Below are 72,089 nucleotides of genomic sequence, written 5' to 3'. Positions count from 1 at the left end.
AGGGGGAGACATCGGAGATGAGGTCCTAAAAAGGACTTCTTGTAGAGATCATCTTCAATGAGGGTGAATCTTGGTACCTTTGCAAGCAGACGCCTTGCTATGTTCTTATCCCCTGGGAGTGTTCCGTCCTTGAGGTAGGATTTGTATGGATTCATCCAGTTTGGTGTGGTGGTTGGAATAACACAAACTATTGTTACATCGAGTGCTTGGATGCTAGGTTTGCCTTGGAACTCTATAGGGATAGAACGAGACTAGCTGTTGCCCAACATTGAGGCAACATATGCCAAAGCATCTGCGTGTCAGTTTGCTAATTGAGGCAGCTGATAAAACTAAATATTCTTAAACTTGCTTTGAAGACCCTTACCAGTTCCAGGTATTTGGCCATTCGTTCATCCCTGGCTTCATATCCTCCATCAACTTGAAACACAACTAGCTGTGAGTCACTAAAAACTGTGAGGTGTGTTAGACCCAAGTCGAGAGTCATTGTAAGGCCAGCAAGTGTTGCCTCATATTCTACCTCATTGTTAGAGGCATTCCAACCTAACCGGATGGATTTCTCTAGCCGCATGTTGTCAGGAGTGACTAACACAGCTCCAACTCCTGCGCCTTTGTCATTGGAAGATTCATCCACAAATAGTCGCCATCCGGAGCTTGGCTCCCAAGGGTCTAGTCGGTGTTTTAGGATTTAAGTAGGATGCCATCATCTGAATTGGGGGTTGTTGAGTCGTACCCGGTGTAAGTCATTGGGAAATCTCCCAAGAATTCTGCTAGTGCCTCACCCTTCTCTGAGATTCTTGGGACGTAAATAATATCATATTCTTACAGTTACACAGATAATTTAGCTAACCTTTCCTGATCTATTTGGCCTTTCTAGAACTGATCGTAACTGGTACTCTGTGATTACTCTGATAGTGTGGGACTGGAAGTATGGTTGTAACTTCTCTGCTGTGAAAACAAGGGCTAAAACGACTCTTTTGAGTTTAGGGTACCTTGTTTCAGATGGTAGGAGTGTTTGGCTCAAGAAATAGACAGGATTTTCAACCTTCTTTTCATCCACACATATCAATACAAAACTGATACCGTATTCAGATGAAAAAGATAAAGACTCAAAACTTCTCCCTCAATTGGTTTGGAAAGGATTGGTGGTCCCCCAGGTACATTTTGAGTTGATAGAATGTTTTTTGGCATTCATCCGTCCATGCAAATAAGGTATTCTTTCGCAGTAATGAAACAGAGGTTTGCACTTATCTAAACTCTTGGAGATGAACCTGTTCGGAGCTGCTAACCTACCTGTAACTTTTTGAACCTCTTTCATGTGTTTAGGTGAAGGCATTTCTATAAGTGTCCGGATCTGATATGCATTTGCCTCCATTCTTCTCTTAGTAACTAGATACCCAAAAAACTCACCTGATGAGACAGTGAAAGCACATTTTGCAGGGTTGAGCTTCATGCAATACTCTTGAAGAATGTCAAATGCACCCTTCACGTGGGAGAGATGATCTCCTTATCTTAGGCTTTTGATCAATAGATCGTCTACATACACCTCCACAATGTCGCCTACCAATCCTTCAAACATTTTTTTTACCAAACGTTGGTACGTGGCTCCCGCATTTTTCAGTCTGAATGGCATGACCTGATAACAGTACATGCCATCCTCGGTTGTGAAACTAGCATGCTTGTGGTCTTCCTCATGTAATGGGATTTGGTTGTAGCCAGACGACCCATCTGTGAAAGATAATAGTTCATGTCCAGCCGTTACATCTACCAATCTGTCAATATGTGGAAGAGGGTAACTGTCTTTTGGACACGCGTTGTTCAGATCCGTGAAGTCGATACAGATTCTCTATGACCCATTCTTCTTACGTACTGGAACAATATTAGAAATCCAGGTGGGGAAATTGATTTCCCTAACAAAATTAGCTGCCTTTAGCTTTACAACTTTGGCTTTTACTGCTTTGGATCTGTCAGCACCTATCTTTCTCGGTTTCTGCTTGACTACTACTGCATCACTGCGGACATTAAGCCGGTGGCATGCCACATGGGGGTCAATTCCTGGCATTTCTTCAAATAACCAAGCAAACACGTCTTTGTGTTCTTAGAGGAAGTGTATTAGAGCCTGGCGCTCTTCAGAACTCAATAAGGTTCCGATAAAAGTGGTTTTTAGCGAGCTGCCTCCCACAATTTACACTTCCTCTAACGGCTCCAGTGAGGGGGGATCCTCCCTCTCTCTTGGGACCAGGTCTGAGAGAGGGGGATCCAACTGTAATTGCTATTTGGCAAGTTGCCCCACCACCATTGGTTCAAAAGGGAGTAGGGACTACTTTGTTTCCAGAACGTAGCATGTTTTGGCAGCCACCTGATCTCCTCTGATTGTCTCAATTTTCCTTTTATACATGAATTTTAGACATTGGTGATAGGTGTTGGGAACAATGCGGAGACTGTACAGCCAAGTCCTGCACAAGATCATGTGATAAGGTGTGTTAGCTTTTATCACAACAAAATTTATGATGAGAGTTACCGGACTCGTAGCTACGGGTAGCTGGATCTCCCCGACTGTTAAAGCTTTGTCCCCGCTGAATCCATACAGGTTGGAGTTGGTAGCGACCATCTCTAAATTAGGAATCTGCAGTTTCTTGAATGCGTCATAGTATAACACATATGCTAAACTTCCTGGGTCAACCAATATGCAATGCAAATCATAATCTCTAAAAGGGAGTGTAAGAACTAGTGCATCCTCATGTGGACTCTGGATGTTGAGAAAGTCAGCCTCAGTGAAAAGAATGAGTGGATCTTTATGGGGTGACGTGTCGACTGAAGCACTCATGGTCAGTTCACTGTTCATGATCCTCATTTGCTTGGCAACGTGCATTTGGTATCGCACCCCCTTTTCAATAACTTGGCCACTCCGTTTGCTTGCCTTTCCTAAAATCATGTTTATCTAGAGCCGGCCATTGAGTGGTCCAGTACCTGGGGGATCCTGAACTGACGTGATAATCTCCTCAGGTTGTACAGCGTTCGCCTATTCATGTGTTACAAACTACTTCAAATACCTTTCAATCAGATCTTGTACTTCATTTTTCAGGGTCCTGCAGGCTCTGATACTGTGAACCTTACTCTTATGGAACTTGCAGTAGGTCCTCTGGTCTATGGTACCCAAGGATCCTAGCTTGAGCGGGGCTGGCCATTTAAGGTAACTCTGGTTCTTGATCGAGTCTAGGACCTCATCTGACATTTTGTTCAAAGTGGTGAAGTTTCTGTCCTTCAAGGGTAGAGCTTCTTAAGCTCCTTCCATATATGGCTTCTTTTGTGGTTTTCCACCTGCACTACTGGCTACATTTTGGTACTACCCTCTAGGCATTCGTCCCTTTGATAGGGATTCAACCCTTTGGCGACCATGATGACGGTCTCTTTTTGGCTTTTAAGGGGAAGAGTTCCCGTTCCCCTCTCGAAGGGCCACAGGAACTGTCCGATTTGTCTTCTTTGCTTCCTGACGTCGGTTTAGGATATCCTCCTCCCACCCCACATGAGTTTCAACCCTGTCTAGGAGTTCTTCCAAATCACGGGGTGGTTTCCTAGAGAGAGATCCAAATAAGGCGTTGTTTTCATCCAACCTTTGTTTGAAAGCTATTATAGCAGTCTGTTCGTCACAAGACTCTATCTAGATGGAAATTTCCATGAACCGTTGCATGTATGACCTTAATGCCTCTCCGTCCTTTTTCTTGATATTGAACAGTGTATCGATCCATTTTGGTTGGTGCTTGTGAGGACCTGATCTACCGCTCAGGTAACCTGTGGTACCACTGGAGTGTAGATCCAGATAGGGAAACTTTGAACTCTTGACACATGGCATGATCATACCTTTCACATTGTCCCATAGTGGCATGATATCTGAACACATGATCTATTGGATCTGATTTGCGGCTGAAGATACTGAACTTCAGTTGTCTGTAACCGTGAGGATATGGCTTTCTCATTACTCATGATGCGAAAGGAGATCTGCCTACCCTCATTATGGCGGATTGAACAAAATAGTCTTGCATTTTTCTCCCCTTGCCTGTCATTAGATGTATCTGACGGATCAAGTCATTCTTCTCAGTTTCCCATGCACTTTCTTTGGTAGAAAGCTTCTGGTTTTGGGTTCTTTTTCGGTGTTGGGGGTCGACATCACGATCCCGGTCGGGCCGACGGTCCGATGTCAGATTCAATCCTCATCCGAAGTTATCAGATTTCGACTCTGATAGTTCACATCAAACTGGTTCCCCACGCCTTAGGTTCCTAGCATGACCGCCTTCTGGAAGGCCATCATCATCGAGATCGATGAGTGGCTCCTTCCCTGTGTTAGATTGATACAAATGCCTCAACAGTTGTAACTCTCGCTCAAGGTTGCTTTTTTGTTGTTCCAGAGCCTGTATCGCCTGACTCGCCTGAATAGACTCTAGGTTGGTGAGAACAACATTCTCACCATTTTGACGTTCCTCTTGAGCATTCCTAGGGCCTGCACCAGGAGCAACTGGTCCGTCGGTATTGGTCACTAGTCCTTAAAGAGGGTTATTTGCATTATGGTGACCGATATTCTCCCCCCCCCCCTTCAGGCATCTCATGCTCTTCTTCTCTGACAGCGACGCTGCGTGTGGTAGCACCACCCTTTGTTTTCTTTGCTCCTGTCATCACAATGGTAAGAATTTTTAAACTAAATCAGTCGTTTGTACGAATGTTTACCTGCTTTCGTCCCCACAGACGGCACCACAAAATGTAGGGGATTTTCTAAGTATCCCTTGATCTTCCTCTGTGCCTTGTGATCTAGAAGTTGTTACTTAGTAGAGAAAGGATGAGTTGATTTTGAGTTCAGGGTTGAACCGCCTGGTGGCTGCCTACATATCTCCTTATTTATTTAGGAGAATCAAACCCTATTTTGTGAATTTCCTATGGTTTATATAGGAAGAGCTTTGAGAGTCCTAAGGTTAGGGATATCCTCACCGCTTGTGAGTTCCCTTCCATCTTTGGAGTCTACCTTCCTATTATTAATCTTCTTCTTATGGAAGTCTGAATCTATACCATATCTTATTAGAGCTAGGTTTTCTTGTTGATCATAATGTCCCATCGTACATGGGAAGATTATATCTAAAAGGTAACTCTTAAAGATATGTCATCACGATTCCTTCCTTATCATCAAAGATCACCCTCTTTAGTTTCCTTCTGTTCAGGAACTGTCTATATCAGTTCCTAACGACTTGGAGAACTGTTATGCTTAGATGGTCCTCGTCTCATTCTGGACATCTATAATCCTGGGTTATTTCCCATACACGTGTTATCCATCTAATGATGGGAAATCCCCCTTAGAAACATGGAGCAGCTTAAGAAGGTACAATAGTTTGGGGGAGGTGAAGGATTTTGACCTTTAAGCACATTACTCTTTAAGGTATTGATAAGAGCCCAAAACTGTAGTTTTAACCCCTTAACAATAATACTTTTAGACCAATTATGCGAGTAATAAATAAGAGTTAATGCTGATTATGTGCTTTTATGTATTTCAGGCATTGAAGTCTATTTTGTGCAAAAATGTACCACTTTGGCGATATAAAGGAGCAAGGGTTGGTTGCTAAGAAGTTTTGTGAATAAAGGTCAAGATTCAAGGAGAAAAAGCCTTTGTAAAGCCCGGTTAGAAGCTGAGAAGTCAGAGTCAATGCAGGCAGAAATAGTACACAAAAGTCAACAGAACTTTCGAAGACTGTATCTTTGGACTCAGCCTCGGAATTGGGCCTACCTTATGTCAAAACGACCGGCTCAGAAAGAGCTTTCCAATGATCTAAGACTTGACCCAATAAGAAGAGCAAAAGTGGACAAAAAGCCTGCTGAAGTCAGATCTAGCTGAAAAAGGCCCTGTAGATTGAAGAGATTGGGTTTTGGGCTCGATTTTCCGGCCCAAAACATGGCTCCTCAGCCCATGCACGAAAAAGTGGATCTGGTCTCCTCCATTTGTATGGAGAAGACTTAGCTCTTAAGGATACCTAGATCTAGATTAGAAAATTAGGTTAGACTCCATTAATTAGTTTAAATAACTTAGTTTAGATCTAGTTTTTACATTCAATTAATTAGTTTGTTTTAATTTGATAAGTAGTTATTCATAATCTTAGTTCTAAATTAGTTTTAATTTTAGTTTTAATTCATTTTGAATCATTATTGTTATTGTTCAAATAGATTAATAGAGTTTAAATTAGTTATTAAATTATGACTTGTTATTATTGTTCTTGTGTTGGGAATAATAGTATAGAAATTTCATATCACACATTACTCTCACCATTGTTCTTTGTGTTTGTTCAATTGAATTTGTTTAAGTCTTGAGAGTTAAGAGTGGAACGATTCCGTACTCTATATATTGCTTCATTATTATTTGAGAGAGTAAGGAAAAAATAATTGATACCGTAAGAATGAGGTTAGAGTAATCTAGTTGAGTTTTTACGGGTTGTCAGGTATATAGGGGAGCAACATAATTGTCGACATTTTGTAAGACGACATTCGAGGCAGGGTTTCCATATTGATCAGCACCAGTTCTAGCAGTTATTTCTTTATCAGTGCCTTTCAGAAGCTCCACTACTCTAGTAGACTCTCCACGACCTCTCGAAGTGGCAGGTCTTAGTACTAAAATAATGGCACAAAGGTATGCCAGTTAGATAAAAGAAACAATGGCCGTTTTGTACCATGAACTTTTCTGGTTTTATCAATTTGGGCCAAGAACTTTTTTTTGAGCAAATTGGGCCATGACCTTTCTTTTTTGTATCAGTTTGGGCCACCGCCCACCGTTACCATTCCGTTACTTCCCATGCTTATGTGGCGTACCGGATGTATATGTGTCCGACCAAATGCTTATGTGTCACCGTTGAAGTGCACACCTAATCACCGATGACGTGGCATCAAAATTTCAAAATGTTTCTAACCCAAAATTTCACATAAGTTTCACAGAAATTTCACCAAACCAAAATTTCACATAAGTTTCACCGAAATTTCACAGAAATCCCTAACATAAAACACTCAAGCCCACATATTGAATTCGGCCCAAGCCCAAAAAAATTCACTGTTCATCTTCTTCACCAACTTGATTAGTATTCTATCCTATTCTATACCAACCTTCACATTGATTGAAGTCAGTCACCGATTTATCTTGTGCAAAGTTGCAAACCATGGTCCCATCCGCCTATCCGGAATCCAGTAGACACATACAAGAAACCCCAATAGCTCCTTTTAACCGATTTATCTTGTGCTAAGGTACTCATGAAAGATTGTTGGCATGGTCTTAGTTAGGTTAATTAGGCGCCCGGTCGTGGAAGAGGACTATGGAATGTCCTCGATTGTTAATTGGACTCCTAAACAAAGTGAAGTTGGCAATCTTTGGTGCTTTGATGAAGGAAGCTTGAATCTGTAAGGTGGCGATCTACCTCTTTCTTTCATGGGTGACTGCTTTATGACCTTGCTCTAATGTTCTTGGCTTTCTACCTTAAGACTTTTGCTCAAAGGGCTAGAATGAAAATTGACACAACTAAAGCTATGAATGAAATAATGTTCCAGCAAAGCTCCTATATACTACTCTCAACCAACTTAGGATTTACTAAAACTAGTAGAGCAATCAGGATGATGACGACAAGGATAAGGATGAGGAGCAAAATAAAACCAATGCACATTCACTTCCTGCTACTCCTCTGGTGATCCTTTGCTGTCTTCAGATTCTTGGTCCCATCCTTAACATAATGTGCGGTGTGGAACACATGGTGTTCAATATCATCCATCTGCTTTATAACCTGACAACCTACGATTCACTTCATTGGCTTGATCCATGTCCTCAATTCGAACCCTAATAGTCCTAGCCTTTTTCAAAACACTTAAAATCTATGAAATCTTTGTACTTTGACTGTTTCCAACTTTCTATTTTGGTCAATTTCAAAATTCAAAATTTGATTTTACGATGGCGACATTATGACATCATCATGCCACATCAGCTGTTTCTAGGTGTCAATTACAGCAGCGCCACATAAGCTTCTGTTAAGCCACATTTGCATCCGTTAGTACACATCAGCATTTGAAGTAACGCAAACACACCGGTGGCCTAACGTGATAGATTTTGCAAAGGTCATGGCCCAATTTGCTAAAAAAAAAGTTCTTGGCCCAAAGTGATAAAACCAGCAAAGTTCATGGTACAAAACGGCCATTTTTTCTAGATAAAAGGTCCGATCGAGATAGAGTGTCAATTTTTTTTTTCTTTAGACATGGGGTCATAGTTAACGAGCCTCTAAGATTAAAAACAAGATGAACCAAGGAAGGAACAGCGATAGAGGTGGATGACTCCCATTGACCAGGTATGATGAGAGGTTAGAGTGGCCATCTAAAGTCACTATCTCGATTCACTCTTATGATATCCTGTCGGTTGCTTCGTTTCTTGGGATAAAAATAACCACTAGGCTCAGTTGAACCGTTTTTGGTTTTTTCAGTATGTTCGATAAAGGTATAATGGCTCTGAATGTCGATAAGCTAGATTTTTGGGATCTCCACATATCGGGTTCAAGATGCGCATTATAGTAGTTACAAATGTACATTAATCTCCAAAAATTGCCCGTGCCTTGGCCAGGAGAGATATGGTCAAATGGTTCAGTACCTCTTGATCGAGGTCAGTCAAAGGGAGTCGCAAACTAGCAGCTAGTTGCCCAACAGTGATGATGATTGATTAGGCATCACCACTTTGGTATTTGGTACCTTTCCTACATCCAACATAGTGTTGAAGAGTGACAGTATTGGGTATCTGATATCCAGCTCTAACTAATGCTAAGTTGGGTCTTTTTGGGAAGTGAGGATTCAAACTACCACTCCATATGCTGTTGTCCTCCATAATTTCATGCTATGATTCCGAGGTCACAGTCTCAAAAAGATGGCATGCTAGGCCATCAACAAGATACGTTGGGCACTATGCTGGTTCATCAGTTTCAGTCATTTGTGATGTCGAGGCTGAGGAAGAAGAGCTGGTTCTATTTTCAGACTCGATACCTTCATCTCACATGTCGGTATCACTAGAAACAATAAATTTTTTATTAGAATTATATTCTTCACCGATACTACTATCGCAATACTCTGTACAATTGTATAGTATATTATTTATTATACACATATCAAGATTTCGTGGTGACAATGACGGGTTTCGAGGTGATGATGTTTGTCTCAAAAGCATACGTTCTTGACATCGAAGCCAGGATCGTTTCGAGATTTTTCGCCTAAAAGTAACACAAATTTTTCTCCTAGCCATACTGAAATAGATCAAAATATATAATTCAAAAATCTAGTTAGTATAGTGGTTTTACAAATAAAACGTTCAAGATCAAACCCTAACCCTAACCCTCTTAATTTGAGAAGAGGAACAAACACGATATTAAGGATAAACATATAATAGGAAAAGCGATTATGATGATAGTAAATAAGCATATTAAAGTTTTATTCTAACTAACATGTCAAGGTTGCAGGAAAATCTAGTGAAGAGGACAGCAAGTACCAAATCGAAGCTTTTCAGGTTTGTTAATGGTGGTGGGGTTTGAATGTTTTGAGTTTTTTGCGAATAAGTGAAGAAAGAGAAAGTAAAGGCGAGTTTTTATATTCAATATTTTGATGTGACTTTTCTGTTCCAACAGTAACCGCTTGATAATTTGAATTTTGAATTTGAGTATTTCAGATTGAATTTTTTGTTTTTTCCCAGTTGTTTCTCGGAACATTCAAATTTTCGAGATCGAAATTTGAAAGTTTCGAGAGGGGGCGATGTCGTGGGAAAATATTGTCAACCCAATATTACAACCCGAATATCGTAAATAACTCGAGATATCGACATGATTGTCGATATCTTACGTATAAGTTCATGTGTTACAAGAACAAGCAGGAAAAAGAAAGGAGAAGAATGGGAATGGACATGCGTCAGGATAGGATTGGACTTCATTATAACTGAATGACTATATAAAGTGATGATCAAGAGAAAGAAGATTCATTGGATTCATTCCAAAAAAACTTGTAAAACCAGAGCAATAGAGAGAGAGTTTGAGCGACTTTGTAACTGCCATTACTGATGAATACAAAAGCTTAAGTTTTATTTCTTTTTGATTCTCAATTCAATCCAAACCATTTCAATCCATAACTGATCTTAGAAGAAAAACTTGGTCACTATACGCCGGATATTAGGATGGAAATTATTAGTGGATTAATCAGGAAAGTTTGACCGGAAGGGAGGTTGGGTTTAGGAAGAGAAAAAGATTTCTTAATCACCTTAATTAATCTAATTAGTATTGGTATTAAAGGTAATTAATGTTGCATTTATGGTGCGTAAAATTCAAACAGTGTATGGGTTTGGTTTTTTAATTAACGACCACATGAAATGACCGATTACTCCTATTAAATAGTGTTAAACAACATTTTAATTGAAAGACAATATCAGCACTACGAATTTACATGGGTGTAAAAAGAAGTCATTCTTAATAGTATTTTAGGTATTTGATTTAATTATTTATTTGGGTATTATGCGTTAGAAAAATGGCCATATGAATTTAAGGGTCTAAGTTAGTTATAGGAGACTAATAGAGATATAAAGGATCGGAGCGCCCAACTTCATCCACAATTGTGAACCAATTCAACGTAACTAAAAATAAGCATATCTTCCCCACATATAACTTTTACAAAAACACACTTATATGCATGTATGATTATTCTATGTAATATTACCTAAGGGACCTTCTTCATCTCATGAATTTTAACTTATAAATACCCCTAAAGAATGCTTGCTAAAACAATACTTCATATACAATATATGAACTTTATCGTATTCGGCTTGGTTAGACCTAAAAACCCAAAACACTTATAAAATCTTCCTTGTTCTGAAAATTAAAAAAGCCTAGAATTAGGAGTTGATTCCTCGTCAAATTCACTTATTGAGTTCAATAAATGTTCAATACTTGGTAATAATGACTCTACATAAAATGTATCAATTTTTTTTTCAAATTCGCGGTAATCAGTAGGAGCCTGACATTTTTAAGTACAGCTGTGCAGTAATATTGGGCCTTTTGGGGCTAGATTGTTCATTACGAGGCCCAAAACACCACTTTGGTCAGTACTCAGCACTCAGCAGTCAGAAGCCGTTCTAAATTTCTAGTGCAGAAAATATATTGATATCTAAAACAAGTGAAAATAAAAAGGGAAATAAAAATGGCACATAAGAATTGGTGTTAACAGTGGGAAGGTCTTTATAGACGGTAGATGACCAAGTTCAGAAAATATTGATATCAAACGGTATATGGTATCTTTGGATTTTCTATAAACATACCATAAATATAAAAAATATTGGACTGATGTAGTTAAGGCTGTCAATGAGTTTTGATAACTCGATAACCGATTCGTACAAAACCGATAAAAAAAGGGTTTTGAGTTTTAGTAATTTAGTTTGTCCTCTATTGAAACCGAAACCGAACTAAACCGATAAGATATTGGTTTGATTTCGAGTTTGTCCTCCACCAAACCAATATGAACTCGAATCGATATGAATTTGAACCGATAAGATGGTATTTTAGTAATATTTATGATTAATTTTGTATAGGTTTTATCAATTGTTTGACTAAAATTCGGTTTGGTTTCGGATATCTAATTAGTATGTTATTGGATCGGTTTCAGATTTTTTAGAACTCGACCCAAACTAATACATTGCCAGTTCTAGTACATCAGGTACTGAGCCAATAATGAAATCTCTACACTATATGATAACCGGGTTTTGAGGAACCGACTCTCCACTATCGAGTAGGCAAATTGAAATCTCTCTATTTGCTCAATTTATAAACACTTCTCTCACAAAAATTAGAATCCCATTTTATTAATAATTTAGAAAAACCCTCTTAATGTAACTTAAATTATATAATTATTTTCTATTTTTCTCCCTAAATTATTAATAATTAAAAAAAAAAAAAAAATATAATTATTTTTTATATTAAATTAGATGTGTCTCTCATATGTAATTACAATTATAATCCAAAAAAACCATACTAATTATTGATCTCTAATGACGAATTTCAAGACTTAAGGAAAAAAAATCTCGATGCTTACCACGATTTGCATACTTGTTTAAAAGGAAAAGAGAATAGTATTGGTGGATGTGGTCTATTGCAAAAGTTTGGAACCGTAATTGTTCGATATATATTTCACGATCTTTTCTGCTACGGTGTTTTTTTCGGTGTTTTTTTTTTCGATAGAAGCTATGGTGTTGACAATTGGCATTATTAGCTGTAGGTTGACTGCAGCAGCAAAGTCTCATCGGCCAGAATGAAAGACGGCAGCCCACCACAGATAGTATTAAGGCCCACTGTCCAGGCCCATGTTACAAGACCGACGTAAACAGACATTACTCTCTCCAAACAGGCACTCTTGTAACCGAGAGCTTGCAAACCATCTTTCCATCAATCGTCCACTCCCCAAGATCATTTTATTATTATGATTTTAAGATATTATTTTGAGGATGTTGAAGACGGTGCAATTTCTTGAGCACATGTAACGGGTCACAAATATAATGCTTGAACCAATGTGAAAGTGTGGAGGTCTTATTTTCTTATTCACAGAATACTGAACCATGTCGGAATAAAAGAGTTAAAAATCAAGTAAACAAAGCTTCCAGTTCCCCTCAATCCCTCCTCACCTTTACCATAAAAAATATATATATTCCTCCTCACCTCTAGAGCTATGCGTACAAGTATAAAAAGGTATGATGTGGCTAGTTTACTGTTTACCTATAAAGATGGACTACGAGGGTTCTTTCAGTTCTTTGCAGCTTCGAAGAACTGGAACAGCAGGAGCAGCTGAACCAGTGAATTGATGGCAGGAACAAGCTGGTTGCAAAATGCAATGATTTTCTGGGCCCAATTATTAGGCGTTTTTGTTGGAACGTTATCGAAAATCGACCAAAAATTTTGTATAATTCAAAGTTCAAAGTTCAAACTCGTGTCAATGTGTCATGGGGTCAGATCTTAGTCACACAAACCGTGCGAAGTGCCCACCGTTCCGGTCTCGCTCTCACGGTTTAAGAGTCAAATCGCCATAAAACCGCGCTCTCAAAATTCTGAAATCTCGCTCTCAATTTTCCAAATCACGCTTTCCAAAATCTTAACAAAGAGCGTCTCTTTCCCCAAAGAATAAAGTTAATGACTGCTTTAGGTCTGTGTTTTTGTCTATCTGCAAGAAATTTCAACCCAAAAAAAATAGTACAAGGAAATGATAAAAAATTGGGTTTTAGACTTGCCCCATTTTAAAGATGGATTAGATTTGCCCCCCCAAATTCAGGAAAATTAGACTTGCCCCCCCAAACTCAGACTCCGTCTAAGTCAATGCAGTTTGACCGTTATCTCCTTGTGAAATGTCCAAATTACCTTTTCCAATATAAAATTACCTAAATAGCCCTTGACTTCACAAGACCGAGTTTTATTTTGAAAAATAAAAGGACACGTGTAAACATCTTGTTCACTCCGATCAACAGTCCATATTCTATCCCTAAAATTTGCGCTCTCTCATTTTTAAGGCGGGAAAATGTACTCTAGCTTTCATTGTCTGTGTTGAGTCATGGTGTTATGTCGTGTTTGATAAATTCATGTTGTTTTAGTGTTAGTCTTCATAGCAAGTGCTATTTGTTATCATTTTCAACTATCAATCTGTTGCAACTTGAAGAGGAGAAGCAAGGACAAATTTTTACTGCAATTTGTAGGTAATTATGTTACGTTTTAAAGTTGTTTTAAGTATTTTTGGTGGAATATATTGATTTGGTACCTGGGAAATCGAGAAAGATAACAATTTTATGCATGCAGTTTAAATTTTTATATAATTTTGACAATTTCGATTCAACCCATGGTTTTTTATGAATGGAAGTGGGGTTAACATTTATGTTTGTATTACAGAAATGGGTGATAGGAAAAATTTGAAGATACATTATGCTGGGTCGTTTTCAAAAAGAAGAAATGGAGAGGAATTGTCACATTTGGATTACAGATCAAAATATCCAGTTAAGGAAATGCTTGATGTTGATAGTGATGAGTTGAATATGATAGACTTTGCTGCAGATGTTAGTCTACCTAGTCACATGTCAAAGTTGGATTATATAAACATTAAATTGTTCTATCTTGTTAGTGGTAAGCAAGTGTATGTAAACAGTGATAGTGGTCTTTTAGGAATGTTTGATTTGTTAGTTGTTGATGATGAAGGGGTATTGTCATGTATTTGTGGAGAATGATATGGATGAAAGTCTTTGTTCCACCATCTCAAGAATATGATGAAACAATGTGTACACTAATGGATTTAAAAATTGATTAAGAAGAGGGCTTTGAATGCAAATGACAAGGGAGAATTCCATGCAAAAGAAGAAGAAGAAGAGTTTTAATGAGAAGGGATTTGGTAGTAAGCAAAATAAGAAGAGTGATAAGGACAAGGGAGAAGCAAAGGAAAGAAGAAAAGTACAACACATATGAAGGGTAAAGGCGCATTAGTTGATGGGGAAGATAGCTTCCGGGTTGAACTTAGTAAGTTTTCTCGATGAAGAAATGGATCTTGAAATGCCGGAGTATGTGGATGTACCAGGACTTGCAACAAATGATCCAAAGAGATTGATGTTGAGGTTGGGTTTAGAAACCCACCTAGACAACCTCAGATTGATCAGCTTGACCCTGATGAGGGATACCACAGTATAAACTCATTAGATGAAGAAATAGAGTGGCAACAACCAAGGAGTGATGAGTTTTACAATTTTGTATATGAAACCTCCAATGTGTATGTGGATGAAGGAGAGATAGTTATGCCAACATGTTCTGATGAATGGAAAGTTGGCATGGAGTGGCCCTCGACATTGAAACTCTAAGGCATGAAATTTCAGATTATTGCATAAAGAATAGATTTGAAGTTGATATGAGGACCGCCAATGAAAGGTACGGATTAGAGCTAAATGTAAGGGGTAGCTACAAGGGTAAAGGCGCCCTTGGGCGACTTTTATGGAGACCGAGGCCTGATGCCTTCACAATGAGATTAAATACATTTGTAAATGAACATATATGTTCTCACCGATCCGTAACTAAAGAATGGGATGGGATGATGCAAATTGGGTTGCAAGAAAGATTGCAAAGACGATGAAGGTACATTACAAGACCATGTCTCCAAGATTTATCATGGTGAAGTCATGAGAGGAGATTTCCATGTTAGTATTAGCTATTGGATCGCTTGGCATGCAAGGTTGAAATGTTTGCAAGATATTCATGGTGACTATGGAGCAAGTTATAACATGTTGCTGTGCTATGTGATCGTATGTTATTTATACCCTTATTTATATTTGTAAATAATTTGGTTGTTTATCATAATGGTGTTTGAACTATTTCAAATGTTTACTTGATACAGATTTTGAAAAGTAACCCAGGATCCAGAGCATGTTATTCTAGAACTAATGGTACTTTGACATTTGAGGATATGTGTGTTTGTTTTCCTGCTTCTTTGCATGGTTTCTTGAATGGTTGTAGGCCTATCATAGGACTAGATGGATGTTTTATGAAGGGGAAGTATGGAGGCAATGCTTAAGCATGGTGGCCTTGGATGGAAACAATGGCTTGTTTCCTGTGGCCATTTATATAACTAGGTCTGAGAATAAAGATAGTTGGATTGGGTTTTTGAATATAATGAAGAAGTATGGAATAGATGAACATATGGAACCTGTGACATTCATTTCAGATAGACAGAAAGGATTGGTTGAGGCTTTGGCACATGAATTTCCTAGGAATCCCCATAGGTTTTGCTTTAGGCATATGTTCAAGAATTTCAAAAAGTACTTTAAAGCCAAATACTTAGAGACTATAGTTTGAGGTGCAGCTAAGTGTTATAAGAAACTAGAGTTTGAAAAGTTAATGGAGAAGCTAGAAAGAGAATGTACAGAAGCCAAGGCATGGTTGCTACAAGAAGATGTGGAATGTTGGGCTAGGTCACACTTTGATCTTACTACAAAGTGTAATCATATTAGCAACAACTTCTCTGAGTCTTTTAACAATTGGATATTGGAACTGAGGGATAAGCCAATAGTTCCTTTTGTTGATAAGTATCATACATTGTTAATGTCTTTTCTGTACAAGAGGAGAGAAAAAGGCCAAGGAATGGGATGAGGATGGTCTAGTTCCACAAGTGGAAAAGAGAATCAAAGAACCGATAAAAAAGTCCATTGGTATCATGTGGAATCAAGCAATGATGTGGTGATAAGTGTTAAAACTGAAAATGGAACTAGATTTTGTGTGAACTTAGTTGACCATGAGTGTAGTTGTATGAGGTGGCAGTTATCTGGTATAGTTTGTGTACATACAATGGCAGTGTTGTATCCAAGGAGAGTGTATTGGAAAGAATATTGTAGTAGCTATTATTGGGTGTCAACCTACAAGCTTGCTTACATGGGACACATCATGCCAATGCCTGATATGTCTGAGTGGCCTATGAATTGTGTAAGTTGTAGTCTATCCGTAATTAATGATTATGTAGTTTCCTAATCTCAAAAGGACTAACATATATTATGTATGTAGGATCTTGAAAGACAAATCATGCCACCTCCATATGTCAGAGGCATTGGGAGGCCCAAAAAAGCAAGGACTAGAGGAGCGGATGAAGAAGTTAATCCCAACAAGCAAATCGGACTTTGTTCTAAATGCAAACAACCGGGACACAATTCCAAGACTTGTAAAGGTCTACCTGCTGCAAAAAGATAAGCATGTCAAAAATCTCAAGAGAAAACTCGAGCTTCAAATTGTTCGGATGAAGCTCTAGAATCCACCAAGCATCACAAGCATCATCTCCTACTCAAGCATCATCATCAAAAAGCAGCAAAGAGGGTTTGTTCTAAGTGCAATCACCCGGACACAATACCAAGACTTGTAAAGGTCTTCCTACTACAAAGAAAGATAAGCATGGCAAAAATCTCAAGAGAAAACTTCAAGCATCACAAGCTTCAAAATCAACCGAAGCATCCAAAGCAAAGTCTGCAACAAAGTCAACTCTCGAAGCGGCTCCAAAATCAAGTTTGCAAGCATCTCGGGCTTCATCGAAACTCCTCAATCAACAAATTTCGGCTGCTGACTCGACTTTTGGACCACCAAGAGTAAGAAGATCAAAAACTGCTCAAGCTCAAGTTTTTAAGGTATATTTTGTAATTGTTTTAAGTTACAATATGCTCCCTATGTCAGACCCTAGTTGATTAGCTTAAAATTATGTTATGTTCGGTTATCAGGCACCAGAACAAAGGCACACATTTGGTGATTTCTTGTCTAAGCAACCAGGCAAGTCATCCACTAGTGTGCTTGAAGCAGCCGAGCTAACATTTACTGTTGGGGGAACTGTCAGGGCACCAATAGTAACCAAAAGGCCAAGGCCACATGGACCAGGATCAACTCCATTTATGCCAGCAGGACCAGCATCTCAGCCTTGGGTGCCACCAGGACGAGTGGGGGATGCACCATTCAAAGCAACTAAGAAAATACTGCCTCCTCTTGCTCCCGGCCCCTTGCCAACATCAAGGAAGAAGTTTCAAGTTGTCAGACCCAAGTGATGTGGGTCCGTATAGAGTGGAGTGAATTGTTTTGTTAGTAACTCATGTCAGACATTTGGTTAAGGTTATGCTGAAGGTTTTTTTTTGTTAGTAACTCATGTCAGAAATGGTTAAGGTTATATTGTTGATTTTTTGTTCATAATGAGCACATGAAAATACAACTATTATGGCTATGGCCATTCAAGATTGTAAATCAAGGATATCTATGTTTGAAAATTTATGTTTGATTGTACCTGTGTTTCTCTGGTTTGAGGACTGGTTTTTTATTGTACCTGTGTTTCTCTGGTTTTTATATTTTCTTGCACCTGTGTTTCTCTGGTTTAACCAATAAGCCTTATCACCACAATAGTAGTGATAACTGATAACAATATAAACATGGGTACCCTATAAACATCCACTTTCAGACTTGGCACACAAGCATGATAACCAACATTATGTATACTAATAAAAATGTGTTATAAGAAAGTGGGTACCCTAAGAAGGTCAAACAGACAGGGTACCCAAACAGACAACTCAAGGTACCCAAACAGACAAAATGGCAAAGAAGAAACAGACAGACAACATTTCAAAACACAAAATCAAGTTCACACAGAACTTTAACAGCATTTCCATTTCCATTTCCATTTTACAGAATGCTCAAAACACAACATTACAACATCAAAACAAAACATTACAACATCAAAATAAAACATTATAACATCACTTCATCTGTTCTTAACAACATCAAAACAAAACATTACTCCCTAACTTCTTAACAACATTACAACATCACTTCATCACTTCTTAAGCTTCGCAGAGGGCACCAAGCAAGCAGCAAGTCCTTGAACCACTTCTTTAAGTTGCTGCCTTTGTTGAGGTGCTGCTTGTGGTGGTTGAGCTGTAAGTGGCAAGACCCTTGTAGATCTCCTACCAAATCCATGAGCTGGAGCTGGAACTGCAGATACATTTCTCTCTCGAGCTGATTTGACCAGATGTTCAAAACCTGGTGGTGGAGCATCTGCCTCTAGAGTCGGACCTCGGTTTGGAGCTACAAGTACATTTTTCCCTCGAGCTGATCTCTCCACATGCTCATAACCTGGTGGTGGCCAATCTGTTTCCAGATGCTCATGATTTCCACTTCCATCTCCACCACTTCCATCTCCATGTTCCATCTCTACAAAACAAAGTTCCCTACACTTACGGCATGAAATCATCCTCAACTTATCATTTTTCAACACCACCTCCATGAAAACCCTACTATTCACCCTTGCTTTCAACATAGTTATGACAGCAGCACAAGATTCCTCTATATTGTCATAATCCACCTCCATCGAGCATAACTTGGCCTTCACCATTTCTACACTTTTTGTCAGACCACTCAACTGAAAATGAACTGAAAACCACCCCGAGTAGCTTTTATAGAAAGATTTTTGGAACTGAAAATGACAGCATCACTCTTTTTGGAACCTGTTAGAAAGATTTTTATAGAAAAATAGAAAACAATACAACACGGTCTCCAATCTTTACCTTAATCTACTAACAACATTCATTCTTACCTAAAAGTAACTTCATAACTCCATCCCATTAATGAAAAAGTAACTTCATAACTTTATAACATATTAATTCCCAAGTCAAAAGTCAATGAAAGTCTAAGAAATAGTTTTAACTCAAAGTTTTAGTTGCTATTTTTAGTAAAGAAATAGTTCTAGTAACTCAAAGTTCTAGTCTAAGAAATAGTTCTAATTACAACTAGAGGAATTACACCTGAAGTACAACTAACTAGACAGCTATAATAACTAACCCTAATAAGTATGTTGATATGTCTTGCCTCCCCAATATAAACCTATAACTAGATAAACACCCCCATTCTAAGCTAACCATAAACCCCAATTTCAAAAGTAGAATAACCATAAGATAACCATAATGCAAACAACCAACAACCATTTGACTTTGATTTTCTTCACCTCCAACTCCAATTGACGATTCACCATCTTCAGTTTACGATTTTTTGCTTTTAAAGCTTCAACTCTTGCCTCCAATGTTTCTTCTTTGTTCTGTTGACGATTTGGATTATCAACTCAGTCGAAAAAGTGGCAAGACAATTCTGGGTTGTTCTTGTTGTAATGTCTCAGATCCATAGAACAATCGACTGGTTTAGGTAATGCGTATTGGACCTTTTAACGATCACGGATCTCCATGATAACAAGTTTTTTGGGATGAACAAGAAGCAGAAGACATTTTAGTAATTGAAGATGAGAGCATAAATTTTAGGGTTCGAAATTTAGGGTGAAAAAGTGAACAAGATGTTTACACGTGTCCTTTTATTTTTCAAAATAAAACTCGGTCTTGTGAAGTCAAGGGCTATTTAGGTAATTTTATATTGGAAAGGGTAATTTGGACATTTCACAAGGAGATAACGGTTAAACTGCATTGACTTAGACGGAGTCTGAGTTTGGGGGGGCAAGTCTAATTTCCCTGAATTTGGGGGGGCAGTCTAATCCATCTTTGAAATGGGGGGGCAAGTCTAAAACCCTAAAAAATTTGGGAGGGACGTTTGTGTTTAAGGTTTACAAATGATATGGTTATGGCTTTTGCTACTGGTTTTTGGCGAAGAGAGAAAGCAGAGAAGACAGATAAATAATAAAAAAACGGTAATAGAATGATGAGCAGTAGTATTCTCTCTTCTCTTGTCGACTTGTTGGTTTCTGTGCCGAATTAATGTGATAAAGGGCTATAACTACGTAATAACAATCAATATTGTCAAAGTAGTTTTCAATTTCAATTTCAATTTTGAACTTAAAGTTCTGCAATGCTCACTATATGGTTAGTAATTCTATTACTTAATGAACGAAGACCCTGCATCCGGTTTTGTTCTTTGGTTCCTTGATCAATTTTTTTTAATCTGTTTTATTCTTTTATTAATTGAAAAATTATTAGTAATTAATATTTATGATTTAGTAATTCATTAATTAATAAATTATACTAGTGTATATAAGGCGCTCTATAGGTGTTCTCAAAATAAGAGCTTCTCAACTTAAGCGCTTTCGCGCTCCCATTTTCCGCTCCCGCTCCCGCTCCCGCTTGACGTTCTGGCGACTAAGGGTCAGATCATAAAACAGAAGTAAAAAAAGAGCACGGCACTCAATTTCGGATTTTAACAAAGTCCAAAACTAGGTCCCACTTATCTGGATTTTCCTTCCTCGTGCATCGCACAAAATTTGTCAATTTTCTTACTCATCACAAAAAATTGAGCCCCACTTCCCCTCCTCTAATACCGTATTCCTTCACTTCACGTGACTCTATTCAACTCCTCACACTCTCTTCCACTCTCTAACTGTAATTCATCACAGATTTAGATTTCTAAACGTCGATGAAAACAACGGTCACAATCACTTCACCACCACTACACCGTTTCCACACTATCACACTATCCATCACCATGTCCATACTGCTAATCTTCACTACAGCTACAAACACATGTGAGAGATCTTCGAATCCATGTCCACCGTTCATCTCACCACTTAAATTCCCATTCTCTTCATTCCCTGGTTGTGGACACCCAAACTTCCAACTCCGATGCACCATTCCACACTCTATCATTTCCATCAACAACATCTCTTTTGCTGTAAAACACCATGAACTGAACTCCACTTCACTCCTTTTAACTCCACTACTCACTGAGCCAACTCAATCTTCTTCTTGTTCAAGATTGAGTCAACTCAATCTTTCTAACACACCTTTTCACTTTTCAGACCACTCTTGTTCTAGACTCTCAGTTGTAAAACCTTGTACTAGTTCAGCTCTATCTTCAAATTGTAGTTGGGAAGTTGAGTTGGAAAAAAACCCCATACTTCTCTTACAAGGTTGCACTAGCTCAAACAACAGATTACAATCTGATCAAGGTTGTAAATCTTCTGTATTGGACTACTTAAACAGTTTCTTAAAAATGGGTCTTGAAATTGAATGGGATGAAAAACAAGATTCATACTTCTCAAATTGCAAATCTTGTCAATTTCATAATGGTGTTTGTGGCTACAATTCATCTGACCCAAGTAACCATTTCCTTTGCTTTTATTCACAATCCCTACCTTGGATTCGTCGCGATAGTCCGAATCGAATCGTTCTAGTGTGTTCTCTTTTTATATGTGTATGTGTATTTCTTCTTATTGGTGTCTTAACTTCGATTTTTCGATATAGAAGAGTGAACTCCACAAGAAATGAGGAAGACCCAACAATGCTGTTCCTACAACGACATCGATCGGCAAGTTTATTACCACCAGTTTTTAGTTATGAGGAGTTGGATTTATCGACGAATTGTTTCGATCCGAGGCGAAAAATAGGCGATGGAGGGTTTGGGTCAGTGTATCTAGGCCAACTTATTGATAACAGAATAGTTGCGGTGAAAAAGCTACATAAACCACCTCAAACAATGGCGAGAACGAATTCGGAGAAGGCATTTTGTAATGAGATATTGATTCTTTCGTCAATTGAGCATCAGAATCTTGTTAAGCTTCATGGGTATTGTAGTGATTCAAGAGGTTTGTTACTTGTTTATGATTATGTACCTAATGGTACATTAGCTGATCATTTACATGGTTCAAAGAGTTTATTTAGGAAAGGGTGTTCGTTGAAATGGTTAACTAGAGTTGATATTGCTTTACAAACATCATTGGCTATTGAATATCTTCATTTTGAGGTTAAGCCTGCAATTGTTCATAGAGATATTACTTCATCTAATATCTTTGTTGAGAAAGATATGAGAATCAAGTTAGGTGATTTTGGGCTTTCAAGATTGTTGAATTTTAGTGAATCATCTGGGTCGGGTTTTATCTGTACTGGTCCACAAGGTACACCTGGGTATTTGGATCCAGATTATCATAGGTCATTTAGGTTGACGGAGAAAAGTGACGTGTATAGTTTTGGTGTTGTTTTGTTTGAGCTTATTTCGGGTATGAGAGCAGTGGATCTTGGGAGAGATAAGAGGGAAGTGGCTTTAGCTGATCTAGTGGTCTCGAAGATACAAGGTGGGTGTTTGCATCAGGTTGTTGACCCGGTTTTGATTATTGAAGGTGAAGCTATGGGGACCATTCATTCGATGGCGGAATTGGCTTTTCGATGTGTTGCTGCTGATAAAGACGATCGTCCTGATGCGAAGGAAGTTGTGGTCGAGTTGAAACGGATTAAGAATCGGATAAAAGGTCATCGGGGATTTAATATTTCGGGGGATACGTGTAAGGTTTGAATTTTTGGGAAGGATCTGTTCTAGGCCTTTTGATTAGTCAAATATTGTACTTGTCAAACTTTTGTAAAATATTTTTATGTGCATCATCAAATAATACGAATTGTAGAAGAATTGTGAGAGAATAAGTAACTATATTAATGTGTGTACTGTCAGTGACTCAGTGTATAATTGTATATGATATTGAGGAAATGCAAAGCTTGTCGTAGGTGGCAGTCCGTTACCGGTACCACCAAGAACTTGAGAGTTTGCATCTCTTACAAATGATCCTTACACCCATAGGGCCAGGGTTGCCTTTAAAAGCACCATCCGTGTTCATCTTAATGAAGTTGAGGATTGGTGGTAGCCGCCTACATGGCTGGACCTTAGGTACTCATGGTGGTCTTGGACTTGAGTTCAGTTTCATAATAGTTTGGACAACTGTATCGCAGTTGAAGTTGGTTCCCTTCGATAGAATAGCAGTGCAGTTCATCTACTTAATTGACCCCTTTCTTACATCTCTGAGAAGAAAAAGCTTATCATTGAATTGAAGCCCACTCTACTTCTTCCCTTCCATAGCTCCACCATGGTCGCCAAAGTTTCTTCTTCCCATTAGTCTTTTATGAAAGAATAGTGAACACATATAATTTTGTCTCCCAAATTACCTCACTTGAGATGAAATGGTTAAGAAATGAGTGTGAAAAACATATAGTTTGAAAGAATATCAAAGAGTTGTTGAGTTTATAAGACCTAATTGTGGCTATTTGGGTTGGGCCCATAGTTCGGAATTTCGAATTTTTGAAATTCCGACAAATTCAAAAACCGAAATACATTAAATTTCGACTCTTGTTATATTCGGAATTTCGGATGATTTCGGAATTTCGGATATTTCGACTATATATTCGGAATTCCGGAGTTTCGTTCGGAATCACGAACTATGGTTGGGCCCCAAGGGGTACCACTAATTTTCCGTGGAGACGGACTCCACGGAACGCAACCAAACTCAACAAAAAACACGCATGCGCCGTCGTCCGACCGGTCGGCTTGGCTAGGTGGTGTATAGTGTATATTCTTTTCGGACAACTAATTTCTTAACAATGCCCAATCCATTTTGGCCCATAGTACTTAATTGTTTCACTTGAAACAATAAAGAGAGAAAACTTTTCCGAAATGGTGCAATGGTTCGAAACTTTGCATTATGCTGAAAATGTGCGTCATTTCGAAAAGTGTGACTGTTCGAACAATTACTATGTTGTTTTGAAAAGAAACCACTCTCATATAAATATCGAACGGTTTTTACATGAAGAGAGATCATTTTTCAACATCTCTTCTTCTCTCTGTTTTTAGTCAAAACACAATATTGAGTTCGTTGATTCTGTGGAATTGAAGTGTTGTTTTCCATAGAAGAAAAAATTTGTTCTATCTTGGGAGATAGTTTCTCATCCAATTTTGAAGCACCGTGAGGGGGAAAATATGTTTTAATGACATAATGAGTCTTCACTAGGCTCGGATTGAAAATTTTGTACTTAGTACAAAAGATAGAAAGGTTTGTACAGTTGTTGGTAATTGGTAAAGAGTAAATATATTTGAGTTGTGGTTCCTAACAAGAACTTGAGGCAGTTGCCTTGTGTATTGATTGCTGATGATCCGTGAAGTCATGTGGGAAGTTAAAGAAGGTTCACAACCAGCTCCACGCTTGCTGATGGAGAATTCCTAAATCAAATGTTGCACATCTTTAGAATCACTATGACAGAGGCAACATTGTGAGGCTATCACGACTCCTCTTTGTTGTACCTGACTATTAATTGGAAATTTGGAATCTTGTCATGACAAATTTCCATGCTAGTGCAGCTAGCCTAGGGTGCACAGCAGACTTCCATACCACTTAATTGCTCCAAAAGATTGTATCCGTATTCTTTAATATGGTCATGGTCACTGGCCATAGTGAGCAAGCCTTTAGGTCAGTGTTTCCATACCATATGGTCATCTCACCAGTTAGAGATCCCTGGAAGACTTGCGCTATCAATATTAAGCTTATTCAAGAAGCAGTTTCGTGTCATGGGCTAGGTACCCCAGCTTAACCGCCTGTACTTGCTCAACTCATTTGATGGTAGCTGCAATCTAGACTTAATAGAGATCATACGCCAATCATCCCTCCATAAATCTATATTACTACCATCCCCAATAACCCAAGCAACATGGTATTGTAAAAAACAGAGTGCACTTTTCATACCTTGCCAAGTTGAAGAGTGTTTAAAATATGTAACCCGGTCACTATCTCTGAGGGAGTGATATTCTAATTCAGGAATATCAAGCATGTGCTCAGCATGGTAGAAATACCACACCAACCTCCAACTTACTTCTCCGACCTACATAACTAGCTCGTGTTCACGAGCTACGAGATCGCTCAAGAACAGGTCGTACCACTACGAAGATCGTTCTATATCATGACTCAGCCTATCTTCTAGAAGCAATCATTACCAAAGCTGCACATATCCAAACCACTGCCGCTAATCCCCATCATTACAGCATGCCTACTAACCACATGAAAAAGCACGCAACACTTTATTATTTATGTCGTTGTTTGTATTACGTATCTTTTGCAAATCTTACTTAGCCTATTATATATTGATTAATATAGTGGCTAGCAAGATATCAATCCTACTCTAAATAACTAGTTGATTATAATAGAAATTTCTAATTTAAATTACTCTAATGGATGCAAGTAAAAGATGTAGCTAAGTAATGATGAATATATAATTGATTTGATTTGAGATGTAAACTATGCATAAACTAAACTAAATTAAATATATGAATATGAATCAGGAGAGAAAATATATTGGGAGAGATGAATCCACCAAAATCATAGAATTAGTCTAATAGATCCGGGTCAGAGGGTTCAATCCTACTTGGGATTTTGATTCATTCTCAATTCTTTAATTCAGAATGAAAGGGCTCGCTTTGACCGTTAGGAGTAGGTAACCCGTTCCCTGTCTTTGTTTCTATTGCATTCTATCTCATCGTATCACATTCTGTTCTGCGATATACCTATCATGCTTAATATAAATCACCAATAGAAACTCATCATACCTACAAACCTTATGCTCATAACCATGATGATAATATGTGGCTTCCAACGTGCTTTCTATCTTTCCATCAAATACTTCTTCAATCTCCAATGATATCTTCAATCTAACCAAATTGTGCTTTAAGTGGCATTCAATATACAACTCTAGGTGCCATGGAAAATCCACATGTGGCATTAACCATACAACTAATTGAGGTTCCATAAAGAATCCAATCATCACACTAGAACACTAAAAACTAGAAGAAAAGAATCTAGGATTTGTGGTATTTGACTCTACACAATCTTGAATTACCCTAAGACCTCCTAACCTCCACAGGAGCGTTAGATCAATGGACGAATAAGAAGAAACTCAATGAGGGATTTAAACTAAAACATGATAGAAGAAGAACTAAACTAAAACATACGAAAAAGGCTTCATCTCCCCTCCCAAGAGAAAGGAGATTAGCCTCTCATACTATGCTATGAACACAATATGAAAAGGAATAATCTTTATAGCTATTAATGGTGAAAAGGTCTGAAATTTATTCTCTCTTAATTCTAGATCTAAGATGCAAACACTAAATTTCCTAGATGATGTAAACTGAGGTTTTTGTGCCTTAATATTGGCTTACATGTTCGTCTGGATAGAGATCCGAATCATATGTTTATTTGGTGTCAAACTCTCTGTAATCTTTCTAGAAGAAATCTTAGAAAAGTTAAATTCGGTTGGACCAAAGTTGGACGTGGCCCACTTTTCCCTGCAGGCTATTTCCCAAGCTGCAGCTTCTGACAGCTTTCAGTTTCCTAATTCTTGTGAAACTCTGACTTCTTTTCCATGTTTATCTTCTCTTTTTATGAAGTCGAAATTAAGGCTTTGAGATCAGATTTAAGACTTTTCTAACTCACTTATTATCCTCTTTTAGAGTCTCATTAGGCTTGGCACTTATAGAGACAAATATGACATTTTTGCCCTAGGCTTTTAGTTGTAATTTCCAGTGACTCCTTTTTGACTTGTTTGCCTTTTTTTCCCTCCATATTTCACATTTAGGTTCTTTGGCCTGCAAAAACTCAAATTTCATCATATTAGAATATTTAAATATAAAATGGAGACTAACATACACATAATTAGGGTTATAAATAATTACTTTTGAGCACTTACCACAACCCCCAACTAAAATTTTGCTAGTCTCTTAACAAATATGTGTTATACTAGAGAAATGTTCAAAGCTAACAATACTAATTAAATAATAAACTAACTCACTTTCGCAGGCATTGCGGTTGCATTTACCATATGCAACAAGGCCTTAAACCTTTAAGTTACCCTTAAAGGACGAGTTATAGCCTCGTGAGGGTTTTCAGTTGATATACCCACAAAATCAATTTTACATATGAACTATGGTGAAATCTAGAGAAAATAGTTTTTTCAGTTAAAATATCTAAATCAAAAGGTTATTACTTATCACACCCATGATCATAAAACATTAGGCTAAGGTTCTATTCATAAAGATATATACTACTACAGAATGACACTTATACCACTGTTTTTAAGTGTGGTATAAATATATTTACCACTGGTATACAACCGTGATAATAGGTGGTGTGGTATATAATAATAGCAAAACTGTGGTATATATGTTTAACGGATACCACGGTTTTTCAAAGAACCGTGGTTTGTAATGCCCATTATATACCACGGTTGTCAACATAACCGTGACATATAAGCTATTGAAATCGTGGTTTATATTAGTGTATGTGTTATAATACCATGGTATATAGTTATACTAAACACTACGGTTTATGCCAAACCATGGTATATATATATAATAAAAATACTAGTAACAGTCTTCCACTTAAAAACCGAACCTGCATAACAAAATTTACGCAGCCTGCCTACATACAACATTTCCATCTTCCCAACAAATTCCAAAATGTACAATAAACTATCAAACATTGCAAAAAAAGATAATAATAATAATAAAAAAACTTCCATTAATTTTTTGAGTGCACTAAGAAAACAAACTTCAAATTCCTTTTCATAAATTAAAAAGGTAAGACTCATAAATTAAACCGGAGGGTCCAACATAGCTAAAACTCATCCTCATTTGCTTCCGAATTTAAACACCCCATTTTCTGGATGAACTGAATAATATCGAAGTCGAACACCGTCAAGTTCATCTTGCGTGTATGTCTCCTTCAGTTCTAAATTTGTTATCCGGATGAGTCAAAGCACAACATGTGGAGTTACTATATAAGAATAAAGGCGAAGTCGTTGAGCCAAATAAAGTGTTTGCCAAAACTTTCGAATACCTTATTTTCAAATGATCCAAATTGAACAAGCTTCTACTATTTCCCTCATAAACTTCATTGTATAATACCCACACTCGTGCCACACCGGGTTGATATGGGCCCTAACATATAGACTCACAACATATGTAAACATATACTTTTCAAAGAAAAAGACAATAATGTGTAGGATTTGTTTACCTTGATCTTGTCTCATTTCAGCGGAACTCGTTTCCCATCAACCCTTTGCAATGTGAGGACCGCACTTCACAATAAGATAAATGCAAAACATTTAATTCACAAGGTTTAGAGACAACCAATAGAAACTAAGCTACGTTCTATTAAGCAAAACATGATTCACTCCCACATAGTTTGTACATACAGGTTTTCACCTCACACATGGCTGCCAAGAGGTTTGAGAATAGATGCATTGAAAGAGAATTGAAGAAACTAGAAAGATTAAAGCAAAACACCACCAGGTAATAGGGGTAAACAAGTAGGTCCCTCATCGACGACGATTTACTCCATCCATAAATTAACATTTTTTATGGTAAGGATGATCAATGATAATCATCAACTTGACACATTATGAAACAAAAAGGAATAAGGTGGTTCGCAGTATCTTCAAAACCAAATTAATATGAATGGAAAACCAGGAAAAAAAATATCAATCATTTACTTCCTAAGTTGCACTGGCAATAAAAAAAGTAATATCAGAGAGGGTGTCCTTACCGGAGAGTTGATGTAGCTTGCCCCTTGCCCAAAAGATCCCTGATGAGTGAGCTGTGAAATTCAATTACCCGTATTTACAACAACTCTTTAAATCCCAAAAGACCATTGAAATGTAATAATACCTGGGAACTTTGACCCGATTGAACTCCAGCAGCCTCTTTTCTACCATGACCACCCTTCAAAGATCCTTTGCTATCCTCCTATAGGCAAAGCAAACTATCCAAACTATAGCAAAATATCTGGAAAGACAAGGACTTGTGCTTACTGCACGTAAAGCTTTGGCCCTTAGTATAGGAGAGTTTTCCCTTAAACTTGCCTGCAAAAAAATAAATAAACAAACAAATAATATAATATAATCAATTGTTTGATCTAAAAAATAAGAGAGTGTTGCATTGTATCATATTTACCAGAAGCACAAAAAGAATTTTATCAAATCCTCTTGAAAATGAATTATCTTGCCCCAATGCTAAAGAAATCTTTTTGGCAGAATTCCTTGTAATCAATGAAGAAACGCTTCCAATGTCCCGGATAAGTGCTTTTGACTTCAGCCTAGCAAGGTAGTAAATAAACTTCTCTTGGGATTTTGGGTCATCTTTGTACCATAGGCAAAGATAAAACCTGCACGCAAGTCAGAAGCATCAGTAAAGATAGACACAAAACCTTATTAAAAAGATGTTCCAGTACTTTTATGGACCAGCGAACAAAAAGATGTGCATCATCAGTAGATGTTGCATCCTGCAAGTAATTTAGAAGCATTTGTTGAACGACTTCAACTTTAGCAACAGATTCTAAAGCTTCGGAATTGCTGTCTGATACGGTGTGATTCTTTCCCCTCACGCCTTTGCGCGAACTTGCGATATGATTGCAGAACAATCACCGCTTCTTACAGAGGCAAACCGGCAAAATGAGCAACGTGTAGGAACATCATGCTCTGCAAACTTCCATACAATATGTATGGAAAGCTCTCGACAACCATGGCAAATATATAAAATTTTGCCACCCCTTGCATCAAGACAAACTACGCACATGTCCTTTGGGTAATTGTGATCGCCAGCGATATCTCCACTAATCAAATCTTGCAAAGTCCAAAATCTATCTTGTTTGCAAAGGACAATATCATGTTTCAACCGTCCGCAAGCAATCCAAGTAAGTCAATCGCCAATTACGAAAGTGGAAATGTCTTTTGATTTCAACCCAAAGATTTTGCAAGAGCATCACATAGAGAACCTGCAAATAAATTGTAATTAACATCCACACAAGCATCCAATCCCCACCCCGGTCGTATGCGCTCCAAACAACAACAACAACAAATAAAGAAGGAATAGAAGATTGTAGCATGTTTTATAACCTCAAGAATATGAGCTGATGCAGGATATTCAGGCAAGTTTAATATTGTCAGCAAATCCGTGACAATATTCACTACACCAGATTGGTTAATAAAAGATAGGTTAAAAGACGCGAATATTAGTGCCGAATCTTTGGACCAGAAACCCGGTATTTGTTTATATTACAAAAGTCTCGTTTTATTTTTGTTTGAAATACTTAAAAAGAAAAGCCCAATATAAACAGCCCAAAACGAAATAAAACCACCGACTCTTTTTTTTTTTTCATTTCATTTCTTTTTTTTCATTTCTAAAAGGTGATTTACTCAAAGGTGATTTACTTAAAAAGATTAAAGCGATTCCACTCTCTTTTCGTTGTCAAAGGTGTTTTACTCAATAAGGTGAGTTTTCATTCTCCTCAAATCTAATTAGAAACCCTAGTTTTATCATTATATTTTCGTTTCTCCTCAAATCGAATTGTTAAATTCATTGATTTTGTTGATTTGAATAATTTTGATTTAGTTATCTTATTTACCTGAATTTTAACATTGATTTGAGAAATATTTTTGAATGAGTGATGCTTTTGTAAATATTTTAGGTATTTTTGAATAATCGATGCTTTTGTAAAATTTAAAAAAAAAATAATCGATGCTTTTGAATAATCAGAGGGACTATCTAGTGGGGAAGTCGGGGATACACAATTTTCCATACATATTAGTAGTCTTTGTTTGTCTCCCTGTTTTGATATTTGTTAGTGTTTTTTTTGAGTTTGAAGGCTGCTATTGATAAACTTGATTTGATTATAGCTTTCTGCTTATGGCCACCTTTTTGTATTTAATACCCAACAACTATGATTGTCGATATCGTTGTTGTCCTTTGATATTATTTGTTTATAATTGCATTTATTATGTCTACTTATCTGTTAATTTGAGAGTGTCTGGTCTGTTTCATCTTTTGTATCCTCACTACAACACATCTTTTGTGTCCTCAATAGGCACGCAGGAATAAATCTCACAAACTAAAGCCATTTATGTGTGAAAGGAATGGCTTTATTACCACCACACAAAGATTGGATGTCAACACCATTGAATAGCGATGAATACTTGGATGGACTTGAATCCTTTTTAAAGTTCATGACCGATAGATTAGGAAAAGGAACTTGGTGCTCTTGTCCATGTGTGAGGTGTCGTAATGTGAGTGGAAGGGTTGATCCGAAAATAGTGGCTGACCATTTAATTCATATTGGAATAGACCCATCCTATACGACTTGGTATTTTCATGGGGAATCATTTGAAGAAGATGCAATCAATGTTGAGACTGTTGGTCCTTCCACCCATAGCCAATATGAAGATGGCTATTCTCGAGACATTGATTTAGTTAGTGAAGAGTTAGGATATGTTCATCTTGATGGTTTGGATGAGTCCATGGATGGGAGTACTTCAGATGAAGATCGAAATGTAGATGAGATGAGCTTGGACGATGATTCAAATTCTCATAATGAGTACCACTGTCATCAAAATCCAAATGATATAGGGAAGGAAACGAAGTTTAACAATTTATGGGAAGATGTGAAGAGGCCTATTTATTCATCTTGTAGGAACAATCAAACGAAGTTATCTCAGAATAGTTTGAGCTTGGTTAACCTTAAGACGAAACATCAGCTGTCAGACAACTGTTTCACCGATCTATTGAACACTCTAAGAGGAATTCTCCCTGAAGATAATACCTTACCAGTCAGTACATACAAAGCCAAAGAATTAATCAAGTCCTTAGGTATGGAGTATGAGACGATAGATGCTTGTCCAAATGACTGCATATTATATTGGAAAGATGATGAAAGTCTACAATGTTGTCCAAGATGTGGTGTAAGTAGATGGAAGAATGAAAGAGGTGATGATCTCTTAGAGAAGAAAAAACTTCGTAATGAAAGTATTGAGATACTTCCCTTTGATACCGAGGTTGCAAAGATTGTATAGGTAACCCTCTTGTTTAAATACTTATAACACATTTCCATTTGGTTTTAACACATAGCCAATTAAGATATTTATGTTTTCGTAGTGTTCCTTGGATTGCGGAGCAAATGACATGGCATTCGAGGGTGGTTGTCGATGAAAATAGAATCGTCATCCAAATTTACTCTCTTAATTGGAGTACAATTGATGCTAAGTATCCGGAGTTTTCTTTTGAGCCTCGAAATGTCCGTCTAGGACTTGCAACGGATGGGTTTAATCCTTTTTCTCATCAGAGCAATTTGTATACTTGTTGGCCTGTTATGGTTGTTCCCTATAACTTACCTCCATCTCTTTGCATGAATAAGCAATTTGTTATGATGTCTATGTTGATACCCGAGAAGAGTAGTCCAGGGAAAAACATTGATGTTTACTTGCAGCCTTTGATTGCAGAGTTGAAAGAGTTGTGGTCCACGGGCACTCCATGTTATGATTCTTATACTCAGTCTACTTTTACCATGAAAGCAGTTTTATTATGGGCTATTCACGATTTTCCTGCGTATGGCATGCTTTCTGGTTGTAGAATTGGTGGAACTTGTGGTTGTCCCGTTTGTGCGAAAATACGGTTCAATTAGATTGAAACATGGGTCTAAGACTGCATATATGGGTCACAGAAGATTTCTTCCTGAAGATCATCCTTTTAGGCATCAAAAGAAACCATTTGATGGAAAGGAAGAACTTGAGACTGCTCCATCCCGATTGACCTGTACTCAGGTGTTGAGCATAGTAGAAGGGTTTGAAACGGTGTATGGAAAGGGGGCACCAGATAATGGTCCTAGTGCGTGGACCAAATGCTCAATTCTAACTAAGTTGCCATATTGGGAGGCAAGTAATGTTTTAACAATATTTTGAATATGATTTATCATGTGTCATTGTCATTTGAATGTTTGTATAATGCACAGGACTTGTGTGTCTTTCACAATTTGGATGTGATGCATGTAGAAAAGAATGTTGCGGAGAATCTCATTGCAACTATTATGGAATTGGACAAGAGTAAAGATGGGTTGAAAGCACGCCTAGATTTGAAAGAGATGAAAATTAAGCAACACTTGTGGCCCATAGAATCGGGAGATAAGTTACTATTACCAAAGGCTGAGTTTGCTCTATCCCTGTTGAGAAAAAAAACTCTTCTTAGAGACTTTGTCCACTTTGAAGGTACCTATTGGATATAGCTCTAATTGGAAGCGACATGCAAGCAAGGTAGATTTTGAATTGAAAGGATCAAGTCACATGATTATCATATTTTGATGCAACAATTATTACCATTACTTGCTAATGCATGCTTTTAAAAACACAAGCCATTCGTGTAGCTATTGGGCAATTGTCAACATTCTTTAAAATCCTTTGCTCCAAAGTAATTTATCGTGATGAGCTTCAGATATTCTGAAAGAAAGAGTAGTCGAAGCATTGTGTGTCTTTGAGAAATATTTTCCACCTTCGTTCTTTGTTATCATGACACACCTTGTTGTGCATTTGGCGGAAGAAGCAGAAATTTGTGGACCAGTTTGGAGTCGGTGGATGTACATTTTTGAGCGGTAAGTCTTTTGAGCAAATCATGCTTATTTTTGTTATTGGTTATAAATAATATTTTGGTGATGACATGTCTTAGGATGTTGAGATCTTATAAGAAGTATGTAAAGAATCCGGCACACCCTGAAGGTTGTATTGCTAAACGTTATGTCATTGAAGAATCAATAATGTACTTACTGCATGGAGCACATGCCTGATGGCTCAAAGGGAAGCCACAAACGAGGCAAGGAGAGATATATTGATGATGATGGTGAATTTGTGTTTAAAAACCCTTAACAAAAAGGTGTACATACACTAACTAATGTGCAATATGAACAAGTGCGAAAATGGGTGCTTCAATGTTCAAAAGTTGCGATTCCATGGAGAAAGTAAGTATAACTTATAACACCCTGTGTTTTTTTATACGTATTTTTTCTATTTAATTAATTAATTTAATTGTTTATTTTAAAAATTCGTTGGACCAGACTCGGGATACGTGGGCCTGGTTTTGGGCCCGAGTCGGTGTTGGGCTTGGGTTTCGGACCCAAGTATATAAACACTTTTTTCTAGAAAATAGGGTTCAGAGAAAAATAATATATTAAAAATGGAGGCAGAGAAAAAGTTGGTTTGCTGGAGAGGTGGAGCGCGACGATTCGGACTACGGAGGATTCGTCGGGTTTTAATTCAGGTGAGTAGCTAGTTTACTATTTCACCAGATTATAGTTTTCCGTGTACCATCGTATACTGTTAAAAGCTTCTGTTTATGTTTTCGGTTCGTTTTTATGTTATTGTCGTTTGTACTGTGGTTGTTAAAAAAATATATTGGTTAAACTGTTTTTCTTGAACTCGAGAAATTTTATTTGACTGTCCAAGCTTTATGGCCGGCAGTTAAAGCCCAAGCTATAGATCGTTTTTTTTTGTTTGCTTCTCTGTTTCTCTGTTGAACTCTGAACTTAAACTGTCGAAAACTCGACAGAGCGTTAATGGCGGCACCAAGAAATCGCCGATACCAGTGTATGTAACTGTGATGGTTGGTTTTTCGTTTTTGGATTGTGAATGATTGGGTTGTAGTGGTTTTGGTGGTTGAACTGTAGAGGGAGGCGTCAATGGCGCCGAACGCCATTACTGAGCTACTGGGGTGGGGCGATTTTGTTGGTAGTTTGAACTGTGTGGGTTGTGTTTTGAATGTTGTGTTGGTTGTTGTTTGATTGAGTGTTGTAGAGTGGTGGGGGGGTCGTCGGTTTGGAAGCTTGAAAGCAAGCTTTAATGGTGGCCGAAATTGTAGATCTAGTTTGGATGGAAAAATCGGGATTTAATGATTAGGGGATTTTGTGTTTGACAAAGTTATAGGGTTTTTGTTTGTGATTAAAACCGACATGATGGAGTGGAATATGGAGAAGAGTTAGTGGTGGTCTGTTTGGTTTTGGTGGTGGTGGCTGTTGGCATCTAGAGAAGATGAACAGTGACCGAACTTGGGCTTGGGCCGAGTTCAGTCTTTGGGCCTTGGGCCGAAATGTCTAAGTTCAGTTTTTGGGCCGGTCTAATTTCATTTGTTGTTTGGGCCAAATTCTTTTAGTGGCTTGGCCGAAATTTCAGGGATGGTTGGCCGAAATTTCAGATTTAGTTTTATGTGGGCCGAAATCTAATTTAAGTGGTTGGGCCTTTTCTATTTGTTTTGTAATCTTTGGACCAGTTTAATTAAGTTTTGTTTGGGCCTTCTCCAAATTATGTTTTGGGCGATTCGATAATCGTTTTTCCGTGCATTTAATATTGCTTGGGACCACCCATTGGACTTAAAATAAATCCAATTGGGTCGGGTAATTAATAAGTTGGTTTTAGACTTTGCGGGTTCTTGGGTTTGGCCAGCGGCGGTTAGGTCGAACCATGACCTTAGCCATGAGCCCACGAGCCATGCAATCGCCGACCTTTGACCATCGATCTTTGACTTTGACCATGACATGTTGAGTTTGACTTTGACCATGACATGTTGAGTTTGACTTTGACCATGACATGTTGAGTTTGACCTTGACCATGATGTGTTGACCTTTGACGGTTGACTTTGACCTTAGCCATGAACCATGGCTATGACCCTGAACCTGTTGAATATAGAAACGACAGTTTGACTTTGACAATGAGGTGTTGACTTTGACCAGTTGACCCCAATTTGACTTTTTAACTCGGATTATGATTTGGGTTATTAGGATAGGTCTAGGGCTATTAGCATGCTTGGCTTTAGGCTAAGACCGTTATATATTCGTGTGTATGTGTATTAACTACTATGTGATATTTTCGTATTTTATGATATGAAACGCTATGACACTTAGACATTCATGAAATTGGTTCGCACTGTGTTCAAGCCTAGTTTTGGCACATTTAGAATGAGATTCGGTATTTTTGTTAAACAAGAGAAAGTAAGTTCTGTGCGTCAGCTTTGCAACACAAAAAGCTTCGATGCGTTTGGATACCTGTGGAAAGAGTTGTTCCATTCGAAAGATATCCCGTCAGAAATCCAATTTGCTGAAATTAGGATTTTGACCGTTTTCAACCTAAGTTTTCTTTTAGATGGGCTAAGGTTGGGACTTCGAGTTCTACATGAAAAAGTATATCTAAATACCTTAGTTTCTAAATAATTAAGTTACATGTCATTTGGATGAATGTAGGAAAAACCTTAGCATTGATTATGTGGCTGATAAGAACTACGAAGGTTTGATTCTAATCTTGAAAGATTTGGATACGTAGGCAGCTTTGAGCAAAAGTGCAGCCACTACACTATATCTATAATATATATATTAGTTTGTGTGATAACTATGTGATTATGTTAGAAATTACTGCTGTTTTGAGACTACATAAATATATATGTGGGAGATAGAAGTTGTATATGAATATAGACTTTAGTATATGTGGATATGTTTTAGACATTAGTGTGTGTGGACTTGAATTTGGGCTAATGAACTATTCGTTTACGATATTGTATATATGAGTGTGGTTATGTAAATTGTATTTGTTTGATTATAAGTCTGTTTACATTTAATGATATTTAAGTGCCCGATTTGCCTTGGACGCCGCCGTGACTCTTTGCATGTGTGGTCTATTTTGACATGAGTAATGCTAGTATAATTATAAGTGATAATAATGTTTTAATGTGTCGCCCACATCTTTAGAACTCTCCACGCCTCAGGATTTGGTAATGAAAAGAAATGTTTATGACTTGTGATGTCATGTGATAGATGGGTATTCATTGAATGTGCCATGAATGACCCGGGTATTCATTGAATGTGCCATGAATGACCCAATCGTTTGGACTGCCCTAGAGAGGAACTAAGGTATTCGCCTTGCGGGTTGGTCGTATTCCTTGAATGTACGGGAATGTAGGTTTGGGTATTCCTTGAATGTGGCGGGAATGACTCAGGGCATTTATTGAATGTGCCATGAATGGCCCGTTAGTGTTATGATGGGTATTCCTTGAATGTGGCGGGAATGACCCAAGGTATTCATTGAATGTGCCATGAATGACCTGATATTTTGTTATGCCCAAAGAGGCTTTGTGATTATGTGTATGGAAAGCCCGAGAGATGGGTGTGACTCACAAGTTCTGAAGTTTACAAGATGAAAGTATGTTTCCCGGAGGCTTATATCCCGCTTGGGACGTATGTCTTGTAGTGGTACTTTCGGTGTGAGTGAAGACGGATATGTGTGATTTGGCAAATGTGTGTAGTGCAAATCGTGGAGTAGGAACTAAAGGTTGGTGCGTGTCTTTGAATAAAGGAGTCAACAAGATAATTAATAAGCAAAAGTAAAAATATTGATTTTACGTGTGATGGAGTTATTGTATGTGATGTATATGATTTCTTATGAGAAATATATACATGGTTTGTATAAGTTGATACTCACAAGGGATGAATGTACTCCTTGGTTGTGACTTTTCCTCGCTCTCATAAGTAGACGAAAGTGATACTAAAAAAAAGTATATGAATTGTGTGATGTTATGGATATGAAGTGTGACGGTGAATAATACTAGTAAATGATTGTGAGTTCTATGTGATTGTGAATTGACTATAACTTGATATGTTATTACGAAACTATTAATGACTTGTGATAGTCTGAGATCTATGATTATGCACGCAGAAACTTTATAACGTAATGATGTCATATGAATGACTACCCTTAATATAGGTATTATGATAAGTGGTATTCCCCGAATATGCGGGACGAACCAGGTTATATCAATTAGACTTAAATGTCTTAAAGGAGGTGTGGTCATGAATGAAATTTTGACTGGCTGAGATAAATCAATTTATTGTGATGTCTAACTCTGTTTTGCAGGAGGGTAGGATCTATTAATCTTTTCTGCAGGGACGTAAATATCCTACCCTAAGACGACGTGTTGGCTTAAAGGTAAGGTATACCAAACTCATATTTAATTAGGTTATCATATGTGCAGTTAATAAATGAAATGTAAGTGATATTGTATTGTGAGTTATTTTGGAAAGTGGGAATGACGAGTACTATTATATGAGATTCTTGGAATTTGTATGTTGGGGTGAAATCTTACTTGGGAAGAAACTACACCGCTTTTTGGAAAAACGGAACTATATTGTCTTCCAAGTTGAAATTGTTTGTAATGTTATATTATTCATTTGAAAGATTATTATATATATTTTGTTGTTAGTCTACTCATACCAAAAGAAATTCAATTTGTTGACCCATGTTTGCTTTGTTTTGCAACGTGGGTGTGTTCTTAGGAACATAGATGGTGGAGTGCAAGCGGGATGAAGACACGTGACTTGGATTTGCTCTTGGAGTCTTCGGTTTAAGTTTTTTTGAAAGTGTATAGTTTTGAATTGAAACAAAGGTAATAGAGTTGGTTAGAAAAAATTTATTTGTAAATGAAGCGTTGTTCTTTTCAGTTTTAATTTGATCTTAGATTTTAAATATTGTGGTTGATAATATGTTAGTGGGTTTTGTTTCACCCTGGGTTTCCAGATGATTGAATATCAGTTTTAAATTTTCTGGAAATTTGGGGTGTGACATAACTAGTCAAGGTTATCTTAATTTGTGACTACGTTAGTCGGGGAGGCATATATTTGACTTGTATTAGTTTTGTTTCCTATTTAGGAAATACCAAGCATACGTCAATGGATTCAAATCCAAAGATCATAAGCGTAAAAGCAACAATCCGATGAGTTTTATTTTTGGTTAAGGCAACAAGTAAAACATCTTGACAATCAATTCAACATTTAAAGTTCAATTAATATTAGGTAGTTTTGTTCAATTAATATCATATATATATATGTTGGGTTTTTTGACTTGAAAACAAGTGAGATGTCATCATCAAGAGACTTTGCCGATGGTCCGCGACTTTCAAGCAACATCTTATAATTTCTATCAAGCAAGTGGATATGTGTTTTCTAACGAATGGGAAATTAACAAGACAACTCGTAATTCGGAGTTAAAATGAACGCGATGACCGCCGCCGAGTGCTAAAGATAGGAATCTTATTGATGAAGAAGCTACCTATTATGGGGTCATAAGACAAATTCTCGAGTTGAACTGCTTTGACTTCACTCAAACTGTATTTTACTGTGATTGGGTTCGAATTGAGGATAAAGCGAATGGATGTTACTTTGACCCTGATATTAATTTAGTTTTTGTGAATTTTAGCAAGTTCCGAAGAAGTTCAAAGTTTGAAGATGAGCCATTTATCCTAGCATCTCAGGCCTCTCAAGTATTTTATTGTAAAGATCCAACAAGGAGTGGCTAGAATGTGGTGTTAGATGCTCCAAAGAGACTAACTAGAGATATGGATGCTTATGAAGACCCCTTGACTTTTGAGTATAGAGTGCCTAGAGAATTTTTACATACATCACATTTAGAAGATGTTGGAGAAATAGGTGCGATTGTGTACCAAAAATTCTCAGATTTTGAAAAAAAAAAAAATGGTGAATGAATGATATGCATTTGTAACCTAGTCCAATGACATTGTAAAAGGCGTGAGAAATATATGCATTTGTAACCTATAATCACCAAATTAGTACATGTTTTTCTTTATGGATGTTTCAATGATTTTTTACGTTAGCCAATGATTGATACTTTGCTCTCGACACTTGATCACTTGTTATTGTACACTTTTTATGCATGATTTATAAGATGTTGTGTCATAAGATTTATAAGATTGATACTTTGTCTAGCATTACTTTGTCTAGTATAGTCATTAAGACATTTTAGACTTTGTTTCTCCATTGTACAATATTTGAGCCAATAATTTGTTTGCTTTTTAGGATATGGCGGACCAGAAAACGCAAAAGGTATATCTTAGTGATTAAAGATGTGTAAGTTTCATTGAATATGCTATTTTCTAATGGTTTGTGTTATATAAAGAGCTCAAGGAAAAAGTTAAAAAAAAGCCAAGAAGGAAAAGGTTGTGATGCATGATGTTATGCCTACAAATACTTCGAGGGTTGAGGTAATTTCATGACTAAGTGTATAACTTTCATTGCATTTTTGTGCGTACTAATGATTTGTTTAAAAAGGCCAAGAAGGGAAAAGCTGTGATGCATGATGATAAGCCTACAAATACTTGAGGGTTGAGGTAATTTCATGACTAAGGTGTATAACTTTCATTGCATTTTTGTGTACTAATGATTTGTTTAAAAAGGCCAAGAAGGGAAAAGCTATGATGCATGATGATAAACATACAAATACTTGAGGGTTGAGGTAATTTCATGACTAAGGTGTATAACTTTCATTGCATTTTTTGTGTACTAATGATTTGTTTAAAAAGGCCAAGAAGGGAAAAGCTGTGATGCATGATGTTATGCCTACAATGGCGGAGGTAATGTCATTACTAAAATCTAAAGGTATATAAATTTCATTGAAAATGTCAATTTCTAATAGTTTGTATTATTTTCAAGAGCTCAAAACAAGGGAAGAAAATGATTAAGAAAGAAAAGGATTCCATACATGCCGCTTAACTAGAGATACAAATGGAGGAGCACGCTTTTGTTGATTCAAGAGCTATTAGTGTTGATCCAAAGTTAAAAAATATTTTGTTTTGAACAATTTACCGCTACACTATATTAAGTGTTAAATGTGCATTTCCTTGTTCTTATGCTCAATTTCGGGATCAAGTGCTAGGGTGAGTCATCAAAGGTCAATACCTTTGTTTATATCAATGATTCTTTGAGAATCTTGGTTTGTAATGACTTTTGAGAAACAAATGTAAGAAACAAGCTAATATATTAAGTTAGTGCATGGATTTTTTGATACATGTTCCTAATTTCGTGCTCATCATCAAATCGTCCCAAGGTTCTCGAAAGCAACATGATGGAAACCCTTCCGTAATACACTTTTGATTTATTATCTTTTGTACTTTTTTGTTTTGATTTATTATCCTTTGAGTTTTTACATTTTGTTCTAAGCCTCCATTTTATTTTATGGTTCATTGACTTAGTTTTTGTTGAATATAGGAAAGAAATTTATTGAATTTGACGCTGATGGACAACCAGTTGGAGATAATTCAAGTAGCTATTCTAGTACACTTGGTGGAATTGCGAAAACTCATTGTCCAATTTTCTATGAAAGTTTCACAAACGTTCCTGATCAAACTAAGAATGCAATTTGGAAGAGTATCAAGGTTAGTGTTGAAAATACATCAAAATGAATTTTTATTTATTTGTATGTATATAAGATTAACATTGATCTGACTTCATTCTTATACGAGAAAGAGTACCATGTTTCCGATACATATAGGAAATGTCAACTCAAGAAGGTTGGTAAGTCTTTTCGGGAGTACAAGCATCGCCTTTAGAGTTAAACACTATGACAAGTACAAAAATGATGACGAAAAGGAAAAGGAACTCCCTAAAGGAGTAAAGCAGAAGAGAGGGAGAGATTTGTAGACAATGAATCAAACCTTTCGTGAAGCTTAATGCGGTTGATTGGCAAGAAATCAAGACAAGCAGTAAAGTCTTTGCATACATCAGGCAGAAGAGGATCAGCAAGAACAATCCATGAGTTGGTATGTTATTTTGCATCTTTATGTATGAGAAGTCAGAAAATAGTAAGTTGGTTCTTATAACTTTTCTTCTATTATTTGTTTTTTTAGAAAAAGAGGAATCCTGGTTCTAAGTTCACCTGAACAGATTCTTACATAGCTATCCATACACGCAAAGATGGTTCTTTCATTGCTCCCGAAAGAATGGTGAGCTATTTAAATATTATATGTTTTGCTTTTGTGTGCATGTACAAATAATTTGTTTTGTTCTTTGTGTCATTGTAACAGACTAGAATTAATGCTATAATTGAAGTTGATCCATCTAGCGTTGACTTAGACTTGGATAATGATCCGGTTGCGCAAGTGTTTGGTCTCGATAAATATGGTCGGGTGTGTGGTATGAGTGCTGGTATCACGAAGACTTCTCTTGTATCATCAGCTCCTGCCAAAGAGAAGCTTCACCAAGAGTACCAACAACGTACTATGGTTGAAGAGCGGGTTATGAGTCTAGAGAAACATATGATCAATCTCACCCAAATCTTGGTGGAAATGAAAGACCAACAAACAAATTCACAAAAGAGTGTTACTGCTAATGCAACAGCATCTAATGTAATATAATTATATCTCTTGAATTGCTTGAGCTGCTTTTTGCAATAAATTTATGCTTAGCTGCTTAATTTGTTTTTCGTTGTTAATGTTTTATTTGTTTTGTAGGTAAGGGAACCAGTAAATACACAACCTTCACGAGGTATGCAACTGTGTGAAATGTTCAACATGCATAGAGAACTGATTGCTAAGGGAAGAGCGACGAAAGGAAACATTTTTTCTGATCCGGATGTCGATTCCTCAATGGAGATGTATAATGTCCAAGTATCTCTCATCCTTGATCGTAGTGAGCGACTGTTTGGGTCGAAAAGGACATTTGGAGAGCTTCAGCTGCCCACAACAGTGAAATGGCCAGCAATATTTACTTGTTTTGTTTAGGTACGAATTTTAAGTTTTCTCGATTCCTGTTTGGTGTCCTGCTATATATGGTCTTGAATAGAGATTACAGTGAGAGTAAGTAGTAATGGCAGCTGTCATAAAGAGGACTAAACCAATTTTCTTTATTTTGTTTTTCACTCACTCAGCTGTGATATTAAATGCATGAAAACAACCCCGCTTTATTTGGAGAGCAATAGTTTTTTTTTTTTTTTTTTTTTTTTTTTTTTTTTTTATGTTTTGGTGGAAGGAGCCGTTCATAAATATAATAAATACACACATTAACACATAGAATTTGAGACATTTGACTTTAATGCATTTCCTCTAGTTAGGGTTATATAGAGAGGAGTATTAAGAGTTTACACATGGCATAACTCTCTTTCCACAAAAAAGGAAGAAGAGACCCGAGTTTTTCTCTAATGGCTGTATCCCTCTCTCCTGAGGGATAAAGCCTCTTCGCCACTTCGCCTCTCCTGCGGGCTAAAGCAGTTACTCAAGCCTCTCCTGTGGGCCACAGCAGCTCTTCCCCACTCCTCTTCAGATCTTAAAAAAAAAAAAAAAAAAAAAAAAAAAAAAAAAACCCTAGATCTGATCTGTTTTAACTTTCTCTTGATCCTTTTTTGAGTTTCCTCTTTCCACAAATCTTCTCCTTGACTTCTTTAGTGTCTCATTGCTGTGGTGATGAAGAAAAAAAAGAAAAAAAAGGAACTTGGTTGCTTTTATGGGTTTTTGTAACCCATAGTGTAATCGGCATAGATCGTTTGGATCAAGAGCTGTGGTCTTTGGGGTTTATGGTTTCTACTTTGTGGAAAGTCACCCCCTTTTTGCAGGCTAGTTCTTTGTTGAAGATCCAAAACAAATACGATCTCGGTTTCCTATTTCCAGTTTTATTAAAGTGTTATTTGGTTGGCAGCATCAAGTCAGATATTCATGGTTGGACATTTCTCATACGATGTCGGAGTTGTAATTGGATTCTTTTGCTTGTAACTGGTTGTGGTTGTCTTCAGTGTTGGTTGGGCAGGAGGGAGGTTCGTTCCATTTATCTTCTCCCTTTCCGGATTGCTGGTTTTGGGGTTTTATGGTCAGGCCACCACTCCTTTGTAAGGTTCTTGGTGAGGCTCACCTTCTAGGTGTAGCTAATCTGCCGCTGTCACAGAGTTTATTGCTTTGTGGTTTGGAGACTTTTGGGTCTTCGTCTTGGGAGAATCAGAACTCTTGGCTGATCAGTGCTGGAGCAACTCAGGTGGGGAAGAAGCATGGGTTGAAGATTTCAGATTCGTGTTGGGAATTCGATGCAAGGGAATCTATCTCAAACATACTTGGATGTTTGTGTTTTTTCTTGCATTTGATTTACTGTTTCTTTCATGTATTTTTGATAGTTGTCTGTTCTGTAAGTTACTATCTTTTGAATTAATGAAATGTGGAATTATCGAAAAAAAAAGAGAGGAGTATTAATGCCACCTCTCTTCCCTGTCTCTTTCTCGCTCCTCAGAATATCTTCTTTTTTAAACTGCCTTATTAGTTTTGTTTCATCGCTTTCTCTCTTCAACAAACTCAACAAGTGAGTCTGCTTTTTTTTTTACTCAACAAAATAGTATACTTTTTATTTTTCTATTTTGGATTGTTTGTTTGCTTCTGTTGGATTTTTTTGGCTGTGTGTTTGATTTAGGAAGAAGGGGTTGTTTTATGTTGGTTTTTAAATTGTATATGTTTACTGACTTTTTCTGTTTTTTTTTTTGGCAGAGAAGAGTGATGGATTATTGTCTGTTGTGAGGTGATAAAGTATAAAGAGATGGTATTTTAAGAAGCTGACTAAAAGGTATATACTTTTGTTTTGGTTCATACTACTTGGGTTATATTCAGATCTGTTTGTTTTTTAGTTTTGGAACTTTGTTGGACTTCTTTTATGAGATTTTAAGAAATGCCCCTTTTGGGGTTTGTTGAATGTTTGGTGATAATGCTTGTTTATGTGCTCTGGGGCAATACTTCCATGTTATGTAAATGTAATCCCTCTTTCAGTTTAGTCTAAATCAATAAAGTATGAACTTGTTTTATGTGAATTTATAATAGTATGGTTTATCTGTGGACTGTGGTGCTTGATGTATATGCTGGTTATGATATAAAAGGAAATTTTCTCTGGTAAGAACAGATAAAGGGTAGATAATATCTCTTGTTTCCTGCATCAATATGACTTGAAACTATACGAGCCACTAACTTGGTGGGGAAAGGTCTCTTTCTTACCTCTCCCTGTCTTGGATTCACATTATATAGTTGGTTCTCTAAATGTGATGGATGTTCATGGATCTCTATCTTCTATCCATGACTTTAGCAGGGGGATGTTTAACTGTATGGAAGTTTATATGGTCTTATTCTCTGTTTTTAATTGCTTCCATGTTGTATTTGAGCACTGGTTTTGCTATCCCCTGACGTTTTATGGGCATCACTTTATTCTGTGTTTAGTTCTTAGCATACTTGGACAACTCTATTCTAACAATGAAGCTTGTATCATATTCAGCCTACTTGTAAGTTGTAACTTGTACAGCTGCTATTTAGGTTTCTTCTTGTAGACTTCTAGAATTCTTCATCTTTGGTGATATGATATAGCTACGAGTATAAGTTTTGAACCAAGTCTAAGGCAAGAAAAGCAATGTATAAAAATGAGATGGACTATTGGAAAAATCTTCAATAGTAAACACTGAAGAGAAATCTTTTCTTCAAGGATGTGTTTGATAGCACAAAGAAAGTTTTTCCTGTAAATTCACTTTTTAGTAAATGAGAACGGTGAAACTTTCACCACCTTCAGGAACTGCTAGGCAGGATTCTCCTACTGAAGTTCTCTATGCAATTCCTATGTTTATATCAAAATTGTTCTTGAGAGGTCAAAAAATTTATTTTTTGATCCTATATCTTATGTAACATACACACTGTAATTTATAGGAGTATGGGACAAAGTTGCACTCCTTGAGCTACTGTTCTGTGAATGAATATTTAGAGAAGGTAAATTCAATTTGAAATTAAATTGAAGTTTCCTATTGCAGTGTCATATGAAGAGGAATAGAGTTGAACTTTTTATGAGGGTGAAAGAGACCAAGTCTCTAAACACAAAGGATCCTAAATAGCTCTTATTTAGGCACATGCTCAGATAGTGTTGTGCCCCACACTTCCACACCGTGATCAGTCTTCAAACAACTACTTTCTGGTTATGTCACTGCTGTTTCCATTGTTCTTTATCTCTTACAGCCCCTGTTCTGCTATATTGTTTTCCTGTGCAGTTCTCTGACATATGGCTGAATTTCCTACAGTTGGCACACATCTTGTCTCACTTCACTCTTTCTTAATATTAGCATCATGAGAACACTTTAGGAGAATATTTTGTTGACTCAGTGTTATCGATTACATTGAACATCTTGTCTTATCAAATACCTTGTCCAAAGTGCGAACCCAGAGTATTGTGTTTCATGATGATTGGTGTTGTTGAGTTGTTACTCAAGTTCTTTACTGACTTATGTGTATATTTTATGTCTTGCAGGACTTTGAGGCACTTTCTAGCTTGACATCTTATACTCACACAAGGATATACAAGACTTGATAGTTATTAGTCAATGATGTACAATGATATACAATTAGTTTGTTGTTTGTTGATTTGCATATACTAGAATAGCTGATGATTGTATCATTTTTTGGAATGGTGAGTCGTGGACAGATTTTGCCTACACTTTCCAGGAATTGTTTTTTTTTTTTGAAATTGCATTATCAATTGTTTTTCAGAAAGCTCTGCTGAGCCTGAATGTCCAGGTCGAATTTCTGTTTTTTTTTTTTTTTAAAACTAAAATAAAAAAACCACGCCCCATAAGTGTCTATTAAAAAAACCACGCTATCTTAGGAGTGGTTTTTTTTTCAAGTGGCAAGTGTGTTTTCCAAGATAAAAGACACTTTGGTTAGCGTCATTTAAAAATTAAGACATGCGTATAAACGGGTCACCATCCGACACTCAAAAAGCGTGGTTTTTCTCCATAAAAGACGCTTTGAAAGTGTCTTTTTGTGGTAGTTCTGTTGTAGTGATTCTCAATAAGCATTTTCATTTCAGATGCATCCTGAGCTCCTAAAGAACGTGTTTCCAGAAAAGATAGCATACCTCTGTAGCAGCTTCATTACATTTGGTTGGGTAACTAGCATCAACTGGAATGTCTAATATGGAAGTACCGGATAATGTCTCGGGAAGAATTGTGCTGTATTGAACCAACTGAATCAGCAAAGCAGTGATTATCTGAACCTGCCTTTGTTCTTCATCAGGTAGATAATAAGCTCTCAGTGCACGCTTCAAAACTGGTAGCTTCCAAAGAAGCTGAACTGTTTCATCTATCACGAAAACTCTATGCTGTGAGTATGAAGAAAATACATGCACCCAATTACAAACAAATAAAAACAATCATTAACAACTGGCATAAGCATAGGATGCCAACAAGAAAATGAAAATGAAAATGTATATGCACTACCCCGCATATTAAACTGATGACCTTCAACTGCAAAATCTGGATGTTATCAACCAAGATAGTCGTAAAACTGGTCTTCAGTAATTGTAGTATGCAACTATCTGATAGGCGTTCTATAAGCAGCAAATCTTTCAGAAGACAAAGTATCGTGCAAAGTTTCTGAAGTACAATATTCACAGCATCGGGAACCCTATTTCGGAAAAAACTAACTATATCAGAATACACTTCATTCTAGTTCTTCTAAAGAGCTAACCATTGCACAGAAAACCATACAAAGTTAGAAAGAAAGGTATCAGTGATAAGCACACTTGTTCCCTGTAGACTTCTTTGCTTTAGAACTCCTAAAACGACGACGCTTCTTGCTCAATGAATCAAATTTAACATCCGCTTCTTCATCTTCTTCACCTGAAAATAAGAAGCATACCGATATCAGCTTCATACTAATAAAAATATACTGAATAAAATACATAAAATCCGTTAAGACGAGAGTTGATATAAACAAGTAAATAACGCAAGCTAGAGAAACATTTTGCATGTTTTTACTGTTTATTTTATTATTCTTTTGCTTTTTGTTATTGATGAATAAGCATCAATATTGGCTAGGATAAGTCACAAAAGGTCATATGCAATAATTATAGGCTGAATCATGTGAACTAACAAAAGTTGAAGAGAGTTAAAATTATGAGGGAGAGATAATGAGCAGATAAAATCAAAGTATCTCTTGAAATGGACTGTATATAACAACCTAAAAGCCAACATGAAAATCAAGCTTCCACGCACAAGAGATGAAGCTTACCGTCAAACCCTCCATTTTAAGCTAGGTTTATGCAGAGCACGATATGATGGATCACAAGCTGACATGCAACCCATGATCCGATGCCTCGAGAAGTCCAGAATTCTATCAATGATCTAATATGGAAAGAATACAAATTAATTTGTCAGCAGTTTCCTACTCGTTAACAGAAAATCACAGGAAAGATGAAGGAGGAAATATGGAGATCAGACAATGAAAATTATTTGAACTAACAAATAAGAAGCTAAGGAAGTGGCACACACCTCTTCCTTATATAGCTGCTTTGGCATGTCATGGTGTGTCATTACTACTAGAGCTGCATGGGTGGACTCCAAAGCAGAAGTGACCATTGACACGACTTCTGAATCAGACTGAATCAAAAACAACACATAACTTGTCAATGTACCTACTGTTTAAGTTTTCAATCTGCATAGTAATTAGGACTATATTATAATACTCAGATAAGAGTGATACAGCTCTGACACCGCAAGGACACACCATTTTACACAAGAATGGAACATCCGACACAGCACTGCACTCTCCTTACTCTTTAAAGTATCGGGGTCTCATGTATAAACCCTCTACTAAACCAATTGCATCATTAACCTATTTTTCTTCCTCATTTTTTTGGCCCAGTTCAGAATTAAATGAAGGAATGAAAAAAAAGGTATTTGATAGTAACAATGCACAGGAAACACCTGACAATGTGGTGTTTCTGCAGTACAACGCTGAAACTTATGGCCCACATTTTGTTTTAGCCTTTTGGGTCATGCATTGGGTATTCACAAGAGAGGGATGGACCTTCTCAAATGAGCTCCTTCTGACTACTTGCCTACAAGTATCCTCAGTGCCGGCTCAACCCTTAGGCGAGTTAGGCGGCCGCCTAAGGCCTCAAATTTGGAAGGCCTCATATTTCCTAATTTATCCACATATTTGTTTATTATTACCTAATTTTATAAAAAAAAAATACCAAAAAGGATATGATAGTCAATTTGTTTACAAATGGGTTTTCTATCCACGCACTAAATTTCGGAGTGAATTAATGTGGAGTGTATACAATCCAATAGTCCACCGTACAAATGACATCCCGATGTATTAATATGAATCCAATGACTACAAGCGCATAGTAATTTCAGTTTTTGTAGGAGTGTGCTCATTTAATCAAATTGTTTCATTGGAAGAATAAAAACAAATGGAAAATCCCACGTTTAGTGAAAGAATCTCCACATTCTATGCATTTTCTTCTTTTCTATCTTAATTAACTTGTCTTAATTAAAGAAATTGTCATCACACTTCTCTCATTAAATCTCTCTCTCACTTGTTCTATTTCACCAATTTCAAGTTTAACCATTTGTCAATTTCACTTTTGAGTTCTAAACGGTTAATCATCAATTCATCATCTAATACTCACAGTTTTTGTGAAATTTGTTTTGTTTTTGTTTTTTTATTTCAATATGAATCTATTATTTTATTTATTTATAGTTTTGATGTTTATTTGGTTACGTTCTTGTCATTTTTTCGTTCGATTTGAGTCATGATACTAGATTTTCGCTCTTAATTTATAATAAAATTGTGAATATACAGTGAACTTTTTTTGGTGATTATAGATGGCCTGAGAAATAAAGGCCTCGCAAATAAAGGCCTCACCTAAGGCCACACTTTGGCTTGAGCCGGCCCTGAGTATCCTGATAGTGTGGCACTCCGCACACAATCACTACAAGAATACTGAGCATTTGCCACGGTCATTGACCGTGGCTAAAGATCTTTTGCCACGGTTATAAGCCGTTGCACGACCGTTGCCAATGCACCTGTGGCTAATCTTTGGCCACGGCTAAAGACCGTGGGTAACGCTTCATTTTATGCCACGGTTATGAACCGTTACATGGGCCGTGGTGAATTTTCCTTTTTGCCACAGCATTAAACCGTGGCTAATGCTCACATGACCTACCTTTTGTAGAATGGATCTATAATTTGGCCACACGTCTAGGCCGTGGCAAATGTCTTTTATTGGACTGTACTAATGGTTAGCCATAGTTTATGGCCGTGGCAAATGTATTGAATTGGATAAAAAAATTGATTCTGATGCCATACTAAATTCATTCAATTCCCATCACACCTGTAGGTCATACAAAATTCTATCATTTCACCAAGGGTCGAGTCGACTACTTTTAACAATTTTATTGACATCATACTTTATACAAGTGAAAGCACATACTAGCGCAATCAACATGCTTTTGCAGGATCTGTATTCACAGGTTTCCCAAGAAGCCCTTCCTTGACAAGGCCCCATATGACAAGAAGTGTCCCAAACATGCTCATCGTACCAGGTTTCAGTAGACCCACAAGAGCTCCTGCCACCGAGAAGTAGCTACCAGCAAGAACCTGGTAAGAGAGGCAAACAAAGTAACAATGAGATCAAAAGAGAATCCTAGCGATGCATATCTCGTTAGTGTACTACGGCAGCTTCATGCCATAACATAAATATTAGGATGTCACGTGAATTAAGAGTGAAGTCCCCGATGCGAAACTAACTTATGTAATTCCAAGTGCATTGGACAAAAAATGGTAAAAGAGCATCAAGTGCTTATATTGGATGAACTTGAGGTCAAACATATCATCCCGAAAGGCGGGCGCTAAAGTGAAAACCGGTGAAGGGTGCCCTGAACGACAATAGTCGCCAATATCAGTAGCTATAAATCTCAATAAGTTGGACCCAACAAAGTTAAATTTCAACCTGAGAAAATGAAAACTTACCCTTTTAAGATCCCCTGAGGTAGAAGGGAGCAACCGACAGACCTCTCTCTACATTCCATGTTAATGAACACAATGTTGTTTTGTGCTTAACAAAAAAGAAAACAAAGCCTACAAAGGAAACTTGGAAGACGAGAAGCATCACGTGCCTGGGGTTCAGAGCTATCAAATGGTGCAAACTGGGTCCCAAGAATTGGTGGCATTAATCCGATGTTGTAGTTAAAGACGGTATGAATCGAGTACGGAGGACCTCCAACAGGCCGCATGAAGGGCGGTCCTTGATGCGGCTGTGGTGGCAATACCGGAGGCCTTTGTGTGAGCATGGGTGAGCGATCGGCGTTGAATGCTCATCGCGCAATTTGAATTTTGCAGCTCGGTTTTAGGTTTGTTTGTAAACCCACATTTGTCCACCAACATGAGAAGCAAATGCGTGACCTGACATTTCAAGAACAAAATCCGGGGGTAATGCGACCAAAAAAGAAAAAGATTTAGCATTTTGCAATAGAATTTTACTTGCTTGTGAGATCTTAACTGCCATGTTACTTGTTAGGACCATCAATGACTGCATAGTTACCCTCGATTTTAAGTCATCTTCGCGTTACAAACGAGAACTAGTCCAGCCATGGGAAACGCTTGCCCACTTTGTCCCATAATTCCACGATTCTCAGAGTCCACCCTAGGGTGTATAAGTTCATGAGTGCCACTCTCATATCTATTTATGAAGGGGATGCTATGATTTTGAACATTGGCATAGTTAGTGAATGCAAAACCCAATTACATGCAATTTGGATCAGAGTTTTTGCTATTTCTATGGCAGCATTGTAATGGAAGCTGAAATGTTGTATATCTAAGTGATCATGAGCCCTGAAAGAATAAATCAGACTCACCGCATCTTGTCCGTGTCCTGAAAATTTAGCCCTATGATAAAATATTTGAAAATGGCTCCATAGGGGCTCATGATAGCTGCAATCTCAATAGAGGATTGAATAAACCTCGTAACTTCGATTTAAATGAAGGTTTCGGGAAAAACAAAAGGATAATAAAGAAGTAATAACCAATTTATCTATATAGGTAAAACCTCACGCAAAGAAGGCATGACGCTTAGGAGTTGTGGAAAACCAAAGAAGTTTTCAATCTCGTCGAATTTCTCAGCTAGAGCATGCCGAACTAGTGTATGTCTGTCGTACTCAATTACCTGTTTAAATATACAAAATGCAATTACTTGTAACATCAATGTATTATACGTCAAAATAACCTTAGCAAGAATATCTTGTTAAACCATGGAGATCATAATGCTACGTTCAGGGAACCATATATGTGGAGTATCTAAATAGTACAAATTAAGAACTTACAGGATAGAAAGCAGACTTTTTAAGCTCAATGAAGAAGTGAGAGAGTTTCTCCCTTGATTTTGTTTTCTGCATCTTCTTGAAAGTCCTTTTACGAACAAGCCTATTTGGTGTAGATTCAAGAAGATGTTTGAATGGAGTAGCTTTCCCTGAACCAACTGGAGAAGCTGATAAAATGGGATCAGGAACCTCGTTTGTGATTGGAGGAGATGCCCAGGTTCTCTCATCTTCTTCATAAACAGTCTCAAGTACTCTCATCTCCATGACGTTTTTCAAAGCGACTTGAACTTCTCCTCATCATTTACCGGATTTCACATTATTTTCTTCATCAATACTCTCTATCAAACCTAGCTTGGAAGAAGAACTGTTTTCTCCACTTGCATTGGAATTTCCATGACTTTTAATTCTTCTTCTAGCCAAGAGAAGCATCACCAACTATAACAAAAAAAAAATCAACAAAAGTTATAAATTTATTTGGATGAAAAAAATAATCAACATGAGTATTGAATGTCTACTTTAATTATTAGTAACTACGTCTTCCCTCATGAAATCTTTTAACACTCTTAACGAGCAATTCAGCCTTCATTTGTATAACAAGTGAAGGGTCGTTGTGAACTTAAGAAAAAATGTATTTCAAGTAATTTACGAACAGAACACCTAAACTAGTCGACCAGTAATGATCGACTGCAAAAGATTTAGTAATTATTGGAGTAATTATTAAATGGTACTAAGTTCCTAAAAAGTTCAGGATATCCATCCATAGAAACAAAACAGAAAACAGAAAATTTCACATGCATTGAGATGAGAAACTCTGAACAAAGTGCAGATGCTAAGAGTGGACCTGAGGAACTTGTACAGCAGGTAAGAACCTAGCTTGAAGAGCCCTAATTATATTGATTCCAATATAATTAGGAAAAAATCAGCTCATTTCAGTATCTCTAGCCTTGTCGAATGTGGTTTACAAAACTGAAATAATATAGACCATTACAAAAATTGATTCCAATATAATTAGGAAAAAATCAGCTCATTTCAGTATCTCTAGCCTGTCGAATGTGGTTTACAAAACTGAAATAATATAGACCATTACAAAAAATTGCAAATGTAAACACAGCTTTTGGAGATTACACAAAATGAAATGAGCTATGCACCTGCAGTCTAAGGTAAGAAAAGATTGGAGTCTCGAGCAAGCGGATCAACTTGTCCAGCTGGACCAAGAACTTAACATTAATATCTTCCTCTACCCGTGGTGAATCCACGGAAATTGCGTCTTTGGTAAACTGTCAAGAAAGACAAGTACACCGTAAATTAGGTCTTTTTCCCGGTCTTGATATTGCAAGATATCATGGATGAAAGTGCTTCAATGGAAAATTCTAAGATGCAAAAGTATATGAAGGACAGAGTAGCAAATGGAGATTGGTGATAAAATTAGCAATTTACGATAATATTCTTCATTACATTCTCTCTTGTCTTCCTACAAAATATGCTGTTGGTAGTAGTGTGTTATCGACTAGATGGACGTACCTTTGGACTGGAATCCACAATCTTGACTTTTGTGAACAACTATCATATGCCAAATCAGCAGACAACACATATGTCAAAAACTGTAATAAATTCTCTCCCCGGCATCGCTGTGGATGTTCTCACATAATATTACGAGAACTGAAACCATGATGGACGAAAAATCCAAGTCGACTTCTCCCTCAAGAATTGTGGAGAGTTCCAAGTACACACGCCAAAGATCCAAAAGAATACCTAGCCGATGGATTATCAAAGCACCACGCCTGAAAAAAAATTAAAGACTTACATTAGAAACAAAAACATGTTTAAACTCATAAAGGGAAACAACGTTATCCAAACCGAGTGGTAAACATAAAAGTAAATTAACTCACTTCTCGAGAAGCGAGTGATCAACTCGAAATTTATGCACTAGGAAAACAACAAGTTGGCGGAATTGAGGTGCATCCCTCGCTATGCATGCATGCACATCAAGCACCAGGAGAACTACCTGTGAATGATAATCTCATTTTAATTTACTCCTTAATTCAATAGGGAAGTAAGCCTTAAAGGCACAAATAACACATAAAAATTCAAACACCATGATGGACCTGCCATTAGCGAAGGGATAACAGTGATATTGGTTGCCCTTGTACCTCTTGGTAGCTCTTCCCCTCGCAGCCCAGAGAAAAAATAAATAGAATTAAATACAAAGAGAAACATATTATACACCACTTCTCCCTCCTCCTTTTTCCGGGCTTGGATCGGCAATGCAAATGCAAACGTAAAAGTTTACTTGCATTGGGGAGTTAAAAATGGGTTAGCAAAACTGAGAAAGCAAAAAAATGATACCAGGTTTGGGAGTAGCTTGGACATAAACATAGAAACGCGTTTCAAATTAGCAAAAGAGATAACATAGTCAAACATGCCCATAGGCATGTATCATAAACAAAAAAAAGATAGTAAACTTATTCAAGACCGCGATGTAGATGACAGAAACTCAACACATGACTTGGGCCATATAACATTTCTTGGGCAACTCTCTCCTAGATTCTTACACCATGCATCATGAGGGCATGGTAGAGCAGCATCTTGTGCATGTACTTCATCAACGTAAACTAAGTAAGACCTCTCTCCCAAGCACCTTTTATGGAACTTGTAGGTGGGGCTTCTTTAACACATCCAGTTGCCACAATGTCAAGAGGCTAACCACCAAGTAAGTTAACTTCTTTGCCAATCTTTGAGGTTTCCGGCTGAAAAATAAAGGTGTTGGATATAAAAAGATCAAACAACTTACAAAGGCTTAAGTAAAGCATTAAAAGAGAATCGCATACCGAGGTTGCATTACTGGAGCGAGGTATATTACTGGAAGTTCCAAAAGAGTTGGTTGTGGATGGTTCTTGTTGCCTCAACATCGTTGACCTAATCTCTTCTAATTGCATAGAAAAATTCATTTGGTTTGTTTGAGTCTCCTTCCATAGCTTGGAGTTTTCTTCTGCCAAGTGATAGTTTTGATCCAAAACAGGCTCCATGCTCTTCATTCTTTGTTTTGTTGACCCTGACCCATAGCCCGACATCGCCCCCCTCGCTATCTTTGCCAACCACCAGATCCAAACACATTTCATTTTACCTACAATATAGCACAAACATTTAATGCACTACTGACATCCTAATTTGCATACCCTTGTCACGGCATCGCCGGTGATTATCATTGGAGACCACAATTTGCGGACACATGTCCTCATTAATCCTCTCCTATTCAACACAACAGAGTGAAACCATAATACATTTTACCAAGTAAAGTATTACACTAAAGCTCAAGACTGCAATCAAACCTTGATACAACTTAAATAACTTACTACCAACAATCCTTCCCACCGGAAAATGACACTTACCTCCCACTCAACCGGTTACGTGCATGGAGCTTTCCTCTTGTGCATCCGGATATAAGATTCGGGCCTAGCAAACCATATGGACTGGCTTGTTCTCGCTTCCTTAGCAATCTGTTGTCGAATAATTTGGGTGGGTGTCCTCCCAACGCAAGTAGTAGGAGTTGTTTGTTTTGACCGGTTTATAGTGTTCCTTTCACTAGCAGCCTATATACAAAACAATATATAAGAGAATATACATATAAGATTCACAACTAATAAACTAATGATTAGATAACCTGAATTTTTTTAGGTGTTGCGATATCAACAAAAACCCGCCAATCTTCAAGATTGACACCTTCGAGTCGGACCTTGTTTAACAACAAGCAGGAGATTTTCCCTTGACTAAGTTTTTATACAAGGTGCTCTTATGACGCCTCCATGCCTCACCCATGACTTTTTTTAGTGTATATCGATTGATGCTAGGGCGCCCCACAACCCGAAGTTGGTTTCCAATGTTTCAAAGACGCCTACTAACGTATGTTTCAGTAGCGGTTGGAAAAGTATCATAGCATATCCGGACGTCACGCCGTACAAGTACACCACATTCAGAGGAAAACCTACTTACCTCTGCTAAAGGGTGACATGGTTGTTCAAGATGGTCCAATGTTAACCAAACTTTTTCTTTGTATTTGGCGATTCGACATTCCTTTTGCCTTTACCTCTAGTCTCCTTAGGAGCATTGGATGATTCTGGAGTAGATGGAGTCCTATCTATAAGTACATAGTAAACTTGTCAATTAGTATACATTAAAGTTCAGATGCAATTCCTGTAATAACTAAAGAAAATATTAAGACCAAAGAAAAAATGAATTACAATCTAAGAACCAGTACAGTAATCTAATTCTACATGCATTCACATACGGTAAACAAGAAATCCTTCAAAAAGCAATAACTGAATGAGTGTGAAGCCACATAGCCTTTTTGAATGTCTAAACGATAATGAGACATGTAACTGATCTGGCTGGATCTGCCGATCTACTTCTATATATCTATATCACCCGAAGCGACTTCCTTTTATTCGGGGAAGACATTTCGCCTTCTCACTTTTGATAAATGGCTAATAAATCGAAGAAACTTCCCCTGCCATTTGTGGTGCAAGTGAAAGGGTTGGCTGGTGCAGCAAAGCCTGATTTATAGTCGGGTAAGAGGAATGAAAGACTATGGAGAAAAGTAGATGAAGATAGAAGGGGTCTCAAACTGCTGCTTCATCTTCTTATCTTTGAATCGACCGGCAGCCTCGAACTGCTTTCGTCGTGCTACTGGTACTACTGGATCAACGACAACTCACTGTTAGGGGGCTATGACTAGAAATAAGGGTCACTGTTAGGGGGCTACTGGATCAGCTGTATCTGTTTGTATCTGTCGTGAAAGGCAGTTAGTCGCTATAGGTATAACCCCCTGGGTAGTACGTACAGGCATAAGTAGCGACCTAAGTATAACCACCTGAAGCTTTATCTCCTGCAGCAATAAATGATGCAATGCAGAGGCTAGGATAGCTGGAGCAGGGGTGGTGCGGGGTAACCAGTAAAACACATAACTAGACAAAATTCAAAATTCTTACCATAATTAGTCTGCTCCATGTCATCCTCTGAGTCACTTTCGGACAAGTTCAAGTTGTTTTGAGATGGAGTTCCCATGAAGGCTGCTGTACATATTGTAACAAGTCCCATAAACTCTTAATATTCAAAACATGCATTTTTCAAGTATCTAAAACATGATGTATCAAAACACAGATATTGCATAACATTTAATCTATCAAAACAAATCAAAAACATAATATCCATTTATAATTATGTAACCTGAAAAATCAAACACAGGTATTCAAAATTCAAACATAGTTAATGCAGATAAGCATTTAGTTAAAGTGAACTAATTCCTTTTTTGTCTTTTCTTCCTCCTAGTGTCTTCAACAACCACAAACATATCGTCTGGATCGTTAAAAATCAGATCATCTGTGGATGGTTCAAGGTTACTAGGCTCCGCATAAGAAGGATCAACTTCAATTGGGTCATCAGATAGAAGACATGTTTCATCTTGATCACAATACACCTTTCTTGGGACTTCCAAAACCACATGCCAGTCGGGATCTTTTGGATCTTTAGAGTAGACAACCTGAGAAGCTTTATCTGCAAGAATGAATGGTTCGTCACTCATATTATCCGAACTAATTTGATTTGACAAATTTACTAATTTAAGGTTCGCTTCCACATCTAGCTTCACACCATGTCTAAGTTTAACCCATTCACACTTGAACAAAACAGGCTGGTACCCATCTCGATACTTCAACTGAATGATATTCGTAAGAACACCGTAATATTCTGCAACATCTTCTACTGGGTTCTTATCCTTCGCGCTAGCCCGGAATGTAGTTGGACACTCTATGCAAACACCACTATTTTGGTTCCTCTTATTCTCCTGATAGTCTTTTGTAATAAAGAGGAAACCATTGACACAATACTTCTTGTACGCCATGGCACAGCTCACTGGTCCCGCCACTATATTTTTGAAAGAATCTTCCTCTATGTCTTCAAACTCAGGCTGTCTTCTCAACCAAGGAATGAACTCGTCATCCATGGACACCCTATATTGGCCTGCCTTCCTCCCCACACCCCCTCGAAGCTTCCAAATCTGCGTGTACTCCCTAAATAAGATATTACGTTTATAAATATATGTATTAGTTAAAGCAATAGTCTGTTTAAGTATATAGAAGTTATAATTTCAACTTTTAAAATTTAGAAATACATACGTGTACCACCAATCATATCTTGGATGGCTTTTCAGTACCCAATTGCGTGCTTGCTCATATTCAACACCTACTAAATGATAAGTATGACCCAAACCAACTGGGACAACTTCATCAGCCCCATCAAATTCACTATCAAACACATCTGATGGTATTACTTCTTCACCACTAGACTTTTCGCTCAAGCTTCGAGAAGACTATTCCCTCCTTTGTAACCCGGTGCAATAGTTCATGGTTTCCTCTTTCAAGTATCGCTCCAGCGATACAACCTTCGTGGGCGTGCCTTGTTTGTAACATAATCCTTGTAAACCTTCATCATCCTTCACAAAATTAAGAATTTTATAACATAATAACTTAACACAAATCAACCATGAAGCTAAGTAAACAATCTTATTAGTTAGAATTACCTCTCAAACAAATACATCCAATGATAGAATATCTTTTGGTCCACACATACGAGCCTCATACGCTAAGTGAATAGGTAGATGCATCATTATTACAAATACTGATGGAGGACAAATTTTTTCAAGCTCACATAAAGTCCTGACCATACCCCTCTCAAGTGCATGTAAAGTGTCAACATCAAGTCTTCTCGAACATAATGCACGAAAAAATGTGCAAATACTCAAGATCACATGTCGGACTTCCTTCCTATCTCGATATGCATGTTGGATCAACATTGGAAGCAAATGTTGCATCAAAATGTGATAATCATGAGACTTCATTCCACTCAAATCCTTCGCACCGCCTTGGACAATATTCTTCCAGTTACCACTAAACCCAACAGGTACTTTGAGATCTCTTAAGCTCGTAAGGAACAACTTTTTCTCCTCCGCTTGAAGCCAAAACACCCCAGGCTTCATAACCTTCTTACCATTTTGATCACTCAACCAATACTTCCTTTTAATCCCAAGAAGTTGCAAATCTTTGCGTGTATTGGCGTTATCTTTTGTTTTTCCTTTTGTGTTCAACATCATAGCAATCAGGAGTTCACAAACATTTTTTTCAATGTGCATAACGCCCAAGTTGTGGACGGATAAGAAGCTCGCCCAATATGGAAGCCTAAATAATATCGACCGTTTGAAAAACATGTCCCATCCCCATTGTCCTCTTTTTTGTTTTCTACTACCCTTCCCTTTTTTTCCTTTTCCATTCCCCTTTTCCTTCTCTTTGCCCTTACCCCATTGCACTTTCAGATTCTGTGTCATTTGTTCAACTTGCAGCCCGGTCAATCTCAAAGGCTGTTCTCTAAGCTCTTCAATCTTGTTAAAGGTGCTTGGTCTAGTGTCCATCCTACTAGCATCCGACGAGGGCAAAAATCGTCTACTATCCATGTAAGCAAATTTCTGGCTATGTTGGAGTCTTAATGAGGAGGTATTTGGACCACAAATGGGACAAGCATATTTGCCATGGGTTCTACAACCAGATATGTTACCTAATGCAGGAAAGTCATGGATAGTCCATAACAAAACTGCGTGCATATTGAACATTTTGCCTCTATTTGCGTCCTTCACAGTCACCCCGGTATTCCACAAAGATTGTAATTCACGAACAAGAGGCTGTAAATATATGTCGATATCCTTTCTTGGTTGTCGTGGCCCTTCGATGAGTAAAGAGAGCATGGTAAATTTGGGTTTCATGCAAAGCCATGGAGGAAGGTTATAGGCAACATACATTACAGGCCAAGAGCTGTATAATGTGCCACAAGTTCCAAAAGGATTGAAACCATCTGTCGCTAGTCCTAATCGAACATTACGAGCTTCAGCTGAAAAGTCTTTATACTTCCGATCAATTAATTTCCAATTAGATGAGTCAACTGGATGCCCCATCTCTCCACCTTTCAATCGATTTTCCGAAAAGCCAACACATCTCCTTTGCCACCCATGGTACACTATACAACCTCTTTAACCTCGCCGTAATTGGAAAATATCGAGTATCTTTGCTGGAATCCTAATATATTTCTTCCTCTGTTTGATATCAGCATATTTGTACCTCGATGCTCCACACGTAGTACAAGTATCCCTCCAATCATCATCTCTCCAAAATAGCATGCAATCATTCGGGCAAGCATCAATTTTCTCATATTTAAGGCCCAACTCTTTTATTAATTTTTCTGCCCTATAAGTATTCTCCGAGTCTTGTTGTCACGTGGAAAAGCCACACGAAAGTAATTCGAGGAGTCTCAAAAACTCTTGTCTGTCCACCCATGTGTAACCTTTAACCAAACAACTTGACAACAAATTTCAAAACTGTAAAGTCCTCACAATCGGGATATAAGGGACTCAAAGCCTCCACGAAAATTATCGGAGACTCAATTGTATCGGCTCTTCCTCAACTATAGGATCTTCCTCAACTATTCCTCGAGCACCATCTATTGAACATTGTTCAATAACAAAGATCAAGTTATCACCGTCAAGTTCTTCTACGACGGTACTAAATGCAACATTCTCCTCAAAAAGGGAAGTCCCTCCCACCTCAAAATTAGTGGAATTTGACCTTCCACCCTTTCAAATGCCACACTTGGTGGCTAACTTGTTTCTCCATGCATTCTCCAAAATGTATACTGCTTTGTAGAAGCCCTTTTGGTAACAATGCAATGTGACCACCTCATGGGTTAGTGCTTTCGACCCTATTTCTACAGATTATCGCATGGACATGGGATCACATCCTTGTGGTGACAGTTATCCCTTGCAAATTGTACAAATTGATTAACACCATGAATAAAACGATCGTCCTCTTTTGGTAAATCAATCCAACTTTTATCTATCACCCCAAACCCCTCCATACTGTAGTTCTTGCAATACGAATAAATCAAAAATAGTTAGAGCTGAAAATACAATGGCAGGTAAACCATACACATAATAGACCACCACATAAGTAAATAATGAACTTCACGTTGGGAGAGACTAAAATAGCACAAGTACTACATCCAACAATCAATCTAACCTAGTTGCACCCATAAATTCAAATAAATTGGAAGCACACAAAAAAATGGACCGATTGAGGCATGCATACGAAAAAAACAAACTACATTCTCACTTTAAAAAATAAATTGAAACTAGATAAAGAACAGTAACAACAAAGATGATATCATATGCAACCAAGTAGGATGTTATCTAGAAAAAATATAATTATACCGCCCATATTAGTAGCGTATTTTAGTTAACCCAGTAGCAATATCTTAACTTGCATTCAATATAATATAGAGTAGGAGCATAAAAATAAAAAGAAGCAAGTAAGGGTTCTCCTACTCACTTCTACCAACTACCACACACTTCACCAACAGACTCAATATTAAAACAATTACTTCTTGAGACTACCGCGAACATTAGGCTTTGGTTTAAAAGAAGTATCAATAACAACAATAGCATCCATGTTACTAATCTTGGTATCGACAAATGGATTCTTAAGGTGCTTAGAATCATGATGAATTTGTATGTGAGACACTCTCACTTACAATATAATAAATTATTAAATATATTAAATTATTTCTTCTAAAATAAATAACAAATGGGTATATTTGACCTTACAAAATATTGATTTGAATTCCATAAAAATGCCCAACACTTAGCTAATCAACACTACAACTTACTGCAATTAACATTCTCAATTGCACCTTAAAGCGCATTGGATATAATAAATAGAGAACATAATGCAAGTACATCATGTCAACAAGTAGCAAATATCTATCATCTAGTAAGTCACATAACAAACAAATGTGATTTTATTGAACTTAGTTATACCTAAAAAACTCAAACGACCAACACAAACCCATTTTAACTTAGAATCAGGACTAACATATAACAATAACACAACCCCATTTGGTGATAGAATCAGTACTAACAATATCTATAACCAAGATAAGTAAAACAAAACAAGTTTCAACTTTTCTAGAAAAACCCCATTTCAAGTTAACACCAAACCAGAGATGGGAGAAAAACTCACCTGATGTAAATGAAAAAAAAACAATAATCCGAACCTGTTCACAACAAATATCATAAACCATGAGTGATATTATTTCATTTAAACTTAATTTTAACAAAACAAACCTTACAAACACTACTTTTTCATAGAAATTGGTAAACACTAACTCTTAAAAAGCAAGAATTGTGAGAGGGGATAGAGAGACATGAGGGGAAAAACGAATAACAATTACCTAGTGATTAAAGACGAAGTTTTTCTCAAAAAAATAATGATTTAGAGATGTTCAAAGTGAGATTAGTAGAAGAAGAAAACAAAACAGAGAAAAGATTACCTGAGAGAGAGGGGAGTGGCATGTCTGCGTCACTGCCGTGAGAGAGGAGAAGGGAAGAAAACGGAGACAGAGAGTATTTGTTTTGTTTTTGTTTTTTTTAATTTTCGATAAACCTCAGGAGAGTATTTGTAGCGGTTTACATTACGTAGAATTTTTGGGCCGTGGCCAAAAACTGAATTAAACTTAAACCGCACCGAACTTTGGCCACACCTGTCAAAAGTTTTAGCCACGGCTAAAGCCCGTGGTTATTATGCAACAGCCTATGACCTTGGCTAAAGCTCATCTGTACCTGTGGCCAAAAGTCATTTTTCTTGTAGTGAATATGGACAATACTGTCCGTGATCCAAAGAAACTAATTAAAACTATAGCTATTTTAGCTGGTATTAGAGTGGCCTGAGTGTTTATCATTTCCACTTATAATTTTCATTTTCCAAGGACAAGACACTAAGAGATTTACTAAAGAAAAAGGAACTCTTAAGTCTTAACAGAACACCCTAGGGTCTGAATAATAAAAGGAGAAACTGTCTAAGAAAGGATGTAGCTTACATTTTCATTGTCATCGATGGACAAACCCTCAACAAAACGAATCTGACGATCTAAGACATTTAATAGCCTTACAAGGATGTCTACAGGCGCATAATTTTTTTTGCACGGATGGACATTATTTCACTGACAAGCATTTTAAGATCAGTAGATGACATTGGTTATGCATCTGCTTCATCCTGATCTTCATTGAGACATTCCACTCTGCTACATAATTCCTCCACCACCTCGCAGAAGCATTCAACAATGCCATCTAAAGTTTCCAATTTAACCTTTTAGTTCTTAAAGTAAGAAATAAAAAGTAGAAAATAGCAGGACAAAATATAAATAAAACTGACACTAACTTTGAATTTCAACAGGATCTGGCCTGGGAGGCATAGAAACATCCTCACTTTCTTTTTTCCTAACTTTAGGTTTTCTTGAAGAACCAGAATCCTTACCATTCTGCAATTCAGATTGACAATTCTTCTTTAGGAGGCAAAAGCTAAGTTGAATTATGCATCGCTTTGAGGGAAATGATTACCTACCTTAACCAGGTTTCCACCTGAATGATGATAAGAAGTTCCTCCTAACTCTCTTTGAACATGAGTAGTAACTGGTACATTTTGTTCATAAAGTTTTTTTTTTTTTTTTTTTTTTTTTCAACAACGCTATTAGAACTTTGTTCCTTGATAAAACCTGATAAACTTAAACAACACAGTGTACAATAAGCACATAGTCATTAAATACCTCAAAAAAAAAAAAAAAAAAAAAATATAATAAAACCAACCATTGCCATAGGTATGCATACATACAGACACACACAACAGACAAAGAGAATTAATTTCATCATACGCATCATTCTACACAATAGGATAAATATCCCAATGGTCACAAACCTCTTGCACGTAGAAGTTGCAGTTTGTGGTGTCATTGATCTTTTCATATTGAATAGCAATTCAGATGAAGAATGCAGTCCACCACTTTACCCCCAAGACATCATAACATAACATTTTAGCTACTAGTAGATCCTTAATAAAGTAAATGCTGGACTAATTCTTAAAAGTCACTCCTAGTTATTCCCCGCTTAAACCGCCCAACTGTTAGCCACCACTCACCAGAACCACCTAGAGCGGTGCCACTCCCAATCCAGAATCTCAATGGGTGGGGGGTTACCAAGTCCAACATTTTTTTTTTGTATTATGTAAGACAACCTTGCAAGAAACCCAAAGAAAATGACGTAGCCGGCTTTGGAATATATGTTGTTTCATTTTTTTTATGTTTCAAAAGAAAAGTAATTTGAGGGATAAATAAATTCCATAGTCTCTAACAAGTAGATAGATTCAAAAGAATAAAAAACACAAAATGTAATGAGAAATATTTGATTTTTCTGTTTCTCCAGGATCAAGCTTATATGTTGAGAGCAATGAACCGCTTATAGGATCAACACAGCAAATGTCAGACGAACTAAAATAAGAACCCACCTCAGTCCTCATCATAAGCAATAACCTGCTTTCATTGTGATACAAAACCTTGCGGGGGGGTGCCTCCAAGATGGAATTTCAGCATATTAAGCCTTACTGTGGACCATCTCCACCTGTAACATGACACAAATAGGATCAATGACACATATAATTATATAAATAATGAAGATGACTGATACTCACTAGATTTAACAAAATAAACTTTTCATTGTCAGTCCAAACAATAAAAAGACACGCATAACGGTGTTAGAAGACAATAAATACCAGATGTAGGCTACTCTCTACAACAAATAATATTCCTTTAGGGCACTCTAAAGAGCACACAGGGGTGACATGTTTCCAATGCTCGTAATCTACCACGAAATCTTCTGGGGCTGCTTTGCCGTAAACACCAACCTGGGAACTCTTCAGCCAATAAGACACCTTTTCCGCCCTTGCAGACCATTGTTTTGGCCACTGAGATCCCCGCTCAGATGCATCAACTGGGATCTTGTGCATACATGCCTCCAGTGGCACATTCCTACGACGATAAATAATCACGTGTCGAAAGCTTAGCTCAATGAGTTCTAACCGGACTAGAAACTTATCAAACGAGGACACCAATCGCCTTTATTTTTTAACACGCCAGTATAGCTTACCAGGTCAAACATATAAAACTAAACATAAAAAAAAAAAAACACACACACACACACACACACACACGCATTTGCATCGCCAGAAGTCTTTGCACAATGGAGGTTCATTTTTCTGCTCTTTGCTTTCGTAGCATTCATTTTTGAAGTGGGTTTCACGAATATAGCGGCACCTACTTGGTTTCTCAGTATCATTTTTAATCACTAATAGTTCCCAAAGACATCTTCTTCATTAGTGCGGACATGGTCTGCATCAATTTTGTATAACAGAGTTAGCAATCTATCAATTCCCTATTCAAAACGGACAACTAGTAACGTAATATACCCGTCCCGGATTTCAACATCTTACTCGCCCGTATATAATCGGAGATAGCGGACCACCACGAAGTAACCACCAAGTTGCAAATAAAAGAAGTTTGCCACCTGCATACTCAAATCCCAATGAGTTCCGAACGTAAGAGCAGTTATACTAAATAACATCACCAGAAAGCCATTGCAAGATAGAAATACCTTCAATGTGCCACGGTACCCTATAGCAAGCACAGTGGACAAGATCAAAGACCCTGCCAGGATACAGTAATCTCTTAGTCCCCATGACGGTTGATATAGCTGGTAAAAACAATAAAATTTAAAACTCAATCAACAAGAAATTTATAAACCCTAGAAAACGAATTCAAGAATTATAAAACCAAAATAGCGAAAGACAAAATTGAACTTCGTCGAAAGTAGTAGTATGGATACCTTAAAAAATTGGAAAGATGGTACCTTTGTCTGAGATGAAGAAATTGAGATGAACAAAAACTGCTTCCTTTAGTTCAATTTCATCGAAATTTGGGGAAGATGAATGAAAATGAGGTGGAATTCGAATAGATAAAAAAACATGGAGAAAACATCATGCGGAGTTAAGAGGGAAGGGTTTCTCTTTGTTGTGTTCTTGAGTTGAGGTCGAGAAGAAATCCAATTCTTTGCACTGTTATGGTGAAGTGACGGTGGGTTTTCTCACTGTTGCGGGAATCCTAAGAGTCGTAGAACTGTAGAAGTTGTGGGGAGAGATCGAGAGAATAGCGGGAATCCAATTTGAATGAGTTTCGTACTGTGTATTTTTTTTCCGCGTATTTGACTATTTGGTATAAAGTCATAAACCACGGTAGAAAGTGGAAAATTTATATACCACTGGTTATGTTTAAGGTAGTGGGGATGTGGAGTACTCTTATGCTGAAAAAAAAACTAACCATGGTATATGGCCCAACTTATCCCACGGTTTTCATGTAACTGTGGCATATACTAGTAAACCAATGACCAAAGAAATTTCCGCCGTGGTATATAAGTATTTCCCACGGTTTTTGGAAGAACCATGGTATAAACGCTCTTATTGACCGTGGTATATGTGTCATTCTGTAGTAGTATAGAAAAGACTGACTAATCATCCTAACTAGAGCTTATTCATTTTTAACCATTTTGATTCCTTTCTCTTTTCCAAGCAACGGAATTTCTACCTCACCTTTGGATTAGTATTTTGACTTCAAATCTCACCATTTCATACACTCACAAGAAAATCTCTCTCAGATAAGTTTTATATTTTGCCTCCATATGCAGGGAAATGAGTAAAAAGTAGAGCATCCCACATATTTAGTCGAAAGAAAGGAAAAATTTGCAAATATATAAATAAAGTCTCATGGAAAGAATGTCAATCACATTTGAAGTGTCGGGTCCTTCACTTTAGCATCCTATCACCTATTCTAAACTTCATATCATACTTTAGTGATAAATCTGGGTATCAAAACGGGGCTTAGGATAGGTTAACAAGAAAAGGGTAAAAAGGATTCAAAAATTTCTGAGAATATACTAAAGACTTTTTGCATTTGACCTTCTTGGAGATTTTCTTCACTTGTAGACTACAACACTTAAACTCTATCACTACTTCTGCTCAATTATATATATATATATATATATATATATATATATATATATATATATATATATATATATATATATTTTTTTTTTTTTTTTTGAGCAAAAGGAATGATTTTCTTCATTTGACTTTGGTAAAATTTCCTTCAAAATCTTCTTCGTTCTAGCTTTCTCTTTAGTTCTTTAGAAATCCTTAGAAATATGAATAAGGCTAATAATATGGGATATACTCCTTATCTGGAGTTGGGTTTAAGATGATTGGTTTAAGAATAAAAGGTTTAATATATAAGGCTCAAAAGTGGTTAATATGATAATCCTACTAGGTGGGATAAAGGCTGATTGGCTCACTACTTGACTTATCAGTATGATATTCCGCTTTGAATAGACTACAAGACCTAATGGCTATCTCCCCAGTTGATGCCACCTCGTGATTGACAAAATCAAGAATAAATGAGACTACACAACGAATTTAAGCACTGAAAAATGGTTGAGTCAACTTGGACTCAGATTTACGTAAAGACTCTCTAAGAAATTAAAATTAAAAGGCTCAAGTCTCACAGGTCAAGTCTCTATACTAATCATCTAGTTTGGTAGAAGTTTAAGTTGCTTTTTCATTTGAAATTCCTCTAGTGGTGTATTATATGAACTTACTCTAGACTAAGACTTTTATCAGTGAGATCTATTTCTAGTAATAGAAACTTAGTCTAAAAGTCTTACTAATCCTGGTCATGACTTATAATTTCCTATTTCATTAGCCAGTTTAAACGATAAAAATATACTTTTCACCTAGAATCACCATAATTCACATATAAACTTTCCAAATATTGTAATTAAAATATTGCAAAATTTTAATTCTCACCCCCCTAACTAAATTAGGCATTGTCCTCAATGACTAAATAAAATAACTGAAAGCTTACCATAATTGAAATAATCAGAGAAGGAGGGATATTACCTTAAATGCGTGCAAAATTACATCAGCTAAAATTTGTAGAATTTATATCTTTAACAAAACAAATAAGAGTGATGATTCATAAGGATCAATAATTACTACAACGACTAAATATTTGTCATGTGCTCAATTCGTAGAGTTATACGTCTTTAAAAAGACAAAGAAAAGGTACTAGAGTGGAATGTAAGAGTCACATGTACAAATGCCATGACTGAAAAATAAAAATAAAAATTTAAACAATGAATAATAATAATAATAATAATAATAATAATAATAATAATTTTCATTGTTGTACGGAATACAAGATTTGTCTCTGCCTACAAATAAAAGTGATAAAACCATAATAGACAATCAAGTACATGAGTGATCATATGAAGAAGTACTGGAATACATAATCCTAGATAAAGGACTCTATTTCGATTTTGGACGACCTCTTTTTTGAACTGATGTTTCAGCTTTGTTATTATGGAGCATAAGAATATGTTCCATCAACTCCTTATGTCGCAGAATACTCATCTCCTCCTTGTTTTTTTGATAATTATACAATTTGTGCATACCTTTAAATAGTGTTAAACCCATGTCTCGCACATTCGGATCCATCTGAGCATCAAAGACACTAGTGTTTTCAAAATAAGGAGGTGTGGAATAAGGGTCGTGATGAGCTGGTGTCATACCAAAAACTGGTTCACCTTCGTCTGTCAATAAACTAGGCTCCCAAAATCCAGGTGGACAGTGTAAAATCTGCCTAGGAATCTGTCCTTCTTTAAGTTCTATTCCTTCCGCCTCAACTATTTCTGCACTAAATAATTCTAATTCGCACAAAAGTCTAGTGATAAAAGCTGGAAGGATGAGATACCCATGATTTGCATTTTTCCTCTCCATAATATTCTTCATTATAGTCTTTCCCAAACAAATTTTGCTATCCCTCTTCATTAGCATAAATAGGATATGACCACCAGGTTCATAGATCATAGAAAAATTACTCGACCTAATGACATTATCACAAATCTAACGATATGTCAAAATTTGATTCACCTGAAGGGAGCAAACTCGGACACGATTTGCAGAATCTACTTCTACTATTTCTCCAAGCACGGCTCGATAATCACATGATTGTTTCACCTTTGTTTGTGGTCCATAGTGTGCTGAAATTCCCATTTTTTCGACTAGAAAATTAGGAGTGATGATGGTGGGTTCAGAGTCATTATCCCAATACAATTTCATTTTCGCATTCACCTCTTCATAATCGATTCTGCAGTCGTAGAAATGTCGAACAATACCTTCATGATATTTGTCTCCATTAGAATAAAATAGACAATCCCAACCCCGAGTTTCACATTCTTCTTTAAAAAATCCGTTCATGGCATTGTTATCAAACAACTCTCCATAACAGAGTTCAGCGTGAATCTTTCGTTCGGTCGTCATGTTCAACTGTTTGCGAACTTATCCTTGAGCTGTCGTAATGTGTATGGCCAAAAGAGAGGGTAAGATAACACAACAAAACCATAGGGACGAGACTGAAAATTTAAATACTTGCTCTGTATAAAATCGTCCAGTACAGAACCTTCTTTCTCCCAAATCTTCCAACCGTAAACAAATATTAATAAGGCACCATTCCTTCCTCACAACCAATACCTCCTGACAACCTTCACGTTCTCCCATTCTCCTCCGACAACAGCTAACAACAAAGAAACGACAGAAACTCGAATTCAAATCGAGAATTTCAACAACCCATAACCGAAGCTGAGCGGTGATACTAGTAAAAATTTGAGCGATTAATATGGAAAGCAGGACGTCCAAATTGGGAATTGACCGGCGGTCAATCTTGCCGGTTAGCAAGTGTTCCACGTCTTGGATAGGTGTAACTGGAAGTTGCAGCGCCTGGTAATGGGTGGAGTTAAATGACGATGAGGTAGTTGTTTGTTGTGATGGATGCGGCTGGAAGGGTGCGGCTTGTGATGGATGCGGCTGGAAGAAGAAGAAGGAGTGGTGGGTGTGGCTGGAAGAAGAAGAGATCGTTTTTTTTTTTTTTTTTTAGACCCTAGTTGTTGGGCTTTTTTATGGTATTTAGGCCCATTTAACTAGATTGATAAACAGAGTAGGATTTGGTTATGAAATTAAAAGGTATTCTACCTCACTTGACCGAAACAGAGAGGAATTTCACCTCACTAGTTCGCGCAGTGATGCAGACGCATCACATAACACTACTAAGCTCATATAAATTAACTTCTTATTCATAAAAACTAATCACTCACTCTATAAACTATTGACATTTTAAGAAATTAAAAACAACTAATCCCATGACAGTAGAAAATAAAATTAACTTTTTCGTACCCTCTTCGCAATACTATACCATAACGACTAAAAATAGATTAACTCTCCGTACTCTTGATACTTCAAGCTCCTTTCCGAACCTTTTGTGGTGATGGGATAGAGAATACAGAGATATAGAAAGTGTTGATGTAGTGAACGCATGAGACGCTACAAAATATAGCTTTATAGGAAAACTTTCAGAAGTGATCCACGTTGTTACTAGTCCTAATCGTGAAGCTACAGCTTCCTGACGCTGGGCAGATTTCAACTCCTATCTTAACTCGAATTCCAAAATCTATCGCATTCTCCCTCTTTTTCCTTGCACGAATTGGGTTAGTTATCCTGGTTATATTTGAACTTCCCTAGTCCTCTATCATTGTTTGAATTGGATTTGGAGAAAGCTATTCACAGTTGGAAATATAAAAAGCTCAAGAATCATCAACTCACCAAATTCTTTAGCTTTATATTTTCAGCACAGGTTCAGGTACGTATCTATTTTATTTTATTTTTGTTCGATTTTCTTGTCATGAGCTACTATCTATTTAAACTACTTGGGTTGCCTCCCATAAGCGCTACGTTTAATGTCGCCAGCCGACACAGAGGGGGGAAACTTAAGGTTACCCCCCTAATTAGCTTAGGTAATTATTTTTTTTAAATTTGTGGGTCTTTTATAGTCAGATTCCCTAGACTTAAAACTTGTTTGTAATCTAATTTTTGCTCTTTTTATCTTTTTTCTTTTCCATGCGTGGCCTATACATTTTAGTAGAGGGCGAGTCATCTTAATTAAATCTTTGATGAATCTACGATTAAAAGTAGCTTGACATAAAGATGCTCGAATGTCTTCTATTTTTGTATGAGGTTGACCAGTGTCTAGCAATGTATTAATATGGTGTATAACACTATCCTTGTTATAATTCATGCCTAATTGTGATACACATGATAAAAATGGATCTTTGTAGTGAGTGTTCCTAAAATTTTTATTAGCTATTGTGTGTACTACACATAGATCATCCATCTTTTTCGTATCATCGTCAGGGTTTCTAAATAGTGTAAATATGTTTACATCTACTCTCATATTCCCGAAAGTGATAGACATGTTCCCATTCCTACAATTAATTAAAAGCTTCTGCTGTAGCTAAGAATGGTCTACCCAAGATGATAGGAATTTGGTTTCCATTTGTAGGTAAAGTGTCAAGAACTATAAAATCAACGGGGTAATAAAAATCAGAGACCTTGATAATCACATCCTTTATTACTCCTCGTGGAATCTTAATAGATCTATCGCCTAATCAGTAGTCTAACATTTGTTGGTTTCAAGTCTTTTAACCCTAGTTGTTTATAGGACGAGTAAGGTAACAAATTCACATTAGCACCTAAATCCAATAATGCTTGATCGGTGTAGTCCTCTCCAATTCTACACGTGAATAACCTGTAGGACTTAAGGGGTCCTTATGTTTTACTACTGACTTTGTTCTCAGAGAAAGGATGAACAACTTTGTGCAATAAAAGCGCCCTTAGGAATATTTGTTTTCTTCTTTACTAGGTCTTTTTATAAATTTTGCATATGAAGGTATTTGTTTAATTGCACTTAAAAAGGAATATTGATATGTAGATTTTAAAAATATTCATGATCTCACTATATTGTGCTTCCTTTTGTTATCTTTTAACCTGTAGGAAATGGTGCGGGTGGAATTTTTTCGGTTACCTGCTATTTGGTTTTTTTAGTTTCAACTGCCTTTTCCTTATCTTTTGTTATAACAACTTCATCAGAA

General features: G+C 37.1%; 1 protein-coding gene, 2 long non-coding RNA genes and 1 pseudogene across 3 annotated transcripts; 2 read left to right on the top strand and 2 right to left on the bottom strand.

Moving 5' to 3' along the window:
• Positions 1-20,849: 20,849 nt before the first annotated feature.
• LOC147498220 (Protein kinase superfamily protein) lies at positions 20,850-22,951 on the top strand. The gene has a single exon (XM_086560297.1). The coding sequence runs from the start codon at positions 20,955-20,957 to the stop codon at positions 22,824-22,826; it is 1,872 nt and encodes a 623-aa protein (XP_086416423.1). The 5' UTR covers positions 20,850-20,954; the 3' UTR covers positions 22,827-22,951.
• Positions 22,952-28,277: 5,326 nt separating this feature from the next.
• LOC147498219 (uncharacterized) lies at positions 28,278-29,086 on the bottom strand. The gene is made up of 3 exons (XR_015194237.1): positions 29,007-29,086; positions 28,885-28,935; positions 28,278-28,417 (listed from the first exon to the last, which is right to left on the bottom strand). It is a non-coding gene; the product is annotated as an uncharacterized LOC147498219 (long non-coding RNA).
• Positions 29,087-29,134: 48 nt separating this feature from the next.
• Positions 29,135-69,429, bottom strand: LOC147498217 (sister chromatid cohesion protein SCC2-like; annotated as a pseudogene).
• On the top strand, positions 30,576-46,443 carry LOC147498218 (uncharacterized). Its single transcript, XR_015195383.1, has 3 exons — positions 30,576-30,607; positions 44,442-44,517; positions 46,228-46,443. It is a non-coding gene; the product is annotated as an uncharacterized LOC147498218 (long non-coding RNA).
• Positions 69,430-72,089: the final 2,660 nt, after the last annotated feature.

Source organism: Coptis chinensis, chromosome 5 (assembly GCF_015680905.1).
Source record: "Coptis chinensis isolate HL-2020 chromosome 5, ASM1568090v1, whole genome shotgun sequence".
Classification (NCBI taxonomy): domain Eukaryota; kingdom Viridiplantae; phylum Streptophyta; class Magnoliopsida; order Ranunculales; family Ranunculaceae; genus Coptis; species Coptis chinensis.
The sequence above is the reverse complement of the archived record's forward strand: the minus strand, read 5'-3'. Positions and strand labels throughout refer to the sequence as shown.

Bases quoted from the DNA above. Each gene is read 5' to 3' on its own strand.
- LOC147498220 (XM_086560297.1), top strand. From the start codon at position 20,955: ATGAAAACAACGGTCACAATCACTTCACCACCACTACACCGTTTCCAC.